The sequence below is a fragment of the Carassius auratus genome, chromosome 34 (genome assembly GCF_003368295.1).
Source record: "Carassius auratus strain Wakin chromosome 34, ASM336829v1, whole genome shotgun sequence".
Taxonomy (NCBI): domain Eukaryota; kingdom Metazoa; phylum Chordata; class Actinopteri; order Cypriniformes; family Cyprinidae; genus Carassius; species Carassius auratus.
Window position 1 is genome coordinate 1,048,563 of NC_039276.1, and position 52,500 is coordinate 1,101,062.

The 52,500-nt window shown below is 32.3% G+C and overlaps 1 protein-coding gene across 1 annotated transcript; it reads left to right on the forward strand.

Annotated features, from left to right (window-relative positions):
- Positions 1 to 8,829: 8,829 nt before the first annotated feature.
- Positions 8,830 to 37,833, forward strand: LOC113052901 (rho GTPase-activating protein 6-like). Its single transcript, XM_026217376.1, has 13 exons — positions 8,830 to 9,554; positions 22,512 to 22,671; positions 22,796 to 22,864; positions 25,955 to 26,202; positions 28,221 to 28,416; positions 28,721 to 28,776; positions 29,512 to 29,662; positions 29,832 to 29,980; positions 32,037 to 32,216; positions 33,301 to 33,398; positions 34,573 to 34,736; positions 35,954 to 36,034; positions 37,083 to 37,833. Exons 1-13 carry the CDS (start codon positions 9,042 to 9,044, stop codon positions 37,418 to 37,420), a joined length of 2,403 nt encoding a protein of 800 aa, XP_026073161.1. The 5' UTR covers positions 8,830 to 9,041; the 3' UTR covers positions 37,421 to 37,833.
- Positions 37,834 to 52,500: the final 14,667 nt, after the last annotated feature.

Here is a 52,500-nt window from a genome sequence, read left to right on the forward strand (position 1 = left end):
TCAATAGTTTGCTCATTATGCCCAAAAGCAAAAGACTGTCCTTTTAATGAGCAAATCCACCAAATCTCTTTTTTTCCTCGTACACTCTCATGCAGATGAGCTCTATTCTGGTTTAGTGGGTTTCACTGTCCATTCAACATCAGATGTGAACCTGTAACATCTCACCTATTAGTGAGCGTCTCTGTGTGTGCACGTTAAACACACACTCAGCGTTTCTGCTGTGAGCGAGTGTGAGGTGGGAAGAGTGCGAATCACAGATCTCACACCGACGCCAAGGAATGCAATCTCGAGTTAACACAAGCATCCTTTTCTGATCGCTCACATCACCACTCAAATGAATCGTTCCCCAAAAAATGTCAATTTCCTCACCTTCATGTCGCTTCATGCATGCGCTCTGTTCTTTCTGTGAAGCAACAAAAGCAGAATATGTGAGAAATTTTCATGCATGCATGTTCTTTTTTTTCATCAGCATTGAAAATCTGAATATTAGCATGTTAAACATTAAGATAAATGTTAAGTCATGACGTAATTGCATGCTTGCATGAGTGACTGCTGCTGCATTGCATTGCATTGGGTTTACTGAAGCTCTGTTCTGTGCACAAACATGCAAAACAAGCTATTTGCGAAAGAAACCTGATGCATTAGAACAATGACCTATAAAAATGGTCTGCATAGTTAAAACCATTGTAAAGCATTCTAGATGTGCAAAGGCTTTTTGGATAAATCCTAAGGCAGCATCACGTGTATCCCAGAATGCATTGCACAAGAAAGAGCTCTGAATAAAACATAGATTTAATACTCCACTAGAGGGAAAATTATGATGAATGCATTAAACTGCTGTTTGCATCACATATGCATGAAAATTTAATGAATTGCATTAACATATTCGTTTTAGTAAAGTATAATGTTTTTTTTTTTTTTTGAGCTGAGCATTACAGGAGAGAGCATCTAAATCACATTGTGATTCTGTGAAGGCAAACTGCAGTGCTGCGTTGGAAAGGTCATCGCTTTTTTTATCAACCACCAGAAAAAGAAGGAGTCTCATATCCTTCATAATTGCTTCGTGACGCTGAAAACCCAGCGTAAAGGTGAAGTGTGTTGTTTCCACAACATTTATTTGAGACCGAGTCGTGACTCTCTGTGTATTTCACACAGAACCCTGGAGAAAATAAATAAATCAATAATAGTTTTTGGTACATGTTTGTGACTTGTGTTGCTTTCAAAAACATTTGTTTTATCAGAATACGCTTATACGTATGAGTGATAATAACAAAAATATAAACTGTTTTGATTCTACATTGTCTACATTTGTTTTGTTTTGTTTTTAACCACACACAGCTTTTAACATAAAAATACATAACAGCAGTGTTGTGCTAGTTACTAAGAAATATTAACTAGTTACAGTTACTAGTTACTTAATTCAAAAAGTACTGTAACTCAATTACTTTGTTGATTACTTACACCAAAAGTAATGCATTATTAAAAATAGCTTTTTTGTTACTTTTTTAAAGAACTTTCTTTAATGTTCCCATTAAAGCACTTTTATGTGTTATGTTCGATACAAACACAAAGTAAAACAGAAAGTAATTTTTAAACACTATTTTGATTAAGTCAGACCAGCACAAACTGAATATTGTATACCACAAGGATTTCTGAAATAAATAACAAAACACCTGAATAATATATTCAGAATCAAAAACTAAAGTGGCTTCTGCGTCATAAAAGCTGTTGTGTTGAGCTCTTAACAATGTTCCTTTCACAGCTTCAGTATGAAAACTATCAAAAAGTGGACAACATTACACAGAACATTATGAAATAAATAAATGAAAAGCAATCTGAACTATTCAGAATCAATTTCGAGAAACATACACACACACACACACGCACACACACACACACACACACACACACACACACACACACACACACACACACACTCATATATATATATATATATATATATATATATATATATATATATATATATATATATATATATATATATATATATATATATATATGCTGTTTAAAAATGAAATCTGACTGAAAGCTGGTGACTCCACAGTAGAGACAGGCTGCATGTTTTCTACAATCTTTCACCTGTATGAGAAAAACATACAGAGAATCACTTAAGACACTTTGCTGTAGACCCTTTCTACATAATAATATTCATTAAAACTGTATGTTAACACGTAGGAGCTTGCTGCATGAATCCGTGAGTAGGCTACAGTTTACAAATCGACTGGAATTCGACATTCAAACATTCGAACCAGAAAGACACAGCCTACATTTGACTAAAAGGTTTTTGTCTTTATGGTCAACTAAATAATGAGCATATTGAAACACGCCCACAGTGCGTCTTCGTGTTTACAGTGGTTGGCATCCAGCAGTCCTACAATGCGTCTGCAAACAGGTTAGCCTGCACTTCAGTCAAAATTATTTTATTTTTTTTTAAGTAATGGACAATGCACCATATGGTAACGGTAACGGAGTTAATATATTTAAAAATTAATGCGTTACAGTATTAGTTACTGTCAAAAGTAACTGCGTTACAGTAACACGTTACCATTAATGCATTACTGCCCAAAACTGCATATAGTGATAGTAGAGTCATAATTATTAGATAAAAAGTCAACATTGTGACATGAAAAGATATAAATTTGACAAAACAAGTATAAATGTTATAATTATTAAATAATTATTGCATACTAAGAATTATGACATAAAAAAATCTAAATTATGACATGAAAAATGTAAATTATGACATTAACTAAAAATTATGACAATGTTCTAATTATGACAAAAAGTTGAAATTGTGACAACATGTTAAAATTACGACATAAAAACTAAATTATGACATAACTATAATAATTATTAGTATAAATCTACAAAAAGTTTACATTATGACATGAAAAATAGAAATATTGGCATAAAAAAAGTCAAAATTATGACATACTGTACTAAGAATTATGACAAATTAAAATTATGACAAACAGCCAATTAAATGATTACATTTAAAACAGTCAACATTTAGAAAGTCAAAATTATAACAAACGTCAAGATTTTATATTTTTATGAATCCAAATGTTTGCTCTACTGACCCAAATGTGAGGCAGTTATTAAATGTGTAAATATTTCATAATCTTCATAAATGATGCTGAAACCCCTCTTTAAAGATGAAGTGTGTCATTTATTTGAGACATCTGAGTCATGATTGTCACTATAATTCACACAGGTCAAATCAATAAATCAGATAAACTGGTAAATGTTTATGTTGGTGATTTATAGTTTATGTGTCAGAATGCATCATTACATTTACTGTAAATGAAAGTCAATGGAGAGTCATGCACAATTATGAAAAATTTAGATTAGGCATAAAAAGTAAAACATTATGACATAAAAGTAATAAACATTAAATAAAAAGAAAGCTATGTTGGAATGATTACATAAAGGAGTTGAAATCATGATGTGAAAGATGAAATGATTACATAGAATGACAAAGGTATTACATAAAAACTAATGAATTATATAAAAAGCCATAACTATGACAAAGTCAAAATTCACATAAAAATCTATACAAAACTATGACATAAAATTTTTAAATTATGACAGAAAATCATAGGAAGAAGTCCAAATTAGGACATATTGAGACTTAAGACAAAAAGTTGAAATTATGAAGTTAAAAACAGTTAAAAACCATAAAATGTTTGCATTATGACATACTATGTTGGAATTATGACATGGAAAGTTGAAATTATGATATGAGAAGTCAAAATTATGACATAAGTCAGAATTAAAACATAAAATGTCAAAACTGGCACAAATAAAAAAGTCATGACTATGATATGAAAAGTTAAAATGATGAAATAATTTTTTGAAAACTTGAAATTATGAGTCAATATTATGACATAAAAAGTCATATAATGTATGATATTAAAAAAGTCATAACTATGAAGTAAGTCAGAATTGATATAAAGCGCTAAAGACACATAAAGGTCCTAAAGACTTTTTTAAATAAGTTTCACAGCAACATAGTTAGCAGAAGTTAAAATGAACTTACACTAAAACATACTTCTAAAGTGTTTGTTTTTAATTTATTAGTTTATTAATATTATTTAATGGACTTCAGCTAATATAAACAGTGTATTTTTTATTAAATAACATTAACAGACATGAATAAATACTGTAACACATATAATACTGATTGTTAGTTAATGCATTAAAATAGCATTAAAATAACCTTATTTTACAGTGTTACTGACTCTTCTTTATGCAAAATATTTTAATAATTTCATTTTGATTTTGGGGAGAAATATGACATGGATGTGTTTAAAGTACGCTGGATTCACTGGTTTATTTCAGTTTTTACAGCAGCACTTGAGATTCAGAATCCAGTCTGACAGCGCAGACTAGTGTGTGATACAGGAACTGTGCTTTAACTCCACACACTCCACACACTCCACACACTCCACATGACTGCACACAGCTCCTCAGACACTGATGATGACAAAGCTTGGAGTGACACAGTGATGCCGTTACTCACTGGTTTTGTGCTGATGTCACCGATGCGGGTTCTGAGGTGTGTCAGTGACGGGAAGGAGCTGATGCTGCATTTACTGCTCTCTCTGTGTTTGTGTGTGTGTGTGTGTGTGTGTCATCCACTGGTGGCCTTATAAATCACAGCACAGTTAAAACCACTGCAACACACACACACTGCACTTTACTGGCGTCTTCATATGAGCTCAGAGACACACTCATCTTAACAACTGCCCACACAAACACACACGAAAACCCACAACACACACAAAAGCATCAATAATTCATCTCTTTTTTTTAGAGAGTCAAATGTGGTTTGATTACTCGTATGCTTTTCCTTTGTGGGAAGTTCTTCGTCAAGGACACTAGTTCTCAACCAGGGTTATTACTGTTAACTAGAACTAAACTAAAATAATAATACAAAAATAAAAACAAAATTGACAATTGAAATTGAACTGAAAATAAAACAATAAACATAACACACAAGTATAAACAAAGTCTAATACTAATAATCTGTATATGTATATGTATATGTATATATATATATATATGTATATATATATATATATATATATATATATATATATATATATATATATATATATATATATATATATAGAACAAAAAAAAATCTTAAGCTTATTTTATGTCAAAATTTCTCATTTTATTTAGTTTAACTTGGTATATTGAAACACCTAAAGCTAAAACTAAAACTGAAAAATAATAATAATAATAATAATAATAATAATAATAATTATAATTATAATATATATATATATATATATATATATATATATATATATATATATATATATATATATATATATATATATATATATATATATATATACATATATATATATATATATATATTGAAAACTATTCAAGTGGAAACTAATTTAAAATATTAATAAACATTATAATAACATCTCAATGGTACAGAAATAACACTATTCTCAACTTATTAAAGAAAAAAAATTAATTAAAATTATCAGAATTTGAACAAGAAAAGCAAATTTTGTCCAGACAAAATATGAATGTTAGCTTTACAAATCCAGACTAAGTGAAAGAAGATTTTTTTTAAAAGCCTTAAATTAAAAGTTTTAATATAGATGGATAAATAAATATTTTAAATATATTTTTGTGTATATTTCATAATATTTTATATATTTTTTTTATATAATTAGTTATTAGTTATTTATTTATTTAATTCCAAAAACCTATTTAGTTTCCTTCAAACTAAGTCAGTTTCATCAAGGTCAAATTAATTTATAGTATAATAAGTGAAAATTAACTATTAGGTCTGTCAAACTAAATCTTATTACATAACTACAACGTAAACACATTTACAGAGGTTTATTTATTTAATGTATTGCATGTATCATATTATGCTGTATCATTTTTATGAGTCATTTGAAGAAATTGTGCAAGAGAACTCAAAAGCAAAACATGCCAACATACAAAACAGATTTGCAAACACATGGACTTGTGTTTCTAAACATGCGGTTAGTTTCATGTTTCATCATGTGTTTTCATCATTGTTTGTTCCTGCAATCCGTGACCAATTATAACAGACATGAGACCCATCTAGGGGTTAAAACCCAGCAGGATTATTAGACTAATAACTTACTATATAATGCTTTTATTTTTTCTCACCGAACAGAGACCGGTGCATTTCTGTCTTTCTTTGCCAATTGGTTTATTTCTAAAACAAAGGCCAAAATGCGTCACGTCAGTCTAGTTTTCCCAACATCCAGACACAAACCCCAATGTTAATCGTGTCATTGTGATAATGTCCTGCCAACGCTGATGTCTTAAGAGTCTGAATGCTTTCAAACTCAACAGTGTGCAGTTATTGTGCAATCTGTCAGTTGAGCAAGAGTCTTAGAAAGTGTTCAGACATGAAGACAATAAATTTACTAAAAACTATAATGACACGAAAGGGTGTGTCCGCCTCAGGTTTCTGTTTCTTCATCTCTACTCGTCATTTGAATTATTGGCTTGACAATTCAACATATTCTGTCATTGTACATATTTCGATTTATCTTAAAAATTCATTTTATAAAGGTTAGGGCTGTGTATTATTATATGCATTTCTGATAACGATAAATAAACAATATTTTTCTGAGTATGTTTTTGTGCTTCTACTTTTAGGCCTGTCATGGTAAAATTATTGCTTTAACAGCGTGTGATGTTATACTACAGAGAATGTCGCTCAATTTGCACAAAATAAAACCCAAAACAATCAAAAACACAAGTTGGGAGTCTATCAGAAATGCAGTTAGAATGTCTTATAATTGAAGTTATCAAAGCAAAACATACCCATGTATGTGATATTGTGTTATATATTTATAAGATATGAACTAATATTGACCAAAAAAAATCACAATATTTTGGCTGATTTTTTCGATAACAATAATTAAATGAAGCGTGTTTTTGTGATTAAAGAGGTATTTTAGCTGGTTTAAAGGACCCGTTCTTCATGATCCCATGATTTAAACTTTAGTTAGTGTGTAATGTTGTTGTTAGAGTATAAATAATATCTGTAAAATTCTAACGCTCAAAGTTCAATGCCAAGCGAGATATTTGATTTAACAGAATCCGCCTACAAAAAACGACCCGTTTGGACTACATCCCTCTACTTTCTGCAGTAATGACGTCACTAAAACAGTTTTTTGACTAACCTCCGCCCACATGAATACACAAAAAGGGGGCGTGGCCTTGTTGAGCTCTAACGGAGAAGAGGAAGAGCTGGGTTTGTGAGCTCTCTTTGTTGCCGAAACCAAAAATAAATAAATAAGACGATATTCCGTGTAAAATGTAACTCACTCAATATTAAGCATCTCTGGTCTTACACTTTCTGAACTCTGCAACATCTCCAAGATGCTTCAAGAAAGCTACCCGAAAAATATGTGCAAGTGCACCCAGGGCAAAAACTAATTTAAACGCAAAGTATGGTGATATTGATTTGATTGACATTGTTTTTGAAAGCATCCTCACTTTACAGCATTTTTTACACAAGTGTCTAAACCTTTCTCAGTACTGTAGCTTTGCAGGAAGGTTCTTCTGGATTTAGTCTTTTTGAGTTTCTTGTATTTCAGACTGATGATGATCAGATCAGATCTCTGTGTGCAGCGCTGGATGCTGTTAGACTCCTCGTGCATGGAAAAATCTCACTGGATTATCACAATTAATTGAAATAGGAATGTTTGGAAATATAAAATTACATTTCCTAATGACACACTACAGTAAAAGATGGAAATAACAGACTGAAAACCCAAATTATTATTATTTTTTATTATTATTATTTTAAATACCAATAAAACTTTTGCACAGTAGTTTATATTTATAATCTGGACAATACAATTTATTTTGTTTTCGATATGAATCTGATACTTTTAAAGTCCAGTTTGGGAAATATCCATACAATACTTCTAAACTGAACTTTTAAATTAAATAAATAAATTAACTACTAAGAGTCAAATGGGTAAAGTTATACCCACTTAATATTATATTTGAAACACATTTGAGCATTCATTACGAGTTTTTAGCAACTTATTAGGTTATATTATTGATCACACGTGGTTAAAATATGTTTACTGTAGTGGTAACCATGGAAATCTACAAAATACTATTGAACTACAATCACTTTAGTAAAACCATGGTTCATTTTCATAAGGGACTGTAAGGCTCCTGCATGCATGAAATGCAACCTTTTTATTCTGACAGTATATTATTTATATTAACATTACAGAATAACATGACCAATATGAACTTTTAACAACTTAATTTGAATAAACGTAACTGCACAAACAATTTCAGTTTGTTTATTTATTTATTTTTTCTGTCCTCTGATACGCACTTTTCTGGGATGCATTTCCCAAATGCTTCAATGGTTTCTTATGATGCTTTTGGGAAACGCAGCTGTTTGAATGCACAGAAGTGAGTGAACGCTCTCTGATTGATTAGTTCTGTCTTACAACAATTGCATGTGTTCAGATGAGCAATACAATAGCTAGTTTTATCATACACAATTATTATTCGTCCAATCCAGTGCATATTGCATGCATTATTATTATTATTATCATTGCAAGCATTAATTTGTTTTTGATAAACAAAATCATTGGTTAAAAAAAGAAGAAAAATAAAGCTTAGTAGTTTAAAATATCAATTCCATTCATAATTGAATATATACCACAAATATTTGACAAACATATTTGTCTTATAGAGTCGATTTTTGAGTTGCGCGAAACGAACTTCGACCGATTTCGCCCCGATATAAATGCTAAAATTATTTTAGATTCTGCTAAAAGTTATTAGGTAAATAAACATATAATTAAAACGTCAATCAAGCTCAGTTTCTCAGACACAGTGTTCAGTTGTGAAGCAGGGCGGAATAAAGAGGGCGGGCGCGAATAGAGGAAACATCCTCGTTTATCGGCAAATACGGCAGAGATGGATGAAAGAGTTAATTTGGTTTAACCGCATGTTTCATTAACCTGTGGATGAAAGACAAGCTTCAGCAAGAGTTCAGCGAGTCGTGTTCACATGGGGTTTGTGTTTGGGGCGTCAGTCTGTCTCCTCTCGCAGGGATGTCCGCTCAAGGGTTACTGAACAGCGTCTTCTCGTGTTCCTCTTCGGGCTCTAAGACCCTCGCGAAGAGGAAACTGCAGCAGACTCGCAGTTTGGACTCTGCGCTGGTCCGGAGCTGCGGGACGCCCGGTGACCCCGGAGACCCCGACGGGCATCGCTCCGTGTGCTGGAGCTCGAGCTCCACAGCTGGATTCACCGACAGCCGAAGCGCCCCGGAGAGTCTCTCCTCCTCAAGTTTATCGGCATCTTCCGACGCGTCGTCGATCTCCAGTCTTCACTTCGACCACAGGAGCGGAAAACGCAACGCGTCCAGGGATTTATCGCTCAACATCTCTGGTTCAAACAACATCTTCTCACCGAGGAAGTGGCTTCAGAGAAAGCTGCCTCAGTCGGATGCTCTTTCGCACCATCTCTGTAAATCTGAGGTAAGATTATTAAAATGCAATCTATATGAGGATTTCAAACTAAAACTGTAAAACTGTTGTTGACATCAGGCGTCAGTCTATTAAACATGTTTTTGAATAGAAGTTTGCAAATTTCAAAACACAATGTTCTGTCTTTTCATATTGCAATGCGAAAAGTGAGTTTTTTTTTAGTTTTTTTTCATGCATTGTTGACAAATTCACATACATTTATTATGATATAGCCTATTAAATATATGCTTATAGGAGAGTGTTTCTTTTCTTCTTTTTTTTTAATGCTCACTTTGTCTTTTAAGATTTTCTCTACTTTTAATCAACTGTATGCATTTTAAATTGTCATGTGTTGTGACTTTTTTTCCCCTAATATGCAAATATCTAACATAGTCTTGTAATTAATATGAGCACTCATTTAAACCGCACAGTCGTTTTATTACAATTTAAAGAGTGCACACTGGCCGTTTTAACAGAGCAGCTATTTTTAAAGTCAACAATTAGCATTTTATCTTGGCAGTAGATGCATATCATGCCTGAACAGATGCATAATGATGATGGAGCATGAATCCAAGTTTCAGTATTGAGATCGGCACTTTCTGGTTCTTTTTAAATCACCATACCATAACTTCTCATATAATATGGTTGGAATAGTCATTCGTCAAATGTTTTGTCCCGAGGAACCTCCCAATCAATGTATCTTACAAGAGCCAGAACTATAGCTGCAGTGAAGTGAAAAAGTGATGTGACATATATACTGCAGCAAGTTTCAAGAGAAAAAAAAAATGCACAGGCAAGAACAAAAACAATGTTTAATGGAAATTCATTTATGGAGTCTATGACTAGTGGATGATGCTGTTTCTTGAAGGTTGGGAACAGATCAAACGGAGGTTGGATGTTTGATCCTCCACAGAGCAACAGAGACAGTGAAGGTTCTGGAAAGAGGCTCGTACATTGTTTTGATGGAACCACCAAGTCACACTTGCTTAGTGATGATAGAGGATGGGAAAAAACATAAACCTGTAGGAGTGTATTGAGGTAAGAGGGCGCCAATCCTGTGACAGGCTGACGTCAAACCTTGAATTTAATGCAGCCGGCTGAAGATAACCAGTGGAGTGTGACCAAGAAGCCTGCGACATGGACTCTGTCTGGTTGATTGACGCTCAGACACGCAGAGAGTGTGGACTGGAGGATCTAGTGCTTCAACTCATTGAAGGCAGTAGACAGCACTGGTAGGATGAAGACAGATGACTTGGCGTGAGCTCTTGCTAGCTGCAGGGTTTCAGCTGCAGACAACAGGGAAGTCTTCATGGAATGTCCGCTTTCCTCCACTGCTGAATCCAATACAAATATAAAATCCTAACCCTAAAGACAGCTGAAGATATTGAACTCATACAGTGGTTTAGCTGCTGATCCCGACTTTAATAAATGCATTATCTTCAAACCATTTTACTCTACACCAAATACCACTGGGAAAAAATGAGAATAATTCAATGCAATAAAGTGTGCATTGTTGCTGTCGTTGTCAGCTGATTGAAAAATTGTATTTGCATGCATGCTTATAATGACAAATTAATGTGCAGTAAATGGGACTTTATTAAAGTGCAACCTGTTCTCAAGAAGTTTAGGATAAATGAATGTGGCATTAATCTCACACTTGCCAAGAAATGCCAATAAAAGTGCTTGTTTTTTTTTGTTTGTTTTTTTGTAGTAGCTTTGCAAAGATAAGTAATTTGAACTAATGACCAGAGACAAATCAACAAACCCCTCTTTAAAAATTAATGCATGCTTAAAGAAAAAAAGTCTAACTGTGGCCACAATATTAAGAAATCAAAACACCAAATTTGTAGATGTTTGTGTTGGCCAGCCCAAAGGGGAGCTCTCTTTGTAACAGTTACCTAACCTCTCAGGAATCTGGAGTTTATAAAGCTCCTCCTATAAAGCAGTTCAGCTGTGTCTTTTAGAGCACTGCTTTTTCTATTATCTGGCCAATGAAACAGACAGGCAGCAATAGCCAGACTTTGTTTTACTGGCACCTGGAATCTCTTTTACAAACCACATGTGCAAAAAAAAGTCCTAAATATCGGCTTTGAAAACCGAATCAGTGCAATAAAGTCTGTGCACTGTATGCTTTGATTTATCTTGAGCATTCACAGTGGCTCATTTGCAGATTAGTATTCTTCTTAACCAAACACAACAGTATTACGTGTGCATCTTTGCTTCCCTTTGGCTTCTTTGCCGGAGACGCAGACGGTTTCAGAGAATCAGTTGCAGTCACAAGCTTAACAATGTTTAGATCTCGAAGCAAAGTGCTCTGATATATCTCGCTAAAATACAGCCACTTTAAACTTTTATGGGACTGCTTTTAACTTGTTTTATCCGAATTCCCATTTTTGGTCAAATCGCATTTGTCTGTGCTCTTAGACTGGCTGAAAATATTAGATGTTATGATAAACGTTTTATCGAGAAGTTGCTGTGAAATTTTATTTATTCATTGGCATTATCTGAAAAACAACCAAACAACAATGGAAACGGCATATGCTCTTTCAATATATTCTTTGAAAACAATTAAACCGAAGGAGCTTTTTGTCAGTAGGCCCACATTGTTCTTTTCTAGGACTGTACACACTGTTGCATAAACTCTGGAGCTCTTTGTACTGTGTTTGAAGAAAGCGTGTAGTTCTTCAGTGAAGTGACATCTGGTTTACATGAAGTCTGCGTCCGCTTCTATTTCTCACAGCAGAGCAGCATGACATGATCTTTGGCAGCGCTACCCATGCACATACTTCTTCCCACTGGAGACTGTCAACTGAGCACCACAGGGTCTTTACCATCACCACCGATAAAACTAACATGTACTTTTGATTGCCAATGGAGCACCTCATGGGAACGTCTAAAATTAGGCAGCATTTGAAGTTATTTTGCATTACATTGTTTCCCTTCCCATTCTTTGGAAGCGTTTGTTTTGACAGGTTGCAGTGATTCAAAACTGTTGAGTGTAGATGGCAGGATCTTTTACATTGAGAAGCATTGCAGAATATGTGGTTCGTTCACAGGCCGTTGGAAGTGGGGCATGTTCACGAAGTCTGACTCACCTTGAGCTGTTTTCAGTTGGAGCAGAGCCAGCTTTAAAGACTGTGAGTTTTTCAGAGTTTTTCGCTAAATGGTTTAGATTATTGCATCTTTTCAAGGACAAGTATAGTTGCATGCAACAAACATCTCTGATCCCCAAAGTCATGCATCTGATGAGTGGAAAAAGTTTGGACCCTTTCTAGCTACGTACATTAAAGCAATTGCAACATCAGTATCAGCATAACCTTTAACCTTTTGCATTTTCTCTGCCAATCATGTATGTGTAATGCAGTGCACGCACACACACACTCACACACACATGTGCAGCACATGTTTATGTTCAGAGGCGTACTGAAGAATCGTGGCCCTGTGTTAAAGGAAGAGTAATAACCCCGAAATTAAAACCTGACCCTCAGGCCATTCCTGATTAGGATGAATTTGTTTTCTTCATCAGATTTGTAGAAATGTTGCATTGCATCACTTGCTCTCCAATGGATGCTCTGCAGTGAATGGGTGCCGTCAGAACGAGAGTCCAAAAACATCACAATAATCCACAGCACTCCAGTCCATCAGTTAACATCTTGGGAAGGCAAAGCTGAAACGAATCCATCATTAAGACATTTTTAACGTCAAAACATTGCTTCTGGCTAAAATGTTAGAGTCCATATCCATAATTGCTTTGTCCAGTGAAAAGATCTGGTCTGAATCAGAGTACACAAGCCAGAACAGATCGAAACAAACATGTCTAAAGTGAGAGACAACAGAGGATCCATTGGTGAGCAAGTGATGTAATGCTATATTTTTTCCCAAATCTGACGAAAAACAATCTCATCTACATCTGGGATGGCCTGAGGGTAAAGACATTATCGGCAAATTCCTATTTTGGACTGACATATTCCTTTAAAATGCTTTAACCAAAGGGTCAAGGTTTGTCTGATTGAGATAGTCCTGCTGGAATTCATAAATGCACCAAACTGGGGGCAAAAAGGATTTTTTCTTGATTGTCGTATATTTAAATGTAGATTGGTTTTCTGCTAAAAATTAATAAATACATACACATTTCGTTTCATTTCACGAATTCTATTTAGAGGCTCTTTAATGCATGAAAGTGGCTTATTTCTGTCCTCTAATCTTGAATTGGTTTTGGAAAAATAACTTTTTCTCCTAAGAAGTCTTACACATTTCAATGCTCCAGATCATGGCTGCACACATAATAGTAATAATAAAAATCATAAAAATCAAGATAATGATTGCACAATTGACTTAATCGTGCAAATAGATGATTGCAGCATTCCATTAAGGTCGGCTAGTTGCATTAAAGCTTTTTTACAACACATCGATTGATCATAATAAGGGACTTGTCTGTGTTTGCACATGCGTTCAGTGATGAATCAGATGCATCAGTCTATTCTAATAGACCTGTGAATGGTGACAGCTGTTCCTAAAGCGTGCATGAGTCACAATTTAATGTTCTGTTTCACTTCTGCTTGCCGTTGCAAATGACGACACTTTTGCATGGACAAGCATCTCTCGCTTTATTGTGTTTGTTTATTGCAAAGAGTTTTGTTTCTATGGCACTCAGTTTTTTCCAGCTTCATGTATCAATTAAATCCACTCAATCTTGATTATTTCCCCACACCAGTTTCCTTTGGAGTCAGGTTGGAAAGAGTTGAAATAAGCGAGAGGAAGATGTGTTTCCGTTGTCAGACAGCCACTGTATGACTTTCATGTGTTCTTCTCCGAGGGTGCGTCCTGACTGACTCAGTGATGTTGAAACCCAGAATGCCGTACTTCCTGTTTCTTTGTGCCACTTTGTCGGGGGTTTGGCACCGGGAACAAGATCAAGTCATTATTTATTATGCTCTTACATTATCAGAGCTATTAAATAGGATTGTTCAGGACATTCATGAATAACTGAACTATTTGTACCTTTTTTTTATCATTTATTAGTATTGTTTGGTTAAAGAGGCAGTTGAATTGGAGATTTGACTCTATTTTAGTTCATGAGTTTGAATTTGAAGCGGAGTGACTCACAGGTCTCATACGAATTTACATTTAGAATTTAATTGACAGAAAGAGGAATTTATTTATTTTTTTTTTAAGTTACATTTTACTATTCCAACATATGTGCAAGAACAGATTAGAATGTTTTAAGGTTTGACGTGAAAGTGACAGTAAATATATTCGTAATGTTACATTTCAAATAAAAGCTGTTCTTTTGATATTCTGTTCATCAAAGAATCCTGGAAAATAAAATGTATCAAGGTTTCCACAAAAATATGTTCTTAATATCAACTAAAATAAAGACTAATGATGATGAGTAATGATGCTGAAAATTCAGCTATGATCACAGGAATAAATTACATTTTACTACACATTGACGTAGAAAATGCGTTTTGAAATTGTAAAAATATTTACAATTTTTACTGTATTTTTGATCAAATTAATGCATCCTTGGTGAGCAGGGGGAAAAACAGCAGGAATTGATCTGGAATTTGGAGTTGCATAATCTGAATCAAAAATGACGTGAACCCTTTCTTTTGTCTGGTATTTGTCACTGTGTACTTTTCTTTCCAAAGCCACTACACAAACAGCAGTGCGTCACAAAGCATGTGTCCACTTGTTTTACTGTGTCATTCTTCAGGGAAAGACGTGACACTCCCAGAGGACTCACTTTCTTCCCTTCGGTGACTCAATAGCTGGAAGCGATAAGTCTGTAAAAGTGACATTCTCACAATAAACCGTATAACAATGCTGTGAAGCTGTACAAAAAGAAATCCTTCAGTCAAGAGCAGTGAGTGATTTTCTCTGTCCTTTCTTGTTTGATTAATATTTAACACACAGTCTGCGGCAGGAATACAAGGCTGCTGTCACTTTAAGAGCCGCGTGGATCCAATTTACTGTTACACACGTATTTTAATTCTCAACTGTTTGTTAACTTATTACATAACTAACAATCATTTATGTGATTAATCACTAAGTGCTGCATTTTGACACATTTTTGCATGCGTTTAACTGTTTAGAAATGCACATTAAGGTAAAAGCATCAATGCATGTTCTCTTTTGCACTTTTAAAAACATGAATAAATCTAATAAACTTTAATAAATCAAGTACGTCCCATGTTGCTAAAGTCATGCTACTGTACAAGGTTTTACTGATTTGCATGTGAAATTGGGTTTTTATGGAAGAGCGAAAGAACACTGCTGGGAAACTGCTGTTTTATCTTGGTTATTGAAATCGAAATCAAATCTGTATTTTAAATTAATTGCACAGCTCATAACACACAAATAACTCCTATTATCTACTTTTTTAAAAAATACTTCTTTGTGTGTGTTTTGCTATTTCAAAACCAAAACAAATTGATGAAATGAATGTGGATAGCAGCTCAGATTACTTGTTCTTTGGGGAGAAATGTTTGAGAGCTTTTGGTTGCAGACTTTGGTTTCTTGGGAAATCTGAGTAGTTTGAGATTTGTTTGTGATTGCTTCTGAAACTCTAGTGAAAATGCATGAGATTAAGAATGCAATAAAAGAGTTTCATTGCTGTTGAGAAGAAACTGAGATTTAAAAGAGATCTCACTCGTGTTTTTCCTATCCTATGGGAAGCGGACTCGCATGATGCATTGGCTCAAGCGTAGCTAGCGTGAAGACAGCATTTAGTAAGAAAGCAGCACTGTTTGTTTTCCTTAAGACATTCTTCAGAGAAGCCTTTGAATCCCCAAGCTCTTATTTCCTATCAAGACGAAAGTGGCTAAACTGATCCAGAGAGAGAAAAACCACAGGAAAACTGAGTTTTCTCAAGTCTCAGGAAATCTGTTAGATCACTGTCTGCATTTCAGTTTTTTTTTTTTTTTTTTTTTATATCAGCATATATTTGTAGGACTGCATGATTTGGGGAATTTTTATTTATTTCTGGGGGGAAAAGTTATTTAATATGCAAAAATAAATAAATAAAAAAGGCACAACTTGCCAAAATTTTGTGATTTATAAATCAATAATTATAATAATAATTATTATTATCATTATGGTTATTATTACTTCTAAATAAAAATCTAAAAATTACTAAATAAAAACAAAATAAGAAATATTACTATTGTTATACAAAATAAAATAAAAATATTTAATAATAATTAATTGCAATACTATTTAATATTTAATCATATTTAAATGATATTTAAAATTGTAATAAATAATAATATTTATGGCTTAATTTTATTTTCAAACATTAAACCATTTAACTTTTTCGCTAATCCATCCTTTAAAATCAGATATTCGCAGTAAGCCGTATCACGATCTTTTTTTTTTTTTTATCAATTGTGTGGCCCTTTTGTATTTTTAAATACATTTTAATAGAATTGATAAAACTATACAATATCGACAGTATTTATAAATCACTCAGAACTGAATGAAAACAATGGCATGTGTTAAATCAATGTAATGCTGTTAAACATTGCATCATTTAAATTATTTTGAACATCGACAGATTTGTAAACATTTCTATGTACATTTTTACATATAATAGCATTTTGAAGCTGTTCATACAGTACGCTGATATAGTACATGTTATAAAATATGTGTGTGTTAGAAGCACATGTTATGAATGAATACTAATGAGATCATGTTGGTGGAATCGCAGCTGGGCCTGAAATTACCATCGGACACAAATGTGATGCTCATTTGATGATGCTCAAGTATCTGTTGTTAGACAGCTGTTCGGATGAAGCTGTTTTATGTTGATGAGCGAGGCTTTCATTTCGGCTAAGTGTAGTGGTTGAGTGGCACTACAGCACCAAAGGATGAAGCAACGCGTTTGGGGTTTTCTCTTAATATCTTTTAAATTAAAATGTTCACAAGTCTTCTGCTCACTGTTAACATTTTGTCTTACCTGGGCTATTGTACATTGTGTTGTTGATGCATTGGATGTTAATGACTGCAGTACATCCCATGTGGGGTTCTTTGCCTTATCTAATATTTATATTTTATTATACAATTCTAGAAATGGAACTATTGGAATTAGTGGAACACAAGAATACTGCCAAAAAAAAAAAAAGCTACAACAGACGCAAAGTTTCTTGAGGAAATGCAATACTTTTGAAAGAGAATGCAAATGTTTTATGAGTGAATGTCAATTTTCTTGAGAAAACACAATACATATTTAAGAGAAAGTAAAAGCATTGAAATATATTTTTCCTGTTGATATTTTACTTTAAAATTTAAAAACGTACTGTATACACTACTGTTAAAAAGTTGTAAATGTTTTTGAAATAAGTTTCTTTTCTGCATTAATTTACAGTAAAAATTGTGAAAAAATATTACAATTTAAAATTAGTGATTTTTATGTTAATATGTTTTAAAGTGTAATTTATTTCTGTGATGCTCCGCTGTATTTTCAGCATCATTCCTCCAGTCTTCAGTGTCACATGATCTTCAGAAATCATGAAAATATGATGATTTACTGCTCAAGAAACATTTCTGATTATTATCAATGTTGAACACGGTTGTGCTGCACAATATTTCTATGCATGCAATGTTCCATTTTTTTCAAGATTATTATTATTATTATTGTTATTTTGAAAGTTCAAAAGAACATTATTGATTAGAAATTAAACAAATGTTTTTTTTTTTTTTTTTTTTACTTCTAAATGTACCTCTTTAGTTTACCTTTGATTTGGGATGCAGCTTATGTGAAGCCAGGCTTATGTAATACCACATCTTTTTTTGTTTTGTTATCTTGTACGCTGATATTTCTCTGGATTTCAGTGGGAGAGCTCGTCTGCTGTCTGGAAGAGCAGAGATTTTATGCCGGAGAATGATGAACTGCAGGTTTTAGTTGGGTGTGTACTGTAGTACTTAAGCAAGAATGCCATAAGTTAATGTTATGATGACATTTTTCATTAATATTACATGAGTCGGATGAACTTTCTCTGTGAAGACTTGACCATTATGGTTCAACACCTTTAAATATCTGTTATATATGGTATAAACGACTTTCATATTGTTCTAACCAGGCCTGGCATCAAGGTATTTGAAGATTTAAAGTCAACTTTATAGGTTGCACAAAGTGAGATCTGAAAACTTTTGACCTGAACATGCCAGACCTCACTGATGCTCTTGGGAGTGAATCCCTGTATCCATGAACCAACATCTAATGGAAAGTCTTTCCACTGTGTGTGTGTGTGTGTGTGTGTTTGCTACTGTGTGTGTGCACTTGGATAGATTAAATGCAGAGCACAAAATCCGAGTATAGGATGCAATGCATCACTTCATTAAAAGTTTGACAAATGTTCAAAATGGTGAACAAAAAGCCATATATTACAATGTATTTTCTTTCTGTCTTTTGCTTTCCCCTGAGAAACCTTTCATTAGCAAAACCTATTCGTTTGCATGCAGAACTATTATAATGGAAATATAACATGTTGGGAGGCAGCGGAACACAGTTCTTTTGCAAGAGAATGGAAAGATTCTCAAGTGAACACAATACCTTTGCAGAAACAAACGAAACACAATGCTTTTGCAAACAATGCAACTGTTTCGCAAGCAAATGCAAAGTAATGTTCTTACTTTTGCAAGATTGAACAAAGTTTCTTAGAAGAACACAATACTTTTTTGAGAGTGAACACACATTTTCTTCACAAAATGCGAAGTTTCATATTGGAACAAGCAAAGTTGGTTTCTCACGGGAACGCAATACTTTTGTGAACAAATGCAAATATTTAGCAAGTCGATGCTAAGGTTCTCTGGGGAACAATAATACTTTTGTGAGAGCGCAAAAACTTTCTTAGTGTAACGAAGTACTTTTGCGAAAACGCAAGCAGATGCAAAGTTAGTTTCTTACTTTTGCAAGAGTGAGTGGATTCTTAGTGGAATCAAATATTTTTGCGAGAACGAACACGTTTCTTGGTGAAATACAATACTTTTTGCTTGAGAACGCAAATGTTTTGCAAGCAAATGCAAAGTTAGTTTCACATGGGAACAAAATACTTTTGCAAGAACAAGCACAACGTTTTTTTGCGGTATGCAATACTTGTATGAGTGCGAACACAACGTTTCTTATCGTAATGCAAAGTTTCTTAGGGGAACAATACTTTTGCAAGAACGAACTAAAATTTTCTTCTTTGATGTTTTGCAAGTAAATGCAACATTTCTTAGGGGAATCATAGTACTTTTCAGAGAACGAATGCAAAGTTTCTTAGTGGAACACAAGTCTTTTACGAATAAATGTAAATATTTTGCAAGAACAGACAAAACACAGATTCTGGAGGGAATGTAATTCTTTGCAAAAGATTGCAAATGTTTTTTGAGCATATCTAAAATTTCCCGTGGAAACACAATAAGTTTACAAGAGAATGCAAAAGCAGTGAAATACATCTTTTTTTTTTCAGCACTATTAGGGACTCCATTTGGTAATGTACCATCTATGAGTAGAAACATATTGAATAATAAAAATAGATGATTCTAAAAATAGATAATAGAAAATAGATGGAAGCAGGTAATGTCTTTGCCCGTGTGCAATGTGTGATTTCATCAGGGTTATTATGCAAGCAGATGAGGAACGGCTGGTGTTTGGATTGAGTGTTGACCTTCTGCAGCTGGGAAGGAAATGCTCAGTGAATGTTTGACTTGTGCTGTGCATGCATTTGGTCCTCTTCTCTAAGTTTATGAGTTTTGGCTTGAGCAGAAAAGTGAAATAAAAAAGTGCAGTTGCATCATGTCACATGAAGGGGAAAACGATCAATATTCAGTTTCCCACACAAAGAGTCGCTACGTGCAAACTAATGCATGAGTAATATGGACTACTGTTTTGTTTTCATTTTTTGGAGCTTGATCATAATGAACTGTTGCATTAAAAAAAAAAGCTTCTTCGAAGGAAATGTGTTCCAGGAAGAATGCATGAATAACTAATGTTTTTAAAGGAATAGATCAACCATGAATGTCATTAAGTTCACCTGTAATTGTTGGAAAGGCCTTAGAAAGGGGTCAGTATTTCTCATTGTTGCTGGACTGTAAGCCTCTTTGGGGCTGGACTCATATGACAGTTTCCACTTCAACGTGGATCAAAGAAAGCATAATCTGGTCAAGGCAGATTTACGGCTGGTTCATCAGAGGTCGTGAGTATCTGCCTGCACAGTCTGTTTCCTTCCTAACCGCTCATTAGGGCTGGACGATACAGAAAAAAAAAGAAAAAAAAAAAAAAAATTCAATAAAAGTATTATAAATGTTGGTATAATTTTTATTTATTTATTTAAATAATTATATAATAATAAGTATATTATGCATATAATAATTAAAAATATATATATATATATAGATTTTTTATAATTACTCATTATTTTACACAGTAATTATAGCTATAATTGAATTACCAGTAGTAAAACATAGTAAATTTAAATGGGATGCACGTTGTTAAATATAGTAAAAACTATGATTAAAATAGTCGAGGTATGTTTTCATAATCAAGACGTTAATATTAATAAGCAGAGGTGATATTACCTATCAGACGGTTTTTATTACACAACACAGGTTGTTCATGATTTGTGAAAAAAGGTCTAACTTGGTCTGAGATTCCTGGCTAAATTGACTTCAGTGGTCATTCCAAGAAAGCCCTAGAAGGTAAAGAGGAGTAAAGGGGAAAACCAACAACACACGAGTGTCTGAAAGGGTCTGGGTTCGATTTCTCAAGTCCAAGGAGATCAGGATGATCAGCGAACGTCTGTGTAGATGCCAGGAATTCTCCAGTGCTTGTCACTGCATGTTCACGGAGACCTGGGCTTATTCTGAAGGAGTATAGAGACACTGTGTGTGTATTTACTGTATCTGTCCAAACATCACAATATAAGAGCAGGACTACCACTGAGAAAGATGACGTGAGCTCTGAGGTTGCTGTAGAAAACACAAGATTTTTAAGAAATAACATCCTGAAATGAGATGCACCATTTTCCAAATGCTTGCACATGGAATAATTATGTTGTATTATGTAATTATGTTGTTGAAAGAAGTCTCTTCTGCTCAGCAAGGCTGCTTTTATTGCATCAAAAAATACAGTAAAAATTGTGAAATATTATTAGAATTTGAAATAACTGTTTTCTGTGTGAATCTGTGTTAAAGTGTAATTTATTTCTGTGATGCTCCGCTGTATTTTCAGCATCATTCCTCCAGTCTTCAGTGTCACATGATCTTCAGAAATCATGAAAATATGATGATTTACTGCTCAAGAAACATTTCTGATTATTATCAATGTTGAACACAGTTGTGCTGCACAATATTTTTGTACAAACTGTGATACATTATCAGTTGAACATTGGGGAAAATATGTAAAAAAAAGAAAAAAAAAAAGAAAAAAGAAGAGTCATACTTTTATCCAGCACTGAGGCATTAAATAGATCAAAGGTGACAGAAAAGGCATTTATAATGTGGCATAATATTGTTTTCTTTCAAATAAATGCTGTTCTTTTTAATTAAAGCAGTTTAACAAAAACATTAAGTACCATTATTAACAACTGAGTACCAATAATAACTAATAATAATAATAATAGATCAGTAAATCATCATATTATTCTGATTTCTGAAGATCATGTGACACTGAAGACTGGAGGAATGATGCTGAAAATACAGCGGAGCATCACAGAAATAAATTACACTTTAACAGATATTCACATAGAAAACAGCTGTTTTAGATTATAATAATATTTTAAATTTTTATTGCATTTTTGATTAATTAAACGCAGCATTTCGTGAGCAGAAAATACTTATTTATTTCTTATTCAATATTAAAAATGTTAATTGTTCCAAACTTATGACCGGCAGTGTATATTTGCATATATTGTAATGTTTTTTTTTGAAGATGCTGCTTTATTAAAGAGTTTGTCCTTCTCTGTGTCTCTTGTGTGTCTTTCATAGGGAGACTTCACCTGTAAGAAAACAGCCGGTCATCATTTCCACATGCAGTCGGTTTCCATTCAGAGTCTGTCGGAGCTGGAGAGAGTCCGGCTGCAGGAGGTCGCTCTGGTCAGACTGATGAAAGACTTCGATTTGGGATGCCAGATCACCATCCCCAAAGGTACACGCTCTCATTTCAAAACGTCAGAGGCATCCTGAAGTGTCACTTGTTTGATTGCCTTAACATTGTTGTAGTTATTTTCCGTTCTGTTTCTGATGTTTTGAATGTGTCATATCTTTTCCAGATGGCCAGAAGCGGAAAAAGTCACTCCGGAGGAAGCTGGATTCTTTATCGAAAGAAAAGAGAGACAAAGGTGTGCATTTGGTCTGTAGATAAGTGTAGAACATGTATTTTTTCTTTTTCTCAATAGGTTTTAAAATTGGGGATAAAAACAGGAATCACAATATGGTCTAATGTTATTAATAAAATCCAAAAAGTAATGATGTAATTAAATGTGATTGACTTTGACAGTAAAAATGCAAAGAGATTGCTTATGATAATGTTGATAAATTATGACAATTTTTACTGTGATGTTTATATTCTAATTTGTTGTCTTTGGTTGAATTTTTTATTTAGATCACATTTCATCTTCTTCATTTTGAATAAGATGGAAGTTGTACTTTTCAAAATAAGAGTCCCACAATATATTTTTTTAAAATATTTTTTTTAACATATTCAATACAGATATTTTACTAGTATCAGAAAATTAATAATTTTATTGCCCTTTTTAAACACATTATATATATATATATATATATATATATATATATATATATATATATATATATATATATATATATATTATCCTATAACTATTTATTGCTAGTATATATATATATATATATATATATATATATATATATATATATATATATATATATATATATATATATATCTATATATATATAGATATATATATATATATATCTATATATATATATATATATATATATATATATATATATAGGAATTCTGAAATTATATAGACTATATAGACATTTTTAAAACAGTAAAAACAAATAAAAATGACTAAAAATGTAACTAAAATTTACATTTAACAGCAAGCAGAAAATGTAAAAATAAAATAATTGAAAACTATAATAGTATACCATTGATAATTAAAAATAAAAAAATGCACTTTTAGGAATAGACAAAGATATCAGTAGCTATTTGACCTGTTATAATATAAGCACTGGCCAATAACGGTGTCAATAATACACCATTTCACATCAACATTTATGCATTTAGCAGATGCTTTAATCCAAACCAACTTGAAATAGAAGAGCATGAAATGATTGCTCACAGTATTCATAATTATTTTTTATTTAGAAGGAACATCTGAGCATCTGAACAAAGAGTCACGTGATCAGTGACACTCATTTACTCGCGCTTGATTAGTCACACAGAAATACTGCATAGTCTGCTTTTAAATTACATCTTAATATTTAAATCCTAAAACATTTATTTACAGGTTTAAATAATAAATAAATATCACATGTTTGAACTCCTATAGCTCCACTAAGATGATAATATTTGTGACCCTGGAGCACAAAAACAGCCTGAAGCATCTGGGGTATATTTGTAACAATAGCCCAAAAAATTACAAAACATTGTATGGGTCAACCTTTTCCATTTTTCTTTTATGCCAAAAATCATTAGTATATCAAGTAAAGATCATGTTCCATGAAGATATTTTGTAAATTTCCTACCGTAAATATATCAAAATTTAGTAATATGCATTGCTAAGAATTCATTTGGAGAACTTTAAAGGCGATTTTCAAATAGCTGTATCTCAGCCAAATATTGCATCATGCATCAATTGAAAGCTTCTTGATCAGCTTTCAGATGATGCATAAATCTCAATTTATAAAACTGACAGGTTTTTGTGGTCCAGGGTCACACATAAAGTGCTTTGACCCAGAATGCAGCGTGACAGCAGTGATCCGCCTGAACAGCTGTGCAGTAAAGTGTGCTGGAATGCAGACGCTCCCGCTGCGCTCCGACGGACATGGGGATATAACAACAACAATCCAAGACGCTCCGATTATTTGTGTTAAAGATCAGACCTTGACGGATTAATTTCAGGTTTACGTTAAACTGCGACTTCTGTGTTTGAAGGCGTGAGATGTTCAGTGTGGAATGTCACAGTGCAAAAATGTTTGTTTATGCCATGTTTTATTATTTATTAAGCCATATCAGATAAGAGTGTCTGTGTGATATTGGTATATATATATATATATATATATAGCACACAACAAAATTACTAAAACTAACTAAAATTAAAATGAAAACTTAATTTTATTAATTAAATGGATTAAAAATTTTAATAAAAAACAATATTGGTATTTTAATGATACACAAAAGCTAATTCTTAATCAAAATCAGGGGCTGCCAAATGAGACGAATATAAATCGAATGTAAAATTAAAGTGAATAAATGTAGCTGCGCTATAATAGTGATTATTGCTTAGTGCGATCATCAAATGAAAGCCTGCAATTTAATGTGTATCTTGGAGAGGTGAGGTTTCCAAGTCACAACATCTAACTACTGGGGTGCCTCAAGGCTCAGTTCTTGGACCACTTCTCTTCTCTGTCTACATGGCATCATTAGGTTCTGTCATTTAGAAACATGGCTTTTCATACCACTGCTATGCTGATGACACTCAACTCTACCTCTCATTCGCATCTCAGCTTGTCTAACAGATATTTCTTGCTGCATTTAGGTAAATGGGTGTAGAGCTAGTGGTAGTTTTGTAGGCAAACATCAATGCCTTGAATTTTATGCGAGCAGCTATTGGAAGCCAGTGCAAATTGATAAACAGAGGTGTGACGTGCATTCTTTTTGGCTCATTAAAAATTAATCTTGCTGCCACGTTCTGAATTAATTGTAAAGGTTTGATAGAGCTGGCTGAAAGACCTGCCAAGAGGGCATTGCAATAGTCCAGCCTGGACAGAACAAGAGCTTGAACAAGGAGTTGTGCAGCATGTTCCGAAAGAAAGGGCTTGATTGTTCATCCCAAAGAAGCACAAAGTCACTTTTACGGACTTTTAAATTAAATGTTCCCTCCTGGTGGAATGACCTCCCCAACTCAATCCGAGGAGTCCTTAGCCATCTTCAAGAATTGGCTTAAAATCTCTTCCATCTTTATTTGACCCCGGAACTTTAACACTCACTATTCTAATTATATTATAAAAAAAAAAATCTAACTAACTTTCTAAACCTTTTGTATTAAATTTTTTTTTCATTTATTATGCAATTTTGTGTGTGTGTGTGTGTGTGTGTGTGTGTAAAGACCTCTAACACTAGCTTGCTCTATTCTTTTTCTATTCTTTTTCTCTCTCTCTTTGTCTCTGTCTCTGTCTCTCTCTCTCTCTCTCTCTCTCTCTCTCTCTCTCTCTCTCAGAGTCGGATCCGCAGGCGTTCGGCGTGCCGCTCTCGCAGGTGATTGTGAACGACCGGCGTCACAAGCAGTTGCAGGAGGAGCAGCGGGGTCCAGCGGATCGAGTCCTTTCACTCCTGCACCTGACGGGACGCAGATCCACCAACAAGGAGCTTTCCAGCAGTAACTCGTCCCTCAGCTCGTCCTCTGAGACGCCCAACGAGGGCACGACACCCGACACACCCGAGACGCCGCTGCGCTCGCGCAGACGGGTAAAGTATCACTTCCTGTCCAGCAGACTGTTTGGTAACACTTACAGTAACAGTAAAGTCCCATTCATTTATTTTAGTAATGCATATCTAACATTAACTAACAATGAGCAATGCATTCATTAGAGTATAATTATAGTATATAACTAATACAACTATTCATCATTAGTTCATGTTAGCTCAAGGGTGTGAAATAATATTTACAATTGAATATTTGATATTTATAATATTTTATTGTTGAAATTATCATTAACTGATATTAATTAGTGCTTTAGAAATTATTTTCATTGTTAGTTCATGTTAACGAATGGAACCAATGGAATTGTAAAGTGTTACTATATATTTTTTAAATATCTGATAACCGATATGCAGAACACAATAATAAATTAATAATAACTAATAAGAATCGTTAAAACTTTTTTTTTTTTACAAAAATAATAACTTAATAACAATTAATAATAATTACAATTAAAATATTTTTTAAAACACTAATAAATTAAAAATCATTAGAAAAAATGTTTTCACAAAATAAAAAAATAATAACCATTAATAATAATCATTAAAAAGTTTGATACAGTAAATAAATTAATAATCAATAATAAATCATGAAATCATTTTTGACACTATTACATTTATAAGTATTATTAATAATCATTCAAATGTTTTTGACATGATAAATTATTAATCAATAAGAAATAATTAAATCTTTTTTGACACAATAATTAAATTATCAAAAATAATAATAAAAATATTTTGACTAAATAATAAATCAATAATAATTATTAAAACTTTTTTACACAATAATAAATTAATGATTTTTATTAATATTATCATTATTATTAATTTGTATATTTATTTATTCTGCTTCATTTACACAAAGCTATTTTGTGATCTAAATCATTGGACAATTATTTTCATCATTTATTATTATTATTATTTTGTATAGTTTCTACTGTCTAATATTTCTAATAACTATTATGCTTCAAATTATAAATGCCAGTATTATTGTAGTTAACTTAAATTAAAACAATACAATTTACAATTTGTTACTTGATATAAAATAAAGGTTTACTGAAATTGTATATATACAGTATATCTAAACTTTATTTCACATAGTTTAAAATTATATATTTTTTTCCTTTTTTAAGTTGAATTACTAAAATAACAATATTTATATATATATATATATATATATATATATATATATATATATATATAATTACAAAAACATTACTAAAGCTTTAACTAAAAGTAAAGTACAGAGCCCTGCACATGACATGCAATAAAAAATAAATAAATTTTGCGCACAATTTACTAATTCGTTCCCTCAATGTACCAAAACGTGCACACGATTACTATTGCGTTCCCTCGATTTGATCGTGCGCACAATTTATAATATACAATTTATCGAGTGAACGAAATAATAGTAATTGTAATAGTAATTGTGTGCACGTTTTAGTACATTGAGGGAACGAATTAGTAAATTGTGCGCAAAATTTATTTATTTTTTATTGCATGTCATGTGCGGGGTTCAGTAGTAAACTGAAAACGGAAAGTGTAAAAATAAAATTACATTTAAAATATTAACAAAAACTATCATAGTACAGTATATCAAAGATACTAAAATAACACATTTCTCACGTGAGAATGAATAGCTATAAATGTTATTATACACAATTTTAGTTACTTTACCTGTGTAAACTGTTGTTTAATGCTGTTTGAGATTAAAACAAAAAGGTATAATGTATCATTAGACCTCAAATTAAACAATAATTAATTAGAAATCTACTGAATTCGGTGTAAAAAAACAAAAAAACAAAAACACTGATTGTCATTATGAACCAAAAAGTAAATATTTGCTTGATTTGTTCATGACAGTCAGGGATGATGATTTAGTGTGATGTTTTTGTTGATATTGCTGGAGATGTTGAATGAAGCAATGGTATTAATATGTTCTCAGACCTTCTCAGCCAAAAGCGCTGTCAGAAGTTGTTCATGAACGCAGTGTTTTACTTCTGCAGGGCGGCGTGTCTGTGGACTGCATCACTGATCTGGACGACAGTCACTCGCGTCTCCTGGAGGCTCTTCAGCTCTCCACACCTGTGGAGTCACACAGCGAGAAGAAGAAGACGAGCGACGCCAAGCTCAGCCTGAACCCCATCTACAGACAGGTGCCGCGCGTGCTGGACAGCTGCTGCCAACACCTGCAGAAATATGGTCAGTTCCTCCTCCTGTACATCCAGAGGTGCAATGAAACGTGTTTGAAGGAGCCCAGCAAATCTAAATTCACATCTGTCAGTTTGAGGTCATCTTTACGGTTTGATAAGCCCCGCCCCAACTTCCTGTTTTAATAGAGAGCGTCAACACAGGGAAAATAACGTCTCCGTTTCTATTCCTTGGGGTCTTCAGAGTTCACAATAACAGCCGGACTAGTCTGAGCGTAGTCTAAACACAGTTTTAAGACTGTTTCCGTGCAGACGTTGACGTAACAGTGCCGGTTATTTGCTTTGCTTCTGTTAAGGTCTGCAGACGGTGGGCATTTTCCGGGTCGGAAGCTCCAAGAAAAGAGTTCGACAGGTGAGAAACAAATGTGTTATGCATTAGAAACAATATATTCTTTATTTTTATTTTTATATATAAAACTATATTACATATTGAATGCAATGTAAATTCACGCTAAATGCATACTTTTTTTATAAATAATTTTTTTTTTTTTTTTATTTGTTAATTTTTTTACTGACACTAAAGGAAACCAAAATGCATGAAAGCAAAATATGATATTTAAAAAAATTAAAAAAATGTATAAAAAAATAATAATGATTATAATAATATGTCAGTAAAGGTAAATAAAATAAATAAATGCATAAATAATAAATAAATAAAATTGTTTTTTGCTCAGAATTATTTTATTTATTTGTTTATTTATTTTTGTATTGTGACATCAAGGTAAACCAATAAATCATTTAACTTTTTTTCAGTAAATATTGTTTTAATTTTTCAATTATTTGTTTAGTTAGTTGTAGTTTAGTATTTTTTTTTACCATTAATTAATTGTTAGCCTTTTTCAGCCCGCTGCAGTTTCTTCACAAAGCTAATTTTGCTAAACTTTGTTCTAGAAAATGCTGTGGTGTACAAAAACCTTCCAAGAGGGTTAATTTCAATTAATCTGTGTGAATTGAAATTATTTTTTTAAATCCTCATGCATTAATGATCACAGTTTATACAACTTCATTGGTGGAAAAAGTATGTGAACCCTATAAAGACGAGCGTCGCTCCTCACGGTATTGACGGTGTGTTTGCTGTGATGTTCAGCTGCGTGAAGCGTTCGATCGGGGTGCTGAGGTTATCCTGGACCAGCGGCACAGTGTTCATGACGTGGCGGCGCTGCTCAAAGAGTTTCTGAGAGACATGCCTGATCCTCTATTGACCAGAGAACTCTACTCCGCGTTTATCAGCTGCACGTGTAAGAAAAACAATGCACAGACAATCATACTTAAAGGAATAGTTCATCCAAAAATGAAAGTTTGTTTATCCTCAGGCCAGAGGATGAGCAGACAATTCGTTTAAAAAATCAACACTGTATTCTTCTCCATTCCACTCATCTTCTCTGTGCATGGGATTTCTGCATGCAGCTCTAGATAAAGCAGATCAGCACACGGTCATACAGTTGCTCGTCTGTCTGCTTCCCGCCTGCAACAGTGACACCCTTCAGTGTTTACTTCACTTCCTGTCACACGTAGCCAATCACGCGGAGGATTCGCGGGACGCTGATGGAAACAAGGTGAGTCGTGTGGTTCATTTGTGACGATTTATACAATTAAGCAAAATTGTGGCAATTACAATTTGTTTTATTTGTTTCATTTGTAATTGTACAATTAAAAAAAAAAATCATGTCCTGTGAATATAATTAAACTTCAATAATATATTATTAAACACAATAATTAAAGAAAATAAATGAAAACTTCAAGAAAAAATTAGTTAGGGGCCCTTCACACAAGACACGCTTTTTTTTTTTTTGCATTTTTAGAAACCCATTTTTTTAAAAAGTAGAATTACTTTCAAATTGAGCACTGTGTTTTTAAATTGGTATGTCATGTGTGATACGAAGAAAAAGATGGAAAGGTCAAATATGTCTATCTTGTGCATGTTTACATAGAAAAACAACAGAAAATGCAGCGCAGTTGAATGCAAAAACACTTTCTGTGTGAACAAGCCCTTATTCACTGTAAAAACTGATAAATAAATAAAACCCAGATTTTTTAGTACAGTATGTTTTACTATTCCAGTCTTTCTACTTCAAAATAATACATTTAATTCAACGTGTTATTTGCCATTTCTTTGTAATTATTTTTAAACAAATTGTAAACTAAATATTAAACAAAACAAAAAAAATATGGCGGTGAAACAATTTCCACTCAAATTTCTAGTAAAATTCATAAAATAAAAATTAATTAGGCAAGGCAAGTTTGTATATAGCAAAAAAAAAAAAAAAAAAACAGATGCATAAGAAAAAAAACAGCATGCATATAAAACAACTATGAAGCAGATAAAAAAAATATATAAAAAAAACATTATTTAGGTTATATTAAATTGTTATAATTATAAATAAAAATACAATAACAAATCAATTGCAAGGGGAATTACATTTTTACAGTAATCCTAAAAGATTCTCATTTCTCATTTTTAAGTCATTTAGTGAAATCTTAATGTTTTATCCCTTTATTTGATTACCACTTTCTTTGATAGTAAATATGTATTAAATCATTAAAGCTGATTTAATTGCTTTTTGATTATTAAAGAACAGAATCAGAAAAAAAAACATTACATTTGAGTGAAGAATAAAATGACTAAAAATTGATTTAAAATGTATTAAGGAACAAATATGCATAAAATACAGGATGCATACAAGTAACATTGAATTAAACATGGAAATATGAGGAAGAAAAACTGAAATTGTATTTTCTCATAAAACATACTTTTAAAAATTCATCTCAATCAATCAATCATTAACTCTTTCATGTGTAAATTATTTAGTAAAAACAAGTGTTAAGAAAACATGTTATTTCTTCTTGACTACACCTGACTGTTTGCTTGAACTTATTTCTCCTCTGTTTGGAAAAATCACCCTTTTAAGCAAAATACATAACTACAGAGATGATGTCAAATATTATCAATCAGCTAAGCTGAGGTATGATTTTTTTAGCTTGTGTGTGTAAAGAGGATGGATGGAAAGTAAAGTAACTCACAGATGGATAACAGCTTGTTATTTCAGCAGGAATCCGATGACATAAAGCAGTGATCTCATTCATCAGTCATTTAGTGCTCATAAGAACAATCACAATGTTCCCCAAAGCTGCTTCCAATAGAAATCCAACACGACTGCTGGAGAAACTGTTTGTTTGTTTATCTTTAGAAGTTCTTTAAAGCTTGATATAATTTAAATGGATGATGAAAAATCCCCCCCCCCCCCACACACACATATGTCATGAAGTGCAAAATTAGCTATATAGACCAAAACCACTATTTGTACCAGGCTGTAAACACAATGTTTTGTCTGTAGTAAAGTTGGGCATTTTACCAATGGGAGTCTATGGGACTGACTCCCTTTAAGAGCCAGCATCTGGTGGCCAGTCGATGAATAGCAGTTTTAGTCACTTTCTTGTTGGTTTCACGAGGTTGCCGCTTGGTATTTACCTTCTGTGTAATGCACGAATCAGTGGGCGGGGCTACAAAATTAGGAGGCGGAGTCTGTTCGCTACACGAATGGTAGTAAATGATGACATAATTTTAGTTTTTTTCCTGAATTACCCATTGTTTGGGCTTCTGCTCTACTTTAGGTGATTGGTAATAAGATGACGTCACTGAACCTGGCCACCATATTTGGGCCGAACCTCCTGCACAAGCAGAAGAGCTCAGAGAAGGAGTTCAGCGTTGAGAGTTCGGCTCGGATGGAAGACAGCGCCGCCATCATCAGCGTCGTCCAGCACATGATCGACACGCACCAGTCCCTCTTCATGGTACGAACCGTCCCATTACATAACACACGAAAAATGCACAACGAGGCCCTCCGCCGACATAATGTGCTCAGCCAAAGAAAATACAACAATAAAAATAAATCACTACTTCTATGCATGTTTGTTATGGCAGTTTTATGAAAGTGCTTGAGATCTAGTTTATGCTGCTCAGCGCTGGATCACTGAGGTCACTGAAATGCTCTGCTTTTCCAGCACAGTCCTCAGGCATGTCCAAAAAAGGCCTGCTTAGATGTTTTGGACCGTTTTAATTTGAATAAAGGATAAGTGTGCTGGCAGAATAAAAACATGCAAAATGAAAAAACTGTTATATTTATTATGGTCCACAATTTCCTTTAAAGGAGTATTATTGTACATGTTATTATTATTATTATTATTATTATTATTATTATTATTATTATTTATTTATTTATTTATTTATTAACTTATTTATGTGTTTGTATTTATTTTTTTAATTTAATTTCACATTTATTTATTTATCTCTTTTATTATTGTCCCAATGTTATTAATCATAATTAAGTAATAATATAATTTTACTGGTTTAATTAAATATTTAATATGATGTTTATATAAATAATTACATATTTATGTTTTTAAATATCGTATTTTTCACACACACGTATTTTTCACACGTATTTTTTTTGGCCCTGAGAATTTAATCATAGAAACATTTTTTAGACAAATTATATCTGGATTAGCTTAATTTCGGGAAATGTTCGTCTTTCCATTTCTGAAGAAGTTTTATTTATGTCATAGATCAAGCTTTTTTATTTTTTTAATCTCAAATGATGAAGGAAAGTTCGGTTCCTAAATGTTATGCGCTCGTTAAAGTCACCTGTAAGTGATTTTGAGCCGGCTGTGCATTGGTTTGACTCTCTTAATGTGTTCTAAATGTAAAACGATCGTATTCCTTGTAAAGAGTTTGATAGCCACCAAACCTAAAGCACTTGTGACTGTGCTTTAAACCTATATGTGAGTGGTTTGATTGGCCTCAGCTGTGTTTTGTCCGTGACTCCAGAGGTTTGGTAAGACTCCTGAAGGAACGTGTTGATCTGATTTGTCGCGGCAGATCTCGGCGGAGCTGCAGAACGAGCTTCTGCTGAGTTTGTTGGACACGGACAGTGATGTGGTGGATTATCTGCTGAGGAGGAAAACACCACAGTGTGAGTAAGTGAGTTTTGTGTCTCTTCTGAACACCACCATCTTCCACATGACAGATTAAAACATCCAGCTGCATGACTGACGAGTCATTAGGCCCATCACAACTGTTGATTACTCTTCAATAGACAATAATTGTACAGTAAGAATGAATCAGACTGCATTATATTATATTATATTATATTATATTATATTATATTATATTATATTATATTATATTATATTATATTATATTATATTATATTATATTATATTATATTATATTATATTATATTATAATAATTAAGTATTAATTTTCACAGCATTACAGTAAACAAAATGGGCCATATATGTATTTATATATATATATATATATATATATATATATATATATATATATTATTATTATTATTATTATTTTTTTTTATATATTGTATTGTATAGAATTCCAAGTAAAATATAACAAATAAAGGTTATAAAACACCCCCAAAAAAACTTTTTAAATTTTTTTTAGCATATTACAAACATATTAATATTATTCATTTTTAGGTTATTACAATACATAATTTAGGCGTATTTTATTTTCATTTTCTATTATTATTTTATTTACTATTCCAAGTAAAAAAAAAAGAGAGACAAAAAAGTAAATAATAATAATAATATATATATATATATATATATATATATATATATATATATATATATATATATATATATATATATATATATATATATATATATATATATATATATATATATATATATATATATATACATATATATATTTCTTTTTTACTTTTTTTCTCTCTTTTTTTACTTGGAATAGTATAATATAGTATATATAATTTTAAAGCTTTTTTTTTACTTGGAATTGTATGCAATACAATTGTTTACAATATTACATTATATTATATTATATTTGAAAATATAAAAATTATATTCATTTTAATCATTTAATATGAATTTTCACAGCACTACAGTAAATCTTTTGGACCCATATTATTATCTTTGTTATTATATTATAAATAAGAGTAAGTGCAGTTTAATTGAGATTAATTGGAATGCACAATGAAAAGACATGCTTTTTGAAAATAGCTAAAAATGGAGTTATCTGTTTTTGCAAATGAACTCTTCAGATGATTCCTAGTGAAGTAGTAACACTGCTCTGTGAGGTTTGTGAATGATGTCCCGCTGTGTCCTGCAGAGACGTGAAGAGCTCCAGTGGAGAAATCTCTCCGTACGATAACAACTCTCCGGTGCTCTCCGAGTGGTTTCATCCATCAGCACCGGAGGATCACAGGCCCTCAGATGCTCTCGATAGGACCAACACAGTGAACTTCTGCCTCTCACCCTCACAAGCCGGCACCGGTGCGTTTATTCACTGATGAAGACACATGATTGAAATGCACTACATACAGTAAGCAGGAACTCAGGTGTCATGCAATTAGAGCTCAACTTCTGAATCACACAAGAGCTTCTCAGTTCATTTAATAGAGTTTGTTGTTTGAATTGTACTACTGATACTGGGTAAAAAAACAGGGTCATTTTTTAGGGTTTTTATAATTCAGAGAAAATCCTTCATCACTTGAAATGAAATATATTTTAACTGACAGAAGATAAAATATTAAAAGCTTTAAATTAATATAATTTCAGTTAGTTGCCAAGATAATAATTTTACAGTTTAGTTTCAATAACTACACATTTTATTAACTTTATGTTCCATTGTGACAATTTACCCCATATAACCTAAGACACTGGGGCATGTTGTCACAAAAAGTCAACCTTTTTCCTCTTGGAAAAAAGGTGGAAATTTTAATAAAAGACATAAAAGAATGACATAAAAGAGTAATTATTTTTTAGGGTGGGTCAAGCCAAGGGTGGGTTATTAAAGTTAACCAAAACTTGAGGCATAAAAAAACCATTTATTTCCATTAGATCACAAGAAAACCTTTTATTTTTATTTATTTTTATTTTTAATTTAAACTTATACTAAAATAGCTAAAACTTAAATACAAATTTATAAAAAAATTAATAGACATAAAGAATTCATAAAAATGACAAAAACACAACAACATTATTAATTATAATTAATTATATGAATATTATTATCGTATCACAGTAAATAATTTACAGTAAAAAAATAGGACTATTTATTGCAATTTTATATTATCACACAATTCCAATAAATAAATAAATAAATAAATAAAGAGAATAAAAAACAAAGTATGCAAAGATAGTCAATAATACTATATCAAACTGCATTATATTATATTAAATTATTCTAAAATTACAAATTTTCGCAGCACTATTGTATCATAATTGTTATTATTTTATAAGTAAATGTTATTTTAATGCAAAATGAATTCGAAAATCAAACAGACTAAAATCACACTGTCTCAAAGTAATATTTTAATGAATATTTTCCAGTATTTAATAATACATATATTTATTTATTTACTGAATTTATCACAGCACAAAATCTGATGGCTTTCTCCTGCATTCATGTGATGCTCCCTTATAAATGTGTTGAAATGATGTTTTGTGAGTGTTTTCTGTGTCAGTAATGAATATTCTTGTCTCCTCAGGGGAAACAGTACATGATAAGGCTCATATCTGGCGAACACGACAGGCTCTTCTGTCAGGACTTCATGACAAACTCCTCACAGGTACGAGATAAAACACATGTCAGTCAGAGGAATAACTGATACATATACAGCATTCATAAAGAACACTGAATTTCACTACTGCTGTCAAAAAAACTATGCATGTCAGCTTTAGTACTTTTGAAAGAGCACCACATACTTGTATTCTGTATTGTGCATTACATGCTGTATTGGATGTTGATTTTAATAATGCATCAATAAATGTTGAAATTAATATTAACTACAGTAGTTAACTAATGTTAATTAATGAATCTTATTGTAAAGTGCTACCAAGATATGCTTTGATATCAATATTTATTACTGTTTTTAAATGGTCATGAGTATCCTTACTGCTGGAAATTCATTATTTTTAAATCTACATTTGTGTGATGAATTGATGAAGATTTTCATTACGGTCTCAATAACATTTATAAATTTTGTCGCCCTAAATGTTTGTCTAAAAAGTTAATTACGATGACTTTTAAGAAGATTGTTTGCAAGAATTTTAATGTATTCGAAAAATGTTACTCAGACTAAATAAATTTGTTTTAATTGCATAAAAGTTCACTTTCAGATGAAAAAAGTGATGTATTTTTGCATGCTGCAGTGTTCATTTAAGATGTTACGTGAACCGTGCATGCTGTTTTTGAAAAGAGAATAACAGTCATCAAACAGCAAAAAAAAAAAAAAAAAAACTATAGCAGTAACTATGTAATTTATTCATGGTGCATTGCATGCTGGGAATTCACAAAAGTCTTCAGAAAAGTTTCAAGAAAAAAATTAAAAACTCAGAAAGTTTCATAAACTGGAAAATATGTAGTTGTTTTTTTTTTTACTATTAGTGTGTGTGTAAGGCTAAAAACATTTTAAAAAGTTTTGACACTAATTTACCTCCATAGATAATGTTACAGAAGTATTTTTGGCACCTAATGACACTCAATATTTCCCTGTGGTCAGAATGACCAGAACATGTAACGTATCATTTAAATGGTTGTATCTCTTAAGAAAATAATAGTTAACAATCTGGAATAAATAAATGATGTCTATTTTGAGATGTGTTCCTGTCCTTCAGGTTCAGATGGACACCTGTATAAACGTGCCTCCTCTGAAGTCTTCTGCTATGATGACAGCGACACGAAACCTGTGCATGAGACGCAAGTGTCCCGTACTATTGTCCCTGCTGAATGTAAAGCGAGCCTGCATCCAATAGCATCGAGCCACTGGACTGCATTTGACCAATCAGAGGAGGCGTCCGCAGCTCCCGCCAAACCAGACGACAGACTTCCTGCCGTGTCCATGCAGCCACGTGTCACTTCCTGTCAGCATCCAGACTGGCCGACAGAGAAGTGGCAAATATGGCAACTCCTGTCATCAGACAGCATCGACACACTTCCAGAGACTATGGTGTGAAACACAGAGTTTAAAGGGACGCTACACACAAAAATTAATTTACTGTCATCAAAAGAACTTTGGACTTTCAGTTAAATGAGGTATTTCTCAAAATGTTTTCGTTTATGCTCCAACGAAGAAAGAAAGCCATACAGGTTTGGAACGAGTGAAGGATTATAATTTAATGGTGAACTGTCCCTTTAAGAGCCTTTTAATTTGCAAGTGAGTTGTATTTGAATGACAGGAAGCACAACAAAATGTTGCCACATTGTTTTCAGATGATTTTATTGGTATTAAAATTTTGGATGAATATTTCACACTTTGCAATCATTATGGTTTTATTTTATTTTTGACAGAAATTGATATTTTTATTAATCAAGGATGTATTTTATAATGAAGCCATTTATAATGTTACGATATATTTATATTTCAAATAAATGCTGTTCTTTTCAACTTTCTATTCATCTGTGAATCTTGAAAAAAATGTGTTTTGGCTTCCACAAAAATATTAAATGTTTTCAGAATTGATAATAATCAGAAATGTTTCTTGAGCAGTAAATCAGCATATTTTCATGATTTCTGAAGATCATGTGACACTGAAGACTGGAGGAATGATGCTGAAAATACAGCGGAGCATCACAGAAATAAATTACACTTTAACATATATTTATGTAGAAAACCCTCGTTTTAAATTGTAATAATATTTAAAAATTGTTACTGTATTTTTGAACAAATAAATGCATCCTTGATGAGCAGAAGATGACTTCGAAAACCATATGTCGAGTGCATGACGTTCATTGGTAATTATAAGAAATCATTAAATAGATTATTAAAAACTGATCTTTTAGCAGTTATATGAATCTGTTTGAACATAATTTTAATTCTACTTGCACAGATTGTAAATCAAATTGTAATTCTTTTCAGTTCTATTGAGTAATTCAATAATTCTGGTTCAGTTCCATCCAGTAGTTCGGACGTTTCCACAGACCATTGATTTTAAACACAACGAACCCTTGCACTTACAGAGATTCAAAGGTTTTTTTTGTTTTGTTTTTGGCTTCATCTGTTAATAATGCCTGATATTTTCTTCCATTCATCAGTTGGATGTGTGACATCATCACAGGTAACGAGCATGTCAGATTAATTAAACAGTGTTGCAAACATACAGAATGTAAAATCTATTTATTTATTAATGTTATTTATTAAATTAGCCACTAGTATGTTACCTCTGTGTATAATGTCTATACATAATGATTTATTTCAGAGTTAGTTTGCTGCCTCAGTATTGCTTTATCTGCATAAAATCAATCTGATTTCTTCACTAAATTCATATATCCTTGTCATGCTAAAATCAAAATAACTCTTAAGTCTTGTTCCTTTGTTCTGTTGCCTGTGATTCAGTGGTGCACAATATTCTGAAGAAAAAAAATCATGGTTAAAAAAATAGGTCACACTTTATTTTAGGGTCCATTTCTCACTATTAACTAACCATTAACTATGACTTTTGCCTCAATTAACCCCTTATTTGCTGCTTATTAATAGTTTATAAGGTAGTTGTTAAGTTTAGGGTATTGGGTAGGATTATGGATGTCATGCATTATATGTACTTTATAAGCACTAATAAACAGCCAATATGTTAATAATAGACATGCTAATAAGCAACTAGTTATTAGTGTGAATTGGACCCTATACTAAAGTGTTACCAAAAAAAAAAAAAAAAAAAAAAAAAAAAATATATATATATATATATATATATATATATATATATATATATATATATATATATATATATATATATATATATATATATATATATTCAGCAGATTATCATTTTTGGGTGAACTATTCCTTTAAATTGCAATCATGTTCTTTATATGAGTTTATAATGTACATTCATTTAGTACTTAATTATTTTCTCTGTCAGTGTTCTTTTTGATATTTGTGGTATTTCTACAGCCAAGAGCGATGTTGATCATTAAATAATTATTTTTAGCCCAATATTAGGAGAAAGACCAATCTACGGAGCATTTTCATGATGTTTATCGTGTTTGTTTTCAACATGCAGTTCATTGTCTTATGCAGTGAATATCAGCGAGAGCCTTAGACTGGGTTTTGGGATTATGCTTTCATGTTTTTTGTTTTTTTGTTTTCAGAAACTCAATAAACTGAATGTCTCTCAAAGTCTATTTGTGTAGCATGCAGGATTTATTTGTATTCCTCATTTCAGTGTTATATTAGTTACTGCCATAGTATTTTAAATTAGTTATTATTTTAATTGTTATTTGTTTTATTCTTGTCATTACTAGTTATTTTGTTTTTAAATCTATTTTTTATAATTCATTTTAGTCATTTTTGTACAACTTAAAGTCAATGAAAATGAGAAACGTCGCTTTGGCAAATAGCAGCGATAAAATACGTTACGTTTTATATATATATATATATATTATTTCAGTAGTAACGGAGATATTTGACTGGTTTTAGTTTTGTTTGCTATAATAACAGCAGTGTTGTGCTAGTTACAGTTACTAGTTACTTAATTCAAAAAAATAACTCAATTACTTTGTTGATTACTTACACCAAAAAGTAATGCATTACTGTTAAAAGTAACTTTTTAGTTACTTTTTAAGGAACTTTCTTTAATGCTCCCATTAAAGCACTTTTATGCATTATGGTCTATACAAACACAAAGTAAAACAGAAAGTAATTTTTAAACACTATTTTAAGTCAGACCAGCACAAACTGAATACTGTATATCACAAGGATTTCTGAAATAAATAACAAAACACCTGAATAATATATTCAGAATCAAAAACTAAAGTGGCTTCTGCATCATAAAAGCTGTTGTGTTGAGCCCTTAACAATGTTCCTTTCACAGCTTCAGTATGAAAACTATCAACAATGAACAACATAACACAAAACAATTTGAAATAAATTAATGCTAGCAATCTGAATTATTCAGAATCAATTTCGAGAAACATATATATATATATATAAATGCTGTTTAAAAATGAAATCTACGTTATCATGCTAAGGAGCTGACTGAAAGCATGCGTTACAGTATTAGTTACTGTCAAAAGAACTGATTTATTGCGAACTCCGAAGCCCCGATCAAATGATTCGCAAAACGCGATTCGGAGTCCCGATCTGAATCAAATGTTTTGCAAATCCGCTCCGAAATGTGATTCAGCAGGAGACTCCTATCCATCAGAATGAGTCACTGTTCTTCAGATGTACTACAAATGAAGAGATGTTTACTGTAAATATTGTGTGTGTTTATGCTCGTCAGCTTCCTTCAGCTTTGTATTTAGTCCATTGTTTTGGTTTCCCACGAGCATGAAAACACATTTTTATTCCCTCCTAACAGGAAGTTAGAAACAATCAAGTGAACTGATGAAGTAAGGTTCACGGCGAGGCTTTTGGCCGATCTTTCATCTGTATTAAGACCTACAATGACACACACACACACAGACACACATGTTTATATAATAACTTATATGTAAAGCAAATTAGTAAACATTATTAATATAGCGATTATATATTAATCATATTTTTAGTATGTTTTATAAATATGAAATTGCAGATGTGATATGCAAATATAGCAAATAGTAAATTGGTAAGAAATTTTATTTTTATTTGTTTGTACAATGTATTTATTTAATTATTCATTCAGTGACCCTCTACCTTTAATGCATGATAAACACCATCTTGAACATTCTTCATACGCAGCAGTTTAAGGGGAAAATATTGGTAAGATGTGATATTATACTGTAGTTTTCCTGTAGTTTATTTATTCATTATATTTCATGGTGTATCCTATATTTACACATCAGTTACACTGTTTCTCGTATTTTACAAGTCTTATTGAAGTGTGGCTGCACATGCTTGATAACAGACATTCATTATGTTCTAAGGTATGTTAATTTCTGTTTACTTTGATTTTCACTGATTACATTTACAATTTTATTGTTATTTTGGAGCTGATTCAAATCAATATATATTTTACTGAGAAGCAAAGAGAGAGAGAGAAAACTGATATCTGAAACATGTATCCAATTTTCTCTTAAAAAAGATTAAAATATCTGCCAGAGCAGTCAGAAATTATTAAATCAGCAGTCATTAAAAATAGAGAACAAGAAAAATACGGAGTGAGAAAATTATTATTATTATTATTATTATTTTTCAGATTTACTTACTGTGTATTTAGCTGTAAAGCTGTTGGGAGAGTTCTTAGATGAAGCACTAGAGGGAGACACAAGAGTTGAGTTCAGTCACACAGATTCAACATTTAACACAACAGGAAAGCACAGAACAGATACTATTATGCTCTAAACCGAGTTTATACGCTAAAGTCAAAGTAAAGAGCTTTTCATATTGTGGATTGAAACTCAAATATATCCCGATTTTCCCATCTGAGAATGATGTCTGTTTTCCCTGCCCCTTACTCCACTTTCCTCAAGCTCACAGGGGAGTTTTCTCAGCATAGAGATGGAAGGAATTTGACTTTTTCACTTTTTGTTGTTGTTGTTGTTTTGCAGTAATGTCCTGTTGCAAATATAGCCTTTACTTCAGTAATTCTGTAGCGAAAGAAACAAAATGCATGAATTTCTCCAACCCAGTGGACCTGACAGACATGTGGAGCTCACTGCTGCTAGTCAAAACGCTTATAAATCATACAGAATTAGTTTTTTTTTTTTTTGAGAAAGTAAAATGCACAAGAGAGAGAAACGCTTCTTTCCTGCTGAAACGAGTGGGATTCCCCTCGTCTGTCACATGTGTTTCAGCTTTATGATCCCAGTCTGCAGCATAGCTGTGAATGTGACAGTGTTTCAGTGATCTACGGCTGAACCGACAGAGGAGCATCCGCTCTGGTGCATGATTCATGACAGATTCTGTCTGCTGCTGCGTGATGATCAGACGCTGGCCTGTCAGTCAAACATATTCAGCCAGAAAAAGATTGATTTCATTCTCAATTGACTGGATCTTTAAAAGTGGGCGTTACCAGAATGATAGAGGGGCGGAGCTGATAGAATGAGTGGTTGTTAACTGAAGTTGTTATGCAGTTAAAGACATTTATAATGTTATAAAATATATAAATAATTATATTTAAGCTCAGTTAGAATTTTTTAGTAGAAAGAACAATAATAATAATATTTTTTTAATTGATAATTATATTTGGTTCAGTACAATGTTAAATAATAATAATAATAAATATTACAAGTATACATTTATAATTATATAGGGTCAGTAAGAATTTTAGTAGTAGTAATAATATCAATAATAATAGTCATAATATCATCATTAATGAAGGTTTAGTTGCATGTGGTTATTTGCTTGCAACTCTGTTTCTCCTGCTGTCTGTGACACACACACACATGCTCTCTCTCTCTCACACACACACACTCACACACACACACACACATCATGCTCTCTCTCTCACACACACACACTCACACACACACAGATCTTTGAGCCTCTGGTTTAGAGTCGCTGATCTAAAGCACTCACATATTTTCTCTTCACTGACATTAAAACATTTCTGTAAACTCGTCATCAAGTTCATGCATGTCTGTTTTGCAACTATTAAAAACACATTTATGTCTATCATTTAAACGCAGAGCAACCAAACTCTACAGAGAATCATAGCAACCCACTGCAGCATAAACACACACACACACACACGCACACACACACACACACACACACACACACACACGCGCACACACACACACACACACACACACACACACACTTCCCAGGCATCTGCAGGCAGAATGGAAATAATTACAGCATCAAGAGGATCTTTGATTTCACCCCAGACTCTGCTTCTGGATGTTTTTGCTTTGATTTCTTTCAGGAATGACGAAACGATTTCTTCCTGCTCTGCATTTTATTGTAAAAGTTAGAATTTTAAAAAAAGGGTTAATACTTTTGTTGGTGTGTTTTTTGTTCATTTATTAGCTCCCTTTCGAAAGGGAACTCCACGCTGCGTCCTCTAGAGGGCGCTTTGGGAATCTGTCAGCGTCGCCTGCGCCTGAAGCATGACTGAAATAACGACAATGAACTTGACATTTGCAGGCGGAAGCATATGACATAAGCAAATGAGCATCTGTGGATAAAAAGTGTTTTTTCACCAGTTCCTGGTGCTCTCAACAGAGCTCTGTGGAGCTGCTCAGACAGAACTTTAGTATGAAGACTCTATTGTGAGCCTCACTAGTGTGTTGCGTTTAGTAGTCAGGTCTCCTCTCGTTTTAGAGAGTCGTTATGTTGAGACCTCTACTCTTAAGAGCGTTGAGCGACAGGCTTCCTCTCATTTTAGAGAGTCATTCTTCAGTGCTCCATCATGGGCAGTGTTATGAGTTTTTAGGCTCTTTCTTTGAGCCTCGCTAACTGCGTCTGCCACTGAGTGAGGCCAGGTCTCCTCTCGGTTTAGAGAGTTGTTATACTGAGACCTCGACTCTTAAGAGCTCCTCTACCAGAGTTGAGCGTTATTGAAACAGTTACCTAGGCACTTATCCCTCAGCATGGTGGCGTTGGTATATGGTTCCCAAAGCACCCTCTAGAGGACGCAGCGTGGAGTTCCCTTTCGAAAGGGAACGTCTCAGGTTACGCATGTAACCATGGTTATGTTTAAGGTCTTTTATATTTTATTATATATTCTTTTGTTGTTGTTGTTGTTGTTTAAGTTAATGTTTATTTTATTGAAAGTAACAGAACTGACCCTACCCCCCACCAACCCACGATTTCAGTTTTTGTCGAACAGCCACAAATACCATGAACATTGTCCCCCTTCCCAAAAAGAGACCCTCCGACCTGCCTGAACGACTACAGGCCAGTAGCACTCGCTCCGATCATCATGAAGTGTTTTGAGAGAGTGGTGCTGACTCTCATTCAGAGCAGTAAGCCGGACATATTGGTCTACACCTCACACTTTGTGACTGGCTCCTGGACGTCCTGACTGGCAGACCGCAGTCTGTTAGGACTGGAAACAGGACCTCAGACTGTCATTACAAACATTGGCACCCCACAAGGGTGTGTTCTCGGTCCAATCCTCTTCACACTGTTCATACATGACAACATCATTCTGAAGTTCGCTGATGACACTGCAGTGACAGGACGGATGAAGCGTCCCACAGGTGGGAGGTGGCCCTTTTTATTTCATTTTTCAGTTAATGTTTATTTTATCTTGAGTAATGAATGTATTTTTTTTTATGGTTTTAGTTTTTTTTTTTTGCCTTAAACAGTCACAATTTTTTTTTTCAATATTTTTATTTATATGAAAAAAAAAATATATATATATATAGGGCGTCTGTGAGCGACTCATTCAAACACACACAGATGGATGATAATTATGTGGAGTGGCAGAAAGGTGCCTTGATAAAAGCAGGAACGTTTCTTCATTGGCTTTGAGAAAGCAGGTAAATTCCTGGGAATGTTTCAGCGGCTCCTGCTGCTGTTTATAGCTCGCACTGAACCCAAACCACCAAATGTTCTCCAGCAGGACTTTACAGAGATCCATCAACATGCTGAGGATTCAGAAAAACAAGTGTGTGCAAAGCATTCGCTCTGTTCATCTAGATCCCCAACATACAGCTAAAAACAGATGAACAAACAACAACACAAACAATGTGACATTCTTAGTCTATGAATGATATGATAGTGGGAAAACAAAGACATCTGCTTCTTCAGTTTTCTACACTACCAGTCAAAACTTTGGAATATTTATTTATTTATTTAAAAGTAAAATCTTTCACTCGCCAAGGCTGCATTTATTTGATTAAAATATTTACAGTAAAAACTGCAATATTATGAAATATTGTTACAATTTAAATTAGTTTTCTATGTGATTATCATTTATTTCTGTGTTCAAAGCTGATTTTCCAACATCATTACTTCAGTTTTCAATTTTAAATTGTAATAATATTCAATGTATATTTTAATATAAATAAAAAAATTGTGATTAATCATTTTATAGCACTAAAATATGTGTGGTTGTGTGTGTGTGTGTGTGTGTGTGTGTGTGTGTGTGTATACTCTTAATTGATATAATACTAATAATAATTTTTATGTATTATTTTTAAAATAATTGAATAATAAAAAAATATATTCTCATTCATTAATACATTTTATTTTTAATATAATGAAGATACATATACGAGATGATGCATTTCATAGTTATTTTTTGACATATCATATCAAAAAAAATAAAATAATAATAATAATGATAAAATAATACATTTCATTTTATTTATTCATTTATTTATTGACTAGAGCCATATTCATATGGACACAGCTATAACAATTTTAAATTGCAATAATATTTATTATAATTGTGATTAATCATAGCACTAAAATATATGTGTGTGTGTGTGTGTGTGTGTGTGTGTGTGTGTGTGTATACTCTTAATTGATATAATACTAATAATAATAATTTATATATTATTATTAAAATAATTGAATAATAAAAAATGTATTCTTATTCATTAATACATTTTATTTTTAATATAATTAATTATATTAAATAATTAAGATAAATACATGAGATGATGCATTTCACAGTTATTTTTTGACATATCATATCAAAAAAATAATAATAATAATGATAAAATAATACATTTCATTTTATTTATTCATTTATTTATTGACTAGAGCCATATTCATATGGACACAGCTGTAACAATTCTTAACATAACAGGGTGCAGATTATGAACAACACAAGTCTTGATGAGATGTTGACTGAGGTGTGTAGTGTTGAAGTAATGTGTGTGTCGTTCTGGAAGGCCGCTGCGCTCCTGTGTGAACCTGTCTGAAACACACCCAGATAATAACACCACAGACAGACGGCAGGAAAACAGTGTTTCTCTCAGGTGTTCATCAGGAGCTGCGGCTTCATTCGCTTCGTCTTCATCGTCTTCATCATCATCTTCATCATCTTCATCATCTTCATCATCATCATCATGGGGAAGCAGGTAAGACTCCAGCCTCTTATGAAGGAAATATAGTGTGGAATCGTTTCATATTCAATTACAAAGTTTAACGATGCAAAAGAGCAACCTCCTCGTGAATACAGCTCTGTTGTCTTTCAGATGTTTTCTAGAAGCAATATGCATTCAGCCCAAATCATGAGCATGTTTTTATGATCATCTTTCTGCCGTGCTGGTTTGGTTTTTCTCAAGTGCACTTAATTCACACCAAACGTGAGCGTCTGTGTTCGGAGGAACAGGACTGTAACTGTGTCCAAACCCAGAGCATGTTCGGCATTAGAGCTGATGTTTGTGATAAAGTCATCGAGGAGGTCTGAAATCAGGATGAGATCAGAGACATGACACTCAAAGACTTCACACCGTAGCAAATGCATTATAAACATTATAAACTATACAGCCAGCAGATTTTTCTCTTAGCTTTTCTTAATTAAAGCATAATTTACAGTAACAACATACAGAATGTATGCAGAATATATATATATATATATATATATATATATAGTTACGTAAACACACAAAAAATATATATAAAATAAAATTAGTTAAAAATGCTGTTTATAATCATATGATTTCTATAATTCTAATTCATTATGTAAATTATATATATTTTTTGTTTTATTGAGATTTACATTATATTATTTATTGTATTACAATTATTTATCAATGGTATTAATTGTTTTATTTTATTAAATATATATATATATATATATATATATATATATATATATATATATATATATATATATATATATATACATAATTAATTTTTTTAATTGGGTTTGCTATGTAGTATATATATTAATTAAATTATTTATTTAATAATGCAATGTAAGTGTGTGTGTGTGTGTGTGTGTGTGTGTGTGCGTATATTAAATCTGAATATATAAACTAAAAATGTTAATATATAGTTATAACCATGGAAATATAGCTACAAATGTGAATATATAGAAGTACATCTGAATATGTAAATGTAAATACATTATTATATTATATATATATATAGTGCTCCTCAGAACTGGGGAAGTTGTCAAGCTGAATTGGCTCAGGAAAGAGCCGCTCACTTTCTCTTCAGAAATGGGAAAGTCTAGTTGTGTCTGTAACATGAATGTTTTATTGGAGGTCAGATTTAGGCAGACTTGTGCTCGCCTCTAGTGGTGCTCTTCATGCTGATGGAGTGTGACGGCCGTAGCTTGTGTGTGTCACGGATGATTCTGAAGGTGTTTGATGTGCAGAGTCATATCGTGATTCCTGTCCAATCACAGGAGGCTCTGCAGATGAGTGACAAGTAAAGCGACCAATCACAGCTCACTCTGCTCTCACAGTTCATAACAGACTGATGTAGAACAAACTCACAGTGATGGTGGGAGACGGGCCTCTTTTTTATTTTAAGAGCAGAAGAAAGAGTTATTTTTTTCCTCACTGCTGAACGAGCGGCTCTTAATTCATCTGACATCTCCTGCTAATTATACAACAGCCAAGAGCCAGACAGAGAATTAGCATGCATTATCTCTCAGACTCTTTCAGAACACATTGCAAAAAAGTGTATGCATCAGTCATAATTAAAATATGTTTTTTTATAGTTTATTTTTGAGTATCATTTACTGTACCAATATAGTAGTTAGAGTAAACTCAAAAATAAAATACATTTAAAATATCTAAAATAGCATGCAATTAATTTTTCCATTACACATTTTATAAATATTATGCGTGTAAATGTTACTTTAAAATATGTAAATAATTGCATATATATACACATATATAGTTGAATTTTTAAATATGTCAACAATTGCACACTAAGCATAAAATATATTATACTATATAAATATTGTGTATTTTTATTGATATATAGAAATATATCTTGCACAGAAAGCACTGCAATTAATTTTACAAGTATGAGGTCTTTATGTGGTGAGGTCAGTGAGCAATGCTGACAAGTAATGTACAACAGAAAATAAATCATTTTTGTACAGTGTATTTTCATGCTAATTGTTAGAGTATGTTTACGGGAGCATCATCTTACACTTGGCATGACACAAGCTCTACAGAGATCATTGGTGAGTGTTTCTCGTGTGGATCACAGAGCACTGCTCAGGTCCGGGCCGCTCTGTGTTTGTTCTGGCTGATGATCTCTCTAGTGAAGTGCTTCGGCCTCGTCACACATTAGGGGTCTTTTGTTGTGAGAGACGGGAGGTGTTCGAGGCCGACAGTATCTCCCTGCGTGCAGTAACACATGATGATGAAGATGATGCATGCTTCACGCTCACATGAGCACACGGCAAACACACATACAGCAGCGCTTCATTGTGCTTCATGTGCGTCTGTCTGGACACCATCTCTGTTCAGTTTGTTGTAGCACAGTTCATGAGATCTGGATAGAGAACTGTATCTAGTTTTGAAGTTTGCATTGCATTTAAAAAAAGAAGTGATTATTTATTTACAGGGCTCCCGTGCTTTTGGAAAAGCAGGAAAAATTGTGATTTGTAGGGTCTGGAAAATATTTTCAAATTATCATTTTAGTAAGAATATATGCATTTTATTTACAGAATTATTTTTCTACTAATACTCATGTTTTTGAAGTGACTAAAGTAAAAAAATTTAAATAAAATAAAAAAGTATTTTTGAGTGCAATTATTTTTAAACTGTAAAAAAAAAATATATATTATATATATATATATATATATATATATATATATATATATATATATATATATATATATATATATATATATATATATATATATATATTGTGTGGTTTAAGCTTAATGAAAGAAATTTAAAAGGAAAAGAAAAAATGAACGTAATCAAGATCCTCTGGAAAAAAAAATCTTATCTAATATAGATAAGGAAAGGTTACAGAAATTAATCTAATATAATATTAGAAAAATTATGAAATATATATATATATATATATATATATATATATATATATATATATATATATATATATATATATATATATAAATATTTTAAAAATACTTAAATGTAATTTACAGTAAAAAATAAAATTATATATATATATACATGTTTACAATATGATGTTGCCTAATGGTAGACATGCAGATATATATTAATTAATTATTAACTTTCTTTAAACTCACAAACCCAATGCAGTTCTTACATTAAAGGAAACTTTTGTTTTATCAGACTTTTTATACATTTATGATGTTGATATCAGAAATGGAATACATTTTCTTTCTCTTTCTCTTTCTCTTTCTCTTTGTTTTTTTTTTTTTTTATCAAAATGGTACATTTAATGGTCATTTTAAAAGAAGTTAGATAAAAAGAAATGCATTTAGTTCTCATTCGTGGACGAAAACTGAATTATTAACTAACTGTAACTTAATACAATTTTGTCCAAATGACTGTTTTTGGCAAGTGACCTCGTAAGCAAACTCTTAAATGAGTGAAATGGTCCTAAATGAGGTGAAGCGTTGGGAGACACGTGGATGTGCGTCAGGTTTTACAGACTCAGCGCTGCTTTAGAGTGAAACCTGCTGCAGTCTGTCATCGATGGAAGAACAGAAATCACTCACTGATCTTCACCGATTAACTTTCGTAGCTTGAATCAAGCTTTGTTTCATTAAAAGGCTCCAGAACACAGCACCCAAGCAACCATCCAAAACTCTTTACAGTAAACATTTTCAAACTCCACAGGACTTTTATAAAGTTGATGCAAAATCCACTGAAGTTTGCATATGAAAGAAGTTTGTCTGGTGATGAAGCGTCCCTGAGAGAGGATCATGTCGTATTGACATCAGCTGTGTTCAGTGGAGGACTGTGTGCTCAACTCATTCACTGCTCCAGGAACAAATACTGAGCATTATTCATTTAGCACGGTTGAGTTATACATCAGAGGACGGACCTGAGCGTCTCAGATCAACAGAAAATCTTCACTTAGGCGCTGAGCTTGTATAAGTGAACGTCAAAAAGCCATTTAGAGCAAATGTGACAGAAATCTGCACCCAAAAACATTCAGATCTGAATTTAAGTGTTTATGTATTTGAACTGAATGAAAATGTGCTGCATTAAAATGTGCGTGAAATTTGCATTACACAGTCTATAAATAAACAAATTAACAAATTTAATGTGGTCCATATTTGTCAGGCATGCATGAATGAAACAGGTAAGATTTTTGTAATAATACTAATAAACTGAACATGTTTGAAATACACAATAACCATGTAAATATATATTTAAAAATGTGTTTCAAGGGCAAAATAAATACATTTAAACATGGTATAAAAAATATAGATATATGTTATTTTTATATATATATATATTTATATATCTGTTTTTGAGATATTGAATATATTAAACAAATATATGTATAATTTTTTAAAAATATATATATATTTTAAATGGCCAAAATGTATTGGTATTGTTTCAGAATATTTATTTTTTTGCCATATGAGCATGTTTATATATTTATCAACAATAAATAAAATTTGCATCAATCTCATATTTAACTCAATATTGTTTATTCATATTTTATGCTTAATTGAATTAATTGAATTGTTTTCATAATAAACAGATTTATGCTGATTTTAGCAATTTTAATAAATGCATGAAAACAATAATAATAATAATAATAATAATAATAATAATAATAATAATAATAATAATAATAATAATAATAATAATAATAATAATAATAATAATAATAATGGATGAATGATTTATTTATAAAAATAAAAAAAAATGAATGCAGAAATCTGACCGGGTTCATTTATGTATCACAGACAAATGTGCATCACGTTATGTTTCATAGCCTGTTTATGTTAAAACTGTGTAAACCAAATTGATTTTACATGCAATTAAAATACACAAATCTTGAATTTAGGCATCGACTCTGTTGTGGATGAACATTCTGGGAACAAATTGGTTTAAAAAGCCCAATTGAGCCCCATGATTTCCTGAGAGACCTCATGCTGTCAGGTCCTTCTAACCTTGTTTTAATACTTGTCCTCATCAGCAAGTGTCTGTGACCCCTCTCCACTTTGAGTATCAGTTTCGCTGGACGACTGGGAGGACATTTACCTCCAATGTGTCTTAGATACAAAACTGCAAAGACAAAGCTCAGAGCTTGAAGGAAGGCGTTTGGACTGGGATCTGGCTTCTTCACCGCATAGCGCTGGAGGGGAAATATCACATTTATCATCTGGTTCTTAAGGTGCTCTCGTGCAAACGCTGGATCTCAGACCGGTGAGGAGCGATTGTTTGTTGCTCTGCGCTGGTTGGGATTCATTGGGTGATTGTTTGATATTCTGTCCGCTGAAGATGACTAATCATTAAACTGTTCGAGGGCTGTTTTCTGTCTATTTTCTGCTCTGGGTTTGTTTTAAACCTCTGAATCTAAAGTATTAAACGGATGCGATTAATTCAGCCTGGACTGTAGTCTTCATGCAAACTTTGTTTTGCAGACAATTTTAGGCTTATAGTGGTACTACTATGTATTTATGTATTTTCATGCAAACCTTTGTTTTGCACGTGATTTCAGTCTTGGATGGGCTACCATTTGTTTGTTTTTATTTTTATTTACATGCAGACAATTTTAGTCTTAGTGGTATCAACCATTTATTTATTTATTTACATTCAATCTTCATTTTAACTTTGTTTTGTACTTAATTTTACTCTTGGGGGTGCAATCATCTATTTATTTATTTGTGTATTTTACCTCTGCATTTATTTATTTAACTCTATTTATATTTTATTATCATGCAGTCTTCATTCAAACTTTGTTTTGCCGATAGTTTTAGTCTTAGTGATGCTACCATGTATTTATTAAGCTCTGCTATTTTTATTACCACACAGTCTTCATTTACAATTTTGCACATATTTTAGTGTTAGAGTTTTTACAATTTTAGATCTATTTATTTATCTCAAATTATTATTTTTATTAACATGCAGTCTACAATTTAACCATGTTTTGCAGATAATTTTAGTTTTAGGGGTGCTTAAATTATTTATTTAATTTAGTATATATATATATATATCTTTATTTATTTATTTTTTATTGGCAGGATATTTTCATTCAAGCTTTATATTTCAGATAGTTTGATGTTTTTATTTATTTATTTATTAAGTTATAGAGAAATTTATGATTTAAAAAGTTACCAATTT

Bases quoted from the DNA above. Each gene is read 5' to 3' on its own strand.
- LOC113052901 (XM_026217376.1), top strand. From the start codon at position 9,042: ATGAAAGACAAGCTTCAGCAAGAGTTCAGCGAGTCGTGTTCACATGGG. The intron at 9,555-22,511 runs GTAAGATTATTA...TGTCTTTCATAG, and splicing joins ACCATCTCTGTAAATCTGAG to GGAGACTTCACCTGTAAGAA. The intron at 22,865-25,954 runs GTGTGCATTTGG...TCTCTCTCTCAG, and splicing joins GAAAGAAAAGAGAGACAAAG to AGTCGGATCCGCAGGCGTTC.